The sequence below is a fragment of the Pseudophryne corroboree genome, chromosome 4, assembly GCF_028390025.1.
Source record: "Pseudophryne corroboree isolate aPseCor3 chromosome 4, aPseCor3.hap2, whole genome shotgun sequence".
Classification (NCBI taxonomy): domain Eukaryota; kingdom Metazoa; phylum Chordata; class Amphibia; order Anura; family Myobatrachidae; genus Pseudophryne; species Pseudophryne corroboree.
Window position 1 is genome coordinate 627,113,131 of NC_086447.1, and position 72,089 is coordinate 627,185,219.

At 43.1% G+C, this 72,089-nt stretch overlaps 1 pseudogene; it reads left to right on the forward strand.

The window, feature by feature from the left end:
* The first annotated feature begins 71,241 nt into the window (after nucleotides 1-71,241).
* Nucleotides 71,242-71,360, forward strand: LOC134913861 (5S ribosomal RNA; annotated as a pseudogene).
* The last annotated feature ends 729 nt before the right edge of the window (nucleotides 71,361-72,089 follow it).

Sequence of the window (72,089 nt, forward strand, 5' to 3'; positions counted from 1 at the left end):
ACACATTCAAATAAATGCAGTGTTGTACTGTGGCCAATCTTTTGTCAAGGTTAAATGCTTGTCTTCTTCATCATGGTATGGATGATGCATTTACATTTGTGTAAGGAACATTATATGTACAGTGTCTACATATGCAATGTTGAGGATGGCCACTCTGGGTCGCCAATCACTATGTCGACAGGTTTGGCTGCACAACAGGGTTTGTATGTGATACATTATATGCAAAACATTTAGACCTGAGTGGTACTTTTTGTGTGGTTTTACTTTTTGTGTGGGTTTACTTTTACAATTGTGCATGGGTATTGCAAGATTTTCAAATTAAAGTCGCAGGAGTCACTTTGTTAGGCAGGCTAAGGACACAGTGATTTGTGTTGTGAAAGTTACACTCCTACTATTTAGGATTTATACATTCATAAAGCTGTTTGACCTTATGTTGTAAGGCAGGCTTTCATGGAGTGTGGGCATGCTATGATATGTGGTCCTTCTGAAGATGTTGATATGCAGTGTGATGATGCAGGGCAAACACCTAAAAATACAAGTCTACTTCACTCCAGATGTGAATTAATCCCAGCATGGGGTTACATTTACTAAAATGGGAGTTTTAATCCAGATGGGATGTTGCCCATAGCAACCAATCAGATTCAACTTCTCATTTATTGAGCACCTTCTAGAAGATATGTGTAATCTGATTGGTTGCTATGGGCAACGTCCCACCTTAAATAGAACTCCCATGTTAGTAAATGTACATCATGGTGTGGTACACTTTCTAATTTTGTAAATTAACGATAACAAACATTGCTGAGCATGCTTGTGTGTTGGTATGGTACTGTTTTAACATTCAAACATCCATGATGTAGTCCCTTTGCCATTAAAGTGTGCTTTGTGCCTTGCTTGTATAATAGGTAATGTGAGTAAGTTTGTAATGTTTATTTTGCCTCTTCATTTCAGATGTTGCAGTAGGAGATCCCACAACTTTGCCAAAAATTGTGGCCAGGATTAAAAACAATTTGAGGGCCGTGCTGGACGATTTTGAATTGTTCGAATCATTTTTCTAAAAATTTATTTTACATTTTTGTTTTATACCAAAAAAGTTATTTTTTGTTTAAAAAAATAAAAAAATAAAAATAAAAACAATGTTGTTCAAGTTATGCGGGTGTTATGTTTATTAATGCTATAAAAGAACAGCAGATTGGTGACGTAAAACAGTTCACACATCTTACTTAAGATTAGTATTTTAAATTACACCAAAACAAAATAATTTATGACAGTTAGGAGCTTATTGATTTTAAAAACCTGTAAACACATTTATTCACACAATACACCTCTACACCAAAAAAAATAAAAAATAACATTAGCCCAGGCACATTTACATCTATTTCTTTTAAATCCAAGCAAAAAAATGTTGATGGCCAATTATGCCTACAAAATGTTCTGCAGGTATTCTTTGAAGACTTAATTGGTCATGACCATTATCATTCATTACACTAATTGGATTCGTAATTGAGGAAGGTTTGTGGAATTTAAACTGAAAGGTGTAATTTAACTATAAAGGAAAAAAAAACATTGCTGTGCGTTTTTTAGCTAAAGCGTGTGCAATTTTAACAGGAATGTGTAAATCTACGATAAGTTAGTATTTTTACGATGAGGCTTGTGGTAATGCGATGGGTTCGCATTAGTGCGATGCCATTTGGCATATGCCTACTTTATGTAATACTGCGTACGAAATAGCAGATGCACGTTGAGGGCGGATATTCGCAATTTTGCTGCATGTTCGCAATTTTGCTCATACCTTGTGCGAACGAAAAAAATAGCGAACAACTCGGAATGAGGGCCATAAAGCATCAGGCTCTGCTAAGAGGAACATTCTTTTTCCAACTTCAGGCTGTTAAATGTGTCATTGTTTTATCATAGCATTATAGTAGAGCATTATCCGGAATTATTTGGAATCATAAGTACCGTGGCGTGGATTGATCAAATATATAGATTTTTTTAATCCTCCCTAGTACAATATAAATATTGAATTATAATATATTTTATATTAGCAAAATTGTGTACAATGGTGGTCATTCCGAGTTGTTCGCTCTGTATTTTTTTCTCGCAACGGAGCAATTAGTCGCTAATGCGCATGCGCAATGTCCGCAGTGCGACTGCGCCAAGTAAATTTGCTATGCAGTTAGGTATTTTACGCACGGCATTACAAGGTTTTTTCTTTGTTCTGGTGATCGTAATGTGATTGACAGGAAGTGGGTGTTTCTGGGCAGAAACTGGACGTTTTATGGGTGTGTGCGAAAAAACGCTACCGTTTCTGGGAAAAACAGGGGAGTGGCTGGAGAAACGGAGGAGTGTCTGGCCAAACGCTGGGTGTGTTTGTGACGTCAAACCAGGAACGACAAGCACTGAACTGACCGCAGATGCCGAGTAAGTCTGGAGCTACTCAGAAACTGCCAAGAAGTGTCTATTCGCAATTCTGCTAATCTTTCGTTCGCAATTTTGATAAGCTAAGATTCACTCCCAGTAGGCGGCGGCATAGCGTGTGCAAAGCTGCTAAAAGAAGCTTGCGAGCGAACAACTCGGAATGAGGGCCTATAGTCCCAACTTTGCTGGGCTTGTTCATTTCCAGCACGCTCCCACACCTGACTTTCAACTTTGGCTCCACAGAGTGAACAAGTGGCCTGATACACACAGATGGACGCGCTATAGGGGCTCATTCAGAGTTGATCGCAAGCTAGCAGTTTTAGCAGCCGTGCAAACGCATAGTCGCCGCCCTCTAGGGGGAGTGTATTTTTGCTTTGCAGAAGTGCGAACGCCTGTGCAGCAGAGCAGCTGCAAAAATATTTTGTGCAAAACAAGACCAGCCCTGGACTTACTCTTCGTGTGCGTTGATTCTAACGTTGGAGGGCTGGCTTTTGACGTCACACACCCGCCCAGCGTTTGCCCAGTCACGCCTGCGTTTTTCAAAACACTCTTTGAAAACGGTCAGTTGACACCCCGAAACGCCCCCTTTCTGTCAATCTTCTTGCGTTGTGCCGTGCGACTGAAAGCTTCGAGGAGAGCGCTGTGTCTCGTGCATGGGCCCTCATTCCGAGTTGATCGCAGAGAGTCATCGCATCGCAAATGTGCAAAAACTAACTAACTGCGCATGCGCAAAAGCGTAAATACGCATGCGCGAGCACAGCCGTACGACACTGGTGCAAAAATACACAAAAAAAACACACGTTACTCACAAACGAAAATGAGGAGTGGCGGAGGCGTGGCGGAGGCGAGACTTCGCAATGGTCCGACATGGGCGTGAAAGTGGGCGTACAGTGTGGGAGTATGCAACTCGCAATGGGCATGTTTTTCGCAATAAAACATTGTCGCTGTTAAAACTAACATAGGAATCCGTAGCAATCTTCACGCAGCAGCCGAGTAGGTCTGCAGTTACTCTGCATTTGCGAAGTACTGTTACAAGTGTGTATGCACTAATTAGCAGTTAATTGGAGAGCACATTCATCTGTTGCCCAATTACTTGTTAAATACTGCTCAGATGAAAGTTAGCAAACAACAATTGTCAAAACCCACATTAAATGTTTATTCTAATCACATATAAATCTCACACACTGCCAAATAAGGTTGTTATTTGTGTTCAAGTTGGTGTGTAAACATTTTTGTAAAGGGCAGGTGTTAATGTGTGTAAGAGTACCAAATGCAAACAAGTGAAATTAACCAAAATGTAAATAAAAAGCAGCAACATTTAACCTAAATAAACAGAGACCCACATAATGCAGCATACACTTAATTTTGGCCAGAAATGATAGTTTAATATTTGTTTTTAATATCTGACAATGTTTTAAATGATGTCCTGTTGCCCATAGCAAAAAAAAAAAAAGTGTTGTGTCATTTTAATTAATATGGACATTAAAATGTGGTGCAAGGCATACCTGTAGTATTTTTGAAGATGCAATTGTTTTTATAAATTGCAGATTGTTCCCTCGTTCCACAAGTGTCTATATGCTTACCTAATCTTCCTGGAACTAAGATTTACCTAATGCATTACCTTGAATAAAGTACTCAATTTTTGTTAAAGTATTAATTTTTTATTACTGTAGTAATATATTTTTTTATCAAAACAACATGGCTACACGTGAGTCTCACAGGCAGAGATGGACCAAGCAGCAAGCAGATGCCACTGACACAAATGATATAGCAGAACTCAGTACTCGGCAAAATTCAGCTTCTGACAAAATGATAATTAGAAGTAAAAATAAAAGATATTACACACCCTGCCACACAAAAATATTGACCCAACTGAGAAAGAATTAGGATCCACCACACAAACACATCAATACATAGCACACTAGTAAGAGGAAGATGGCTCTGGTGTTTCAGAAAAAAAGCTTACAGGCTACAATACCTCTAAACATTAATAATACATTTCACTAAGAGGGAGTTATCCATTCTGGCCACACAAGCCAACTCCAAAATAACATAGAGGCAACATGAAAAACATGGGTGCTGCCCATCTGGAGAGACATCACTTTCTTTTTTTTCTCCCCGCCTGAGGCTGTTCTTCTTGGCTTGGTCTGCGGAGCGACCTTCGTTGGGCCTGCCCAGTGGGCTGTTCTTCCTGGGCAGGGGCAGGGGAGGGAGCCGATGTGGGTGGCTCTCTGCCACTGTGGGCAAGGGAGACAGCGATGGCCTGGAGCCCTTGCAAGATGTTAGTTGCAAGGCTTTGGAATGAGGAGGCAAGTTGTTCTTGTCCCTGCCTGATCTCTGCCAGACCTTGGCAGAGTTGAGCAACACCTTGCTCAACACTGGTTCGGTGCTCAGTGAGCCGGACAGCTATCTGGCTTACCTCCCGGATGACCCCGTCTTGAAACGCATTTAGGCTCTCACCATACCTAGCTATTTCAAGCAGGATCTCCGGGATAGCAGAGGGTTGGGTGGGGGGGGGGGGGGGGGGCAGTAGGAACCTGCAGAGGTGGGATTTGTGGGCCCACACTGCCAGACCCACTAGGTCCCTCCACCTCAGCCTCAGCCACATAACCTTCCTGTGACTCAAACTGATCACCCCCCTGTGCTGTGTTTTGTGGCAAGCAAATAGAAGAATGTGTGGGAAAAGAGTACAATAAAGAATTAGTTATTATTTTATAAATACAGTTTAAATTGCAGACAAATAAGTGTGTAAACTTACCTGGCAAGTCATGTTCCGTCAGGATCTCAGGCAGGTCCGTGTCCATATTAGACACCCCTTGGCTCTCCTCATAACTGACACAGGGCATCGCCATCTCCTCCAAGTCTGTAAACTCCACAGCGACAGCTGGTCTTCCACCTGTAGCCCTTGAGGCATTCCACTCCGCAGACCTCTTTGCCTTCAGGCGTGATTTGAAGTCGGCCCAACTACATATGTTTGGGGAAATAGGGGCAAAGTAGAGTATTATTATTTCTGGAAATAAATATATAGGACACATGTTCTGCTTTTGTTTGCTATACATAACATCACATGTAACTACATTTTTAAGACTACTTAGCACAGAGAATGGACTGGCAAGATGCACTTACCGTCGTCTAACTTCCTGTGATGTTCTGACGACAGAGCCAACTTCATTCACAGAATGTGTGATGTCCCTCCAGATGCGATCTTTCGTAGCAGCACCCATGTTTTTGGGTCCTCTATGTATTTTGGACATGGCCTGCGTGACCAAAACACGCAACTCCCTCTTAGTGAATGCTGGCTGTCTTTTTTTACGTCTGGAGGTAGCCTATGAGCTTTCCTCCTGTTGCTTCTCACCATCTTCCTCGTCACTAGCAGCTTCTGTCTGTTGTGCTTGTGTGGCTAATGATGATTCTCCCTCAGTTTGGCCAGTATGTGTGTGTGGCAGGGTATCCCCACTTAATTGTTGGGTCTCAGAAGCTGACATTTCCCAAGTACTGGGTCCTGCCTCTTCCAAATCCGCAGAGGCGGATTCCATTATTCGTCTCTGGCACTCTATGCGTTTTTTTGCCAATGCCATCTGCTGCTGCATAATGCGGTCCATCTCTGCTGCTAATTCCTCACGAGTAGCCATGTTGGAGATGACGTCTGTACACCCAGGTGTGTGGCGATTTATACCTACGTGCGGCGCGTTCATTCACACAGGTGTACAGTATGCTAATATTGCTACTGATTGTACTGCTTATTTAAGGGCCTGGTTTGCACGCTGTGAGTGTGTTGGTGATGAATGGAGTTTCTGTGTCATGCAAGAAGGTGCTCTTTTGTACTTTGCAGAGTGAGTGATTTTAGCATTGTCAAGCATACAGTTTTCCGTTTATTAGCTTTTAGCATATACACCGTATTGCGTATTTTTTGCGAAGTTCCGTTTGTGAGTAGTCCTGCAATCGTCTTGTTGTTAAATGCAAGTATGTTTGTTGGTGCAATGCAGGTGTTTTTCTGTTTTTGTTAGAATATCTGTTTTTAGTTTTGTTTGTTTATTTTTTAAATATTTTTTTGGGCCTAACCTGTACTTTAGTGTTTCTGTTTTGTGAAATAATTTAAAAATGTTGCTCTTAGTCTCATTTTGTGTCTCTTGTAGGTTAATTTATCTGGAGAAGTAATCCGACTTTATTTTCTGGGCAGCTTAGCCTTTATTATTTGGGCCAGTTTCTTACAAAAATCAACAGTGTTGTTTTGTGGAGCAGGTAAGTCCCCTAGGCCTGTGTTTGTGTCTGTTTGTGCTAATGGTCTCTATGTGGTCTTAGTCTCATTTTGTGTCTCTTGTAGGTTAATTTATCTGGAGAAGTAATCCGACTTTATTTTCTGGGCAACTTAGCCTTTATTATTTGGGCCAGTTTCTTACAAAAATCAACAGTGTTGTTTTGTGGAGCAGGTAAGTCCCCAAGGCCTGTGTTTGTGTCTGTTTGTGCTAATGGTCTCTATGTGGTCTTAGTCTCATTTTGTGTCTCTTGTAGGTTAATTTATCTGGAGAAGTAATCCGACTTTATTTTCTGGGCAACTTAGCCTTTATTATTTGGGCCAGTTTCTTACAAAAATCAACAGTGTTGTTTTGTGGAGCAGGTAAGTCCCCTAGGCCTGTGTGTTGTGGAGTATGTGTGTGTTTAAAGTGTTTTGCTTATGTTTGTCATCAATAATTTTTTTTTTATTATTATTATTTTACCGGATTGATCAGCAAAGTAGTGCTGTTCTTGCCTGTAATAGCTACTAAAGGACTCAATTTTGTGTAGAATGTAGTTTAGATTTATAACATAATTATCATTAGTTATACTTAGGTGTTCAAAATTTTTTTGATGCTCTTATTATATGTGTATGTTTGGTTGGTTTACACATTGATAATTTGTTTGGTTAACCTATGTTTGTTCATACCTTTTAATTTGTGCTTTCTCTTTTTTTACACAATTTATAATTGGTCCGTAATTGAATCCAGAAAAAATGTCGTATGCTCCTGCAGTAAGTTTACACCAAGACAATTTTAGTTGGATTAAGGTTGTACATTTGAGTTTTTAAATTGTCTTATTCTCAATATTATTACCTTTATTTTAAGTTGGTGATGTCGGTATTTGTGGCTGCTAAAGCCCTCCCACCCCAACCCACGGAAGCACTCCCACCCCAACCGCCAGCCCGCCAACCACAACCGGCTCCTCATCAACCAAGGCAACGGAGGCGTGCTAGGCCACCAATTTTCCGCACCCGTGTCCTACTTTTTGGGATGCCAGATGATGTTGTACGTAGATACAGGCTGCCACCACATCTAATCCTAGACACTCTCTCCATAATAGAGAGTGATCTGGAGTCTTCAATTCAGTATCCTACAGCAAAACCACCATTGACACAATTCCTTGCTGTGTTACATTTTGTGGCCACAGGGTCATTTCAGCATGTTGTTGGAGACCTGGTTGGCATGTCGCAGGGCCAGTTCAGTAAGGTCCTGCGGCGTGTCAGCCAGGCTTTCATAAAGCGTGTGAAGCAATTTATTGCTATGCCTTTGGATGATGGTGCCCTAGATGTGGTGAAGCGGCAATTTGAGGAAGGTGGTAGTCGCTTCCCACATGTTATTGGGGTTGTGGATGGCACACATGTAGCTATTGTGCCACCAAGACATAATAGAAGAAATTTATAGAAACAGGAAACTGTTTCATTCTCTGAATGTAATGGTTGTTTGTGGGCCATCCCTCCAGATCCTTTCCCTGAATGCCAAGTTTCCCGGAAACTCGCATGATGCTTATGTCATTAGACAATCAGGGATATGGCAGAGATTAAGATCAAGTCAACGAGCAGACATGTGGTTATTGGGTGAGTTGGCCAACATCATTTCCTGCCAATTTTTATCAATTTTAGGAATATTCTCTTTCTAATTTTTTCTTCTCCTCAAACAGGAGACCGTGGATATCCTTGCACCCCCTGGCTCATGACTCCTTACCGTAATCCCAGGCCAGGACCACAGACGGCATTTAACTCCGCGCTTACTGACACTAGACAGCTAGTGGAGCGCACAATTGGGGTCCTTAAAGGACGTTTTCGTGTGCTCCACCGCACTGGTGGCGACATCATGTATTCGCCGGAGATGGCAAGTAAAATAGTGGTCCTGTGCGCTATACTACATAACATCGCGGTAAGGAGTCGCGTAGAGCTTCCTCACACAGAGGAATTGCCAGATGAGGAGCCAGGGGTTGTCCGTAGATTCGGTGGGGGGAGTGTTTCACGGAGGGGAAGCCAAGTCAGGGCAAGCATTGTGGAAGAATATTTCAGGTATAGTGTTTTTTGTTTTACTTTTAGAAATTAATACAAAACACTGTATGCTTATGCTCATTTTGGTCCGATGTAATTTGGGTTGGTATTGTAAGGTCATTGTGTAATTATTAGGGTGTGTGGGAATATCTTATTATGTTTTTAAAAAATAACCTTAAACAGGTTAAGCTTACAATGTTTTTTTTTTAATCTAATAATGTGATGTTGCTAAATAGTGTCCTTATTTGTTTTCTTTCATCTAATCCTGTTTTTACTGAAAAAAACACCAACAAATGAAACTAAATGTTGGCCACTTTGTGACTGTGCAGCTGAATTATCTCACAAAATGTGGTGAGTACAGAGTTATGTGTTAATTTTTTTCAAAGTGTGTGTGTGTGTGTGTGTGTGTGTGTGTGTCCGTGTTTGTGTGTATGTTTGCGTTGGGGGTTGTGTGAAAATGTGTTTAATTTTTTTCTCTTCCGCGACTGCGTATTTCCGCTCTAGCGAACTTACCACTCTGCTCTACACAGCATTGCAAACATCAATAAAGTTTATTTTAATGACAGCATAGATTTTAGACCAATCACATGCTAACACACACTATAAATATATGCCCAAAAAAGGAAAACGCCATTGCCATGATGCGTGCAGCACCTTTCACCAGGCGAGAGCTCCGCGTCCTGGTTGCGGGGATGGACCGCCGCGTAGGCCGCGTAGGGAGATTTTCCCCAATCGGGTTAAGCGCAAGGCCTACGCGGAGGTCTGCCACCTACTCAGGACTCGCGTCCGCAGCAGGCGGACCATCATCCAGCTGGAACGCAGATGGAGTGATCTGCGCAGGAGGACTCCGGAGCTTTTGGCGAAGATCCGCCAGCAAATCCGCCAACTGCGTGCACGCAGTAAGTTACATTACATTATTATCCAAAACTGTGCAAATTTACACTAAGTGGTAGTCTGTAATTGCCACACTGACTGAACTAGTTTAAAAAATATGACAGTGTGTGTGGTTAGGGCAAACAGTACTGACTGTAGCAAAGTTAGTCAAAACAAGTGCATGTTGTTCAAAATTGCTACACAGGCTGGAAACTGTACCACATAACTTGATCAGTGGGGTCAATATAATAAGGTGGCTTGAATAGTGATATGGTGATGTTGCCTATAACAATCATTATGAGTCAATGGAATAGATTCTGTAATGAGCATCACAAATGTAATGTATAATCAGATTGTTTGCTATGGACAACATAAACAGATTTTAAAAAAAAATGTTAGCCCTGTGTCTTTTACATGGGACAGAACAGTGTAATTGACAAATGGTGTTTATCAAATTTGACATGCAACACAAAATATAATACATATATCATTCTAGGACGACCACAACGGCAAGCTGATGCAGGGAGGCAACATCATGGCCCTTCTCAGCCCCCCTCCCCTTCTCACTCCCCCTCCCCTTCGCACTCCCCCTCCCCTTCTCAGTCCCCCTCCCCTTCCCAGTCCCCCTTCCCTTCCCAGTCACCCTCAGCTTCCCAGTCCACCTCAGCTTCCCAGTCACACTCAGCTTCCCAGTCCCCCTCAGCTTCCCACTCCCCCTCAGCTTCCCACTCCCCTTCTCAGCCCACCTCTCCTTCTCCTTCTGTGCCCCCTTCTCCTCCTTACCAGTCCCCTTCTCCTTCTCCTTCCAAATCCCCTTCTCAGCCCCCCTCACCCTCGATTGGCCAAACATTCTCTCCGCCCCCCTCGCCCTCACAATCAGACCCACCCTCAGAAAAAACATCCCCAATCCCTCCTCCTTCCCCCATCCCGCCTCCTTCCCCCATCCAGCCTCCTTCCCCCATCCCGCCTCCTTCCCCCATCCAGCCTCCTTCCCCCATCCAGCTGCCTTCACCACCCAGCGAATGGGCAGAAGAAGCCCCTGATGGGCTAAGTGAGAATGTTGCAGAGGAAAGTAAGTAGTTTAACATTTTTAAAATAATGATTAGCCACTTACACTTACAATGTCAAAACATGCCCTGTTGTACTGTTGGAAATGTGCTACCAAGAAAAAATATTTGAGTTATTATTCATGGTGTACATGTTGCATTGATTTTTTTGAGAGTGTCATTATATGTACTGTTTATGTGTGCAATGTTTTGTGTGTCCACTCTAGGTCGACACACATTAGTTCAACAGGGTTGCCAGGACAACATGGTTTATATGTGCTCAGTTTTCAGGCTAACATTTCTACCTGAGTGGAGTTCTCTTTAACATGGGATGTTGCCCATAGCAACCACTAAGATTATACTTGTAATTTGTAAGTCCACTTTTACAAGATAATATGTCTAATTTGATTGGTTGCTATGGTCAACGTCCCATCTTAAATCTAACTCCCGTAGTAGTAAATGTACCCCATGGTGTGGTACACTTTCTTGTAAAAATATTACAAAAAAGATTGCTGAGCAGGCTTGTGTGTTGTTCTGCTACTGATTTATCCTTAAAACAGCCATGATGTAGTCACTTAGGCATTAAAGCAGGCCTGTACAAACTGCGGCCCTCCAGCTGGTGAAAAACTACACATCCCAGCATGCCCTGACACAGCTTTGGCATTCTCTGACCCCAAAACTGTGTCAAGGCATGCTGGTCTATGTAGTTTCACAACAGCTGGAGGCCAGCAGTTTGGACATGCCTGCATTAAATTGTGCTTTGTGCCTTGCTTGTATAATAAGTAATGTGAATAAGTTATTAATGTTTATGTTGCATCTTAATTTCAGATGTTGCAGTTGGAGATCCCAGAAGTTTTGTGGCCATTCTGGACAACATGCGGCAACACCTGCATGGCTTACTGAGCTGCATTGATGAGCTCCACAAATTTGCATAATTATATTTTGAGTTCTTTTTTTTTACTGATTAAAATATTTTAAAAATAAAAACAAGTTATTTCAAGTTAACCGGGTGTTGTGTTTATTAATGCAAAAAAGGATCAGCAGATTGCCTAGCAGAAATTGATTTCATTAAACATTTCACACATGTAACGTAAGATTTAAAAATTAAATTAAGAAACAGTTAGGAGGGTATTGTCTTAATAAACATGTAAACACCTTCATTCACAAACAACACCTTTACAAAAAAAAAAAACATTTAAAACATCTATATTTAAAATTGAAACATTTAAATGTTGATGGCCAATTATGCAAACAAAGTGTTCTTCAGGTATTTTTTGTTGACTTAATTGGTTATGAACATTATCATTCATTACACTAATTGGATTCGTAATTGAGGTGGGCTTGTGGACTTTAAACTGAAAGGTGTAATTTAATTTAATAGCAAAAAAACACATTGTTGTGCGTTTGTCCGCAAAAGTGTGCACTTTTAAGGGAAAATGTGTAAATCTACTAAAACTTCGTATTTTTACGATGAAGTATGTGTTTTTGCAATGGTTTCGCATTGCTGCGATCTCATTTGGCGTACGCCCACTTTGTGTAATACTGCGTACGAAATAGCAGAAATACGTTGGGGGCGGATGTTCGCAATTTTACTACATTATCGCAACTTTGCGAATATGTTGTGCAAACGAAAAACTTAGCGACCAACTCGGAATGACCTCCATGATGAGGAGAGCTGCAGGCGGCGGGAGGACGAGAAGGAGGGAGCGTCTACAAGCAGCGACAACGGAGGAGATCGCCAGGATGTGAGCGACGGAGGGAGCCTTACTGGAGCGCAGTGGGAGGAGATCGACGGAGCCATCACACGGAGGAAGCCGGAGGAAGCCGGGTCCCCTTACGGAGCGTCAGCGGGAAGAGATAGCCGCAGCTCGGAGGAAGCCGGGTCCCCTTACCTCAGCGGGTGCGTCGGCCGGAGCCGCGTGAGGTAATGTTTCTCCTTCTACTTCTCTCTCCCCCCCCCCCACCCCGCCGGTATTGTTGCAGTAGTGCTGTCCGTATTGTTCTTTGGACACTTTTGTCATGTTATGTACTCTGCATAGCAAGCAGCGTAGTGCCAGGATATTACAAAATGAAAATAGCTGACCCTTCAACCTGACCCACTTCAATCACTAAATGCTCTGTTCATGATGTTCCCACTTACTTTTCTATTGCCAGGGATGATTTACTTAAGTGATTGTATATAATTATCACAAATGAACCATTCAAATCAAGTACATGCTACATACCTCACAACTGTCCCGACAGTCCCATTTTCCAGGGACTGTTCTGCTGTGCCACCTGCAGGCCACAGACAGTGCCCCCCCCCCCCCCCCCCCGTCATAAGTTTACTGCATCCCAGCTTTATATGGCATTTGTCGCTTGTTTTATTGCGTGAATCCCCCGCCATTTCGGATATGCAATTATGTGTGAATGACCAAAGTGGTCGGGGTGGGAGGCGGTAGTGGCTCACTCCAGTTGTGTAAAGTGTGGGAGACCGCTGCTGCTTGTTTTTGGTGAAATGAAGTGCAGCTCAATCCCGAAGTGTGAATTGTGATACATTTGTGTCGGTTTCCCAGGCGTCATGTTTGCACTGGTGTGCACCTTCTGGTTGGGGTTCATTATTAACCCTTTGTATCGTGTTGCCACCAGGTGAACCTGTACTGGGGAAGTTGCCTCTGTTGAACCTCTGTATCTTAGTACGTTCCCCCCCACCCCCCACCCGTAAGCCGGGTCTACGAGCCGCGACAACGGAGAAGATCGCAGGTATCTGAGCGACGGAGGAAGCCTTACTGGAGCGCAGTGTGAGGAGATCGACTGAGCCGTCACACGGAGGAAGCTGGAGGAAGCCGGGTCCCCTTACGGAGCGTCAGCGGGAGGAGATAGCTGCAGCTCGGAGGAAGCCAGGAAGCAGTGTCTCGTGCATGACGAGGAGAGCTGCAGGCAGCGGGAGGACAAGAAGGAGGGAGCGTCTACAAGCCGCGACAATGGAGGAGATCGCCGGTACCTGAGTGACGGAGGAAGCCTTACTGGAGCTCAGTGGCAGGAGATCGATGGAGCCGTTACACGGAGGAAGCCAGGTCCCCTTACAGAGCGTCAGCGGGAGGAGATAGCCGCAGCTCGGAGGAAGCCGGGTCCCCTTACCTCAGCGGGAGCGTCGGCAGGAGCAGATTGCTGGAGCTGCGTGAGGTAATGTATGCAATCATTTCTTCTCCTTGTACTTCTCCCCCCCCCCCCGTCATACGTTTACTGCATCCCAGCATTATATGGCACCTGTTGCTTGTTTTACTGCGTGAATCCCCCGCCATTTCGGAATGTGAACGTAATGTTGCAGTGTCCGTATAAAGTTCAGCGAGCTGTCATTGTAACAGAGTGTTGCCTGTATAGGACTGCTATCTTAACGCCACGTTTTAAATGGCTACGTGTGCTTGCACACTAACAAGGATGCAGAATATCTGCTCACCTCTCTGAAAGTTACCATTGTGCTACTCTGATCATGTGCTGGGGTTAGGGCATGCGCAGTCGTATCCATATCCGTTATACCTATGTGTGCATAAATGAGGATGTGAGGATCCATGATGATTTTCCCTTGAACCAAGGCCAACACAGATTATAGTATTCTAGGCAGTAGCATATCTAGTGGTCCGGGTGCCCCTCACAAAATGAAGGATATTCTCAGCCCACTGGAGCATGCAACACCTCATCCATTCCAACACCCCCACCCAATCCACAAACTGTAGAACATCTAAAGTCTCATCTAGAGCCGACAAGGAGGCTGTCTTTCCTGGAGATAATCCTCGACACGGAGGTGCAGAGGGTGTTTCTCCCGGTGGAGAAAGTGTTGGTGATACAGTCAGTGGTCCGGGATGTCTTGTAATGTGTAAAAAGGGGGACCCCTATTGAATTCTACTGGACAAGAGGACGTGACTGACGGCGTGGGATGTAGGTAAGTATGTGTGAGTGTGTGTGTTTAAATAAATTTTTACTTTCACGGAGTGTGAGTTGTGTTTTTATTTGGGTATTTCTTTTGTTGTGGAACTACAGGAACCAGCTGTTCTGTTATTTCTCAGCATGCTGGTATTTGTGGTTTTCCAAGTACCAGCATGCTGGGGGAGGCCTGCTGGGACTTGTAGTTCCACAGCAAAAGACAATATTCTTTTGTCACTTTGAAAGACTATCAGCCCCCCATCCACCGCCCAGGGATGGGTGGACAGCCTCGGGCTTCTCCCCTGGCCTTTGGGTGTCTGGGGGGGTGACCCCTTGTTTTAAGGGTCCCTCACTCCCCCAGGGAACTTCGGCCAGGGATGACTAGTTGGGGGGGGGGGTAATGCTATGGCCGCAGGGACCAGGATAAATGTGTCCCCTGGCTGTGGCATCATCTCTCTGGCTAGTGGAGCCCGGTGCTGGTTTTAAAAATATGGGGGACCCCTACGTCTTTTGTCCCCCATAATTTTGGAACCAGGACCGGTCAAAGAGCCCGGTGCTGGTTGTCTAAATACGGGGGAACCCTATGCATTTTTTTCCCTTTATTTAAGCCAGGGTGGCTCAAAGAGCCCAAGGTTGGTTAAACATAGGAGGGGGAACCCCACGCAATTTTTCTTTTCTCTTACCTCCTAGAGGCTGCTGGGGTCCATTTTAGTACCATGGGCTATAGATTGTTCCGCAGGAGTCTTTGGTACTTTAAGACTTTTTAACAGTGTGAACTGGCTCCTCTCTCTATGCCCCTCCTCCATAGTGTTTGCACGACTGCTAAATACTGCTAGCGAGTGAACAACTCGGAATGACCAGCATAGTACAGTGTGGGGGGATATTTAGAAAGCATGTGCTGCTGTGCAGAGCTGTTTAAAATGAGTGGTGGGGTATGAAGTGGTGTCTGCTGTAATGTGTAAAAAAAGGGAACGCTGATGCTGTAATGTGTAAAAAGGGGGACCCCTATTGAATTCTACTGGACAAGAGGACATGACTGACGGCGTGGGATGTAGGTAAGTATGTGTGAGTGTGTGTGTGTTTAAATAAATTTTTACTTTCACGGTGTGTGAGTTGTGTTTTTATTTGGGTATTTCTTTTGTTGTGGAACTACAGGAACCAGCTGTTCTGTTATTTCCTAGCATGCTGGTATTTGTGGTTTTCCAAGTACCAGTGCGCTGGCGGAGGCCTGCTGGGACTTGTAGTTCCACAGCAAAAGACAATATTCTTTTGTCACTTTGAAAAACTACCAGCCCCCCCATCCACTGCCCAGGGATGGGGTTACAGCCTCGGGCTTCACCCCTGGCTTTTGGGTGTCTGGGGGGATGACCCCTTGTTTTAAGGGTCCCTCACTCCCCCAGGGAACCCCAGCCAGGGGTCACTAGTTGGGGGGGTAATGCTATGGCTGCAAGAACCACTATAAATGTGTCCCCTGGCTGTGGCATCATCTCTCTGGCTAGTGGAGCCCGGTGCTGGTTTTAAAAATATGGGGGACCCCTACGTCTTCCCCCCCCATATTTTTGGAACCAGGACCGGTCAAAGAGCCCGGTGCTGGTTGTCTAAATACGGGGGAACCCTATGCATTTTTTACCCTGTATTTAAACAGCCAGGACTGGCCCAAAGAGCCCAAGGTTGGTTAAACATAGGAGGGGGAACCCCACGCAATTTTTCTTTTCTCTTACCTCCTAGAGGCTGCTTGGGTCCATTTTAGTACCATGTGCTATAGATTGTTCCGCAGGAGCCTTCGGTACTTTGAGACTTTTTAACAGTGTGAACTGGCTCCTCCCTCTATGCCCCTCCTCCATAGTGTTTGCATGACTGGTAAATACTGCTAGCGAGTGAACAACTCGGAATGACCAGCATAGTACAGTGTGGGGGGATATTTAGAAAGCATGTGCTGCTGTGCAGAGCTGTTTAAAATGAGTGGTGGGGTATGAAGTGGTGTCTGCTGTAATGTGTAAAAAAAGGGAACGCTGTCTGCTGTAATGTGTAAAAAGGGGGAACCCCTATTGAATTCTACTGGACAAGAGGACATGACTGACGGCGTGGGATGTAGGTAAGTATGTGTGAGTGTGTGTGTGTGTGTTTAAATAAATTTTTACTTTCACGGTGTGTGAGTTGTGTTTTTATTTGGGTATTTCTTTTGTTGTGGAACTACAGGAACCAGCTGTTCTGTTATTTCCCAGCATGCTGGTATTTGTGGTTTTCCAAGTACCAGTGCGCTGGCGGAGGCCTGCTGGGACTTGTAGTTCCACAGCAAAAGACAATATTCTTTTGTCACTTTGATAGACTATCAGCCCCCCATCCACTGCCCAGGGATGGGGTGGACAGCCTCGGGCTTCACCCCTGGCCTTTGGGTGTCTGTGGGGGTGACCCCTTGTTTTAAGGGTCCCTCACTCCCCCAGGGAACTCCAGCCAGGGGTGACTAGTTGGGGGGGGGGTAATGCTATGGCTGCACGGACCAGGATAAATGTGTACCCTGGCTGTGGCATCACCTCTCTGGCTAGTGGAGCCCGGTGCTGGTTTTAAAAATATGGGGGACCCCTACATCTTCCCCCCCCCCATATTTTTGGAACCAGGACCGGTCAAAGAGCCCGGTGCTTGTTGTCTAAATACGGGGGAACCCTATGCATTTTTTACCCTGTATTTAAACAGCCAGGACCGGCTCAAAGAGCCCAAGGTTGGTTAAACATAGGAGGGGGAACCCCACGCAATTTTTCTTTTCTCTTACCTCCTAGAGGCTGCTGGAGTCCATTTTAGTACCATGGGCTATAGATTGTTCCGCAGGAGCCTTCGGTACTTTAAGGCTTTTTAACAGTGTGAACTGGATCCTCCCTCTATGCCCCTCCTCCATAGTGTTTGCATGACTGCTAAATACTGCTAGCGAGTGAACAACTCGGAATGACCAACATAGTACAGTGTGGGGGGATATTTAGAAAGCATGTGCTGCTGTGCAGAGCTGTTTAAAATGTGGGGTGGGGTATGAAGTGGTGTCTGCTGTAATGTGTAAAAAAGGGAGCGCTGTCTGCTGTAATGTGTAAAAAGGGGGACCCCTATTGAATTCTACTGGACAAGAGGACGTGACTGACGGCGTGGGATGTAGGTAATTATGTGTGAGTGTGTGTGTGTGTGTGTGTGTTTAAATAAATTTGTACTTTCACGGTGTGTGAGTTGTGCTTTTATTTGGGTATTTCTTTTGTTGTGGAACTACAGGAACCAGTCATTCTGTTATTTTCCAGCATGCTGGTATTTGTATTTTTCCAAATACCGGCATGCGGGGGGAGGCCTACTGGGACTTGTAGTTCCACAGCAAAAGACAATATTCTTTTGTCACTTTGATAGACTATCAGCCCCCCATCCACTGCCCAGGGATGGGGTGGACAGCCTCAGGATTCACCCCTGGACTTTGGGTGTCTGGGGGGTGACCCCTTGTTTTAAGGGTCCCCCACTCTCCCAGGGAACCACGTCCAGAGGTGACTAGTTAGGGGGGGGTATTGCTGTGGTTACAGGGACCAGTATAAATGTGTCCCCTGGCTGTGGCATCATCTCTCTGGCTAGTGGAGCCCGGTGCTGGTTTTAAAAATACGGGGGACCCCTACGCTTTTTGTCCCACATATTTTTGGCACCAGGACCGGACGAAGATCCCGGTGCTGGTTCTAAAAATACGGGGGATCCCCTGTCAATTTCCCCCCCATATTTTTACAACCAGGACTGGCTCAAAGAGGGTGTTTCCGTCAGTGTATGTCTTCCCTCCACTTCCACTGATCCCAAAAGTACTCAGGATCATAAGAAAGACAAGGATTTGAGCAATCTTTATCGTCCCAGACTGGCCAAGAAGGGCTTGGTACCCAGATCTTCAGCAGTTACTCCATAGGAGATCCTTGGCCTCTTCCTCCTTGGGAGGACCTGCTGCAGCAGGGGCCTGTGTGTACCAAGACTTACTGTGGCTACGTTTAACGGCTTGGCTGTTGAGCGCCGTATCCTAGCCCGGAAGGGTATTCCTAAGGAGGTCATCCCCACCCTTATTCAGGCCAGAAAGGGAGTAACATCAAAACATTACCACCGTATTTGGAGAAAATATGTCTCTTGGTGTGAATCCAAGAAAGCTCCTACGGAAGCGTTTCACTTAGGACGTTTTCTCTATTTTTTGCAGGATGGTGTAAAGACGGGCCTACGATTGGGATCAATCAAGGTCCAGATTTTGGCCTTGTCAGTGTTCTTCCAAAAACAATTGGCCACTCTTCCAGAGTTTCAGCCTCCGTTCGTGCCTCCAGTGGCACTTTGGGATCTTAACGTAGTATTGCAGTTCCTTCAATCGGATTGGTTTGAGCCTCTACAAAAGATAGAGTTGAAATTTCTCACTTGGAAAGTGGTGATGCTTTTGACATTGCCATCCGCAAGGCGGGTGTTGGAATTGGGGCCCTTGTCTCACAAGAGCATTTACCTGATTTTCCATGAAGATAGGGCAGAGTTGCAAACTCGCCAACATTTTCTTCCAAAGGTGGTTTCTGCTTTTCATATAAATCAACCTATTGTGGTGCCAGTAGTTACTGACACATTCACTGATTCAAAGTATCTAGATGTGGTTAGAGCTTGTAAAATCTATGTTGCTAGAACAGCTTGTATATGGAAAACAGAGGCTCTTTTTGTCCTGTATGATCACAACAAGATTGGCTGTCCTGCTTCCAAGCAGACTATTGCACGTTGGATTAGAAATACGAATCAGCAAGCTCATACTATGGCTGGATTGCCGTTACCAACGTTGGTAAAGGCCCACTCCACTAGGAAGGTGGGCTCATCCTGGGCGGCTGTCCGGGGGGTCTCTGCATTACCACTTTGCTGAGCAGCTACTTGGTCAGGGTCAAACATATTTGCTAAGTTCTACAATTTTGACACCTTGGCCGATGAGGACCTAAAGTTTGGTTAATCGGTGCTGCAGGGTCATCCGCACTCTCCCACCCGTACTGGAGATTTGGTATAGACCTCATGGTCTTGATGTCGTACCCAGCATCCTCTAGGATTTAAGAGAAAATAGGATTTTGATAACCTACTGGTAAATCCTTTTCTCCTAGTCCATAGAGGATGCTGGGCGCCCGTCCCAGTGCGTACTTTACCTGCAGTTTAGTTATTATAGTAACACAAGTTGTGTTATCTTGGTTTCAGCATGTTGCTGAAATTATTTCATGCCTGTTGGCGTGTGCTATGTTGAATGCCATGTGTGCGGTATGGTTGTGGTTGTGAGTTGGTAGATATCTCACTACTAGTTTAGTAATTCCTTTCCCCGAAATGTCAGTCTCCCTGGGCACAGTTCCTACAACTGAGGTCTGAGGGAGGGGCATAGGGGGAGGAGCTAGTTCACACCCAATGAAAACTCTTTAGAATGCCCATGTCTCCTGCGGATCCTGTGTATACTAGAGATGAGCGGGTTCGGTTTCTCTGAATCCGAACCCGCACGAACTTCATGTTTTTTTCACGGGTCCGAGCAGACTCGGATCCTCCCGCCTTGCTCGGTTAACCCGAGCGCGCCCGAACGTCATCATGACGCTGTCGGATTCTCGCGAGACTCGGATTCTATATAAGGAGCCGCGCGTCGCCGCCATTTTCACACGTGCATTGAGATTGATAGGGAGAGGACGTGGCTGGCGTCCTCTCCATTTAGATTAGGGTTGAGAGAGAGAGAGAGAGAGATTGACCTGAGGCTGTGATACTGTAGAAGAGAGTGCAGAGTTTAGTGACTGACGACCACAGTGACCACCAGACAGTGCAGTTGTTTGTTTTATTTAATATATCCGTTCTCTGCCTGAAAAAAACGATACACACAGTGACTCAGTCACATACCATATCTGTGTGCACTGCTCAGCCCAGTGTGCTGCATCAATGTATATATATATCTGACTGTGCTCAGCTCACACAGCTTATAATTGTGGGGGAGACTGGGGAGCACTGCAGTGCCAGTTATAGGTTATAGCAGGAGCCAGGAGTACATAATATTATATTAAAATTAAACAGTGCACACTTTTGCTGCAGGAGTGCCACTGCCAGTGTGACTAGTGACCAGTGACCTGACCACCAGTATATATAATATTAGTAGTATACTATCTCTTTATCAACCAGTCTATATTAGCAGCAGACACAGTACAGTGCGGTAGTTCACGGCTGTGGCTACCTCTGTGTCGGCACTCGGCAGCCCGTCCATAATTGTATATACCACCTAACCGTGGTTTTTTTTTCTTTCTTTATAGTCATACTAGTTACGAGTATACTATCTCTTTATCAACCAGTCTATATTAGCAGCAGACACAGTACAGTGCGGTAGTTCACGGCTGTGGCTACCTCTGTGTCGGCACTCGGCAGCCCGTCCATAATTGTATATACCACCTAACCGTGGTTTTTCTTTCTTTCTTTATACATACATACTAGTTACGAGTATACTATCTCTTTATCAACCAGTCTATATTAGCAGCAGACACAGTACAGTGCGGTAGTTCACGGCTGTGGCTACCTCTGTGTCGGCTCTCGGCAGCCCGTCCATAATTGTATATACCACCTAACCGTGGTTTTTTTTTCTTTCTTTATACATACATACTAGTTACGAGTATACTATCTCTTTATCAACCAGTCTATATATTAGCAGCAGACACAGTACAGTGCGGTAGTTCACGGCTGTGGCTACCTCTGTGTCGGCACTCGGCAGCCCGTCCATAATTGTATATACCACCTAACCGTGGTTTTTTTTTTCTTTCTTTATACATACATACTAGTTACGAGTATACTATCTCTTTATCAACCAGTCTATATATTAGCAGCAGACACAGTACAGTGCGGTAGTTCACGGCTGTGGCTACCTCTGTGTCGGCACTCGGCAGCCCGTCCATAATTGTATATACCACCTAACCGTGGTTTTTTTTTCTTTCTTTATACATACATACTAGTTACGAGTATACTATCTCTTTATCAACCAGTCTATATTAGCAGCAGACACAGTACAGTGCGGTAGTTCACGGCTGTGGCTACCTCTGTGTCGGCACTCGGCAGCCCGTCCATAATTGTATATACCACCTAACCGTGGTTTTTCTTTCTTTCTTTATACATACATACTAGTTACGAGTATACTATCTCTTTATCAACCAGTCTATATTAGCAGCAGACACAGTACAGTGCGGTAGTTCACGGCTGTGGCTACCTCTGTGTCGGCTCTCGGCAGCCCGTCCATAATTGTATATACCACCTAACCGTGGTTTTTTTTTCTTTCTTTATACATACATACTAGTTACGAGTATACTATCTCTTTATCAACCAGTCTATATATTAGCAGCAGACACAGTACAGTGCGGTAGTTCACGGCTGTGGCTACCTCTGTGTCGGCACTCGGCAGCCCGTCCATAATTGTATATACCACCTAACCGTGGTTTTTTTTTTCTTTCTTTATACATACATACTAGTTACGAGTATACTATCTCTTTATCAACCAGTCTATATATTAGCAGCAGACACAGTACAGTGCGGTAGTTCACGGCTGTGGCTACCTCTGTGTCGGCACTCGGCAGCCCGTCCATAATTGTATATACCACCTAACCGTGGTTTTTTTTTCTTTCTTTATACATACATACTAGTTACGAGTATACTATCTCTTTATCAACCAGTCTATATTAGCAGCAGACACAGTACAGTGCGGTAGTTCACGGCTGTGGCTACCTCTGTGTCGGCACTCGGCAGCCCGTCCATAATTGTATATACCACCTAACCGTGGTTTTTTTTTTCTTTCTTTATACATACATACTAGTTACGAGTATACTATCTCTTTATCAACCAGTCTATATTAGCAGCAGACACAGTACAGTGCGGTAGTTCACGGCTGTGGCTACCTCTGTGTCGGCACTCGGCAGCCCGTCCATAATTGTATATACCACCTAACCGTGGTTTTTTTTTCTTTCTTTATACATACATACTAGTTACGAGTATACTATCTCTTTATCAACCAGTCTATATATTAGCAGCAGACACAGTACAGTGCGGTAGTTCACGGCTGTGGCTACCTCTGTGTCGGCACTCGGCAGCCCGTCCATAATTGTATATACCACCTAACCGTGGTTTTTTTTTCTTTCTTTATACATACATACTAGTTACGAGTATACTATCTCTTTATCAACCAGTCTATATATTAGCAGCAGACACAGTACAGTGCGGTAGTTCACGGCTGTGGCTACCTCTGTGTCGGCACTCGGCAGCCCGTCCATAATTGTATATACCACCTAACCGTGGTTTTTTTTTCTTTCTTTATACATACATACTAGTTACGAGTATACTATCTCTTTATCAACCAGTCTATATTAGCAGCAGACACAGTACAGTGCGGTAGTTCACGGCTGTGGCTACCTCTGTGTCGGCACTCGGCAGCCCGTCCATAATTGTATATACCACCTAACCGTGGTTTTTTTTTCTTTCTTTATACATACATACTAGTTACGAGTATACTATCTCTTTATCAACCAGTCTATATTAGCAGCAGACACAGTACAGTGCGGTAGTTCACGGCTGTGGCTACCTCTGTGTCGGCACTCGGCAGCCCGTCCATAATTGTATATACCACCTAACCGTGTTTTTTTTTTCTTTCTTTATACATACATACTAGTTACGAGTATACTATCTCTTTATCAACCAGTCTATATATTAGCAGCAGACACAGTACAGTGCGGTAGTTCACGGCTGTGGCTACCTCTGTGTCGGCACTCGGCAGCCCGTCCATAATTGTATATACCACCTAACCGTGGTTTTTTTTTCTTTCTTTATAGTCATACTAGTTACGAGTATACTATCTCTTTATCAACCAGTCTATATTAGCAGCAGACACAGTACAGTGCGGTAGTTCACGGCTGTGGCTACCTCTGTGTCGGCACTCGGCAGCCCGTCCATAATTGTATATACCACCTAACCGTGGTTTTTTTTTCTTTCTTTATACATACATACTAGTTACGAGTATACTATCTCTTTATCAACCAGTCTATATTAGCAGCAGACACAGTACAGTGCGGTAGTTCACGGCTGTGGCTACCTCTGTGTCGGCACTCGGCAGCCCGTCCATAATTGTATATACCACCTAACCGTGTTTTTTTTTTCTTTCTTTATACATACATACTAGTTACGAGTATACTATCTCTTTATCAACCAGTCTATATTAGCAGCAGACACAGTACAGTGCGGTAGTTCACGGCTGTGGCTACCTCTGTGTCGGCACTCGGCAGCCCGTCCATAATTGTATATACCACCTAACCGTTGTTTTTTTTTCTTTCTTTATACATACATACTAGTTACGAGTATACTATCTCTTTATCAACCAGTCTATATTAGCAGCAGACACAGTACAGTGCGGTAGTTCACGGCTGTGGCTACCTCTGTGTCGGCACTCGGCAGCCCGTCCATAATTGTATATACCACCTAACCGTGGTTTTTTTTTCTTTCTTTATACATACATACTAGTTACGAGTATACTATCTCTTTATCAACCAGTCTATATATTAGCAGCAGACACAGTACAGTGCGGTAGTTCACGGCTGTGGCTACCTCTGTGTCGGCACTCGGCAGCCCGTCCATAATTGTATACTAGTATCCAATCCATCCATCTCCATTGTTTACCTGAGGTGCCTTTTAGTTGTGCCTATTAAAATATGGAGAACAAAAATGTTGAGGTTCCAAAATTAGGGAAAGATCAAGATCCACTTCCACCTCGTGCTGAAGCTGCTGCCACTAGTCATGGCCGAGACGATGAAATGCCAGCAACGTCGTCTGCCAAGACCGATGCCCAATGTCATAGTACAGAGCATGTCAAATCCAAAACACCAAATATCAGTAAAAAAAGGACTCCAAAACCTAAAATAAAATTGTCGGAGGAGAAGCGTAAACTTGCCAATATGCCATTTACCACACGGAGTGGCAAGGAACGGCTGAGGCCCTGGCCTATGTTCATGGCTAGTGGTTCAGCTTCACATGAGGATGGAAGCACTCAGCCTCTCGCTAGAAAAATGAAAAGACTAAAGCTGGCAAAAGCAGTAGCACCGCAAAGAACTGTGCGTTCTTCGAAATCCCAAATCCACAAGGAGAGTCCGACTCCAATTGTGTCGGTTGCGATGCCTGACCTTCCCAACACTGGACGTGAAGAGCATGCGCCTTCCACCATTTGCACGCCCCCTGCAAGTGATGGAAGGAGCACCCGCAGTCCAGTTCCTGATAGTCAGATTGAAGATGTCAGTGTTGAAGTACACCAGGATGAGGAGGATATGGGTGTTGCTGGCGCTGGGGAGGAAATTGACCAGGAGGATTCTGATGGTGAGGTGGTTTGTTTAAGTCAGGCACCCGGGGAGACACCTGTTGTCCGTGGTAGGAATATGGCCGTTGACATGCCTGGTGAAAATACCAAAAAAATCAGCTCTTCGGTGTGGAAGTATTTCACCAGAAATGCGGACAACAGGTGTCAAGCCGTGTGTTCCCTTTGTCAAGCTGTAATAAGTAGGGGTAAGGACGTTAACCACCTCGGAACATCCTCCCTTATACGTCACCTGCAGCGCATTCATAATAAGTCAGTGACAAGTTCAAAAACTTGGGCCGACAGCGGAAGCAGTCCACTGACCAGTAAATCCCTTCCTCTTGTAACCAAGCTCACGCAAACCACCCCACCAACTCCCTCAGTGTCAATTTCCTCCTTCCCCAGGAATGCCAATAGTCCTGCAGGCCATGTCACTGGCAATTCTGACGATTCCTCTCCTGCCTGGGATTCCTCCGATGCATCCTTGCGTGTAACGCCTACTGCTGCTGGCGCTGCTGTTGTTGCTGCTGGGAGTCGATGGTCATCCCAGAGGGGAAGTCGTAAGACCACTTTTACTACTTCCACCAAGCAATTGACTGTCCAACAGTCCTTTGCGAGGAAGATGAAATATCACAGCAGTCATCCTACTGCAAAGCGGATAACTGAGGCCTTGACATCCTGGGTGGTGAGAAACGTGGTTCCGGTATCCATCATTACTGCAGAGCCAACTAGAGACTTGTTGGAGGTACTGTGTCCCCGGTACCAAATACCATCTAGGTTCCATTTCTCTAGGCAGGCGATACCGAAAATGTACACAGACCTCAGAAAAAGAGTCACCAGTGTCCTAAAAAATGCAGCTGTACCCAATGTCCACTTAACCACGGACATGTGGACAAGTGGAGCAGGGCAGGGTCAGGACTATATGACTGTGACAGCCCACTGGGTAGATGTATGGACTCCCGCCGCAAGAACAGCAGCGGCGGCACCAGTAGCAGCATCTCGCAAACGCCAACTCTTTCCTAGGCAGGCTACGCTTTGTATCACCGGTTTCCAGAATACGCACACAGCTGAAAACCTCTTACGGCAACTGAGGAAGATCATCGCGGAATGGCTTACCCCAATTGGACTCTCCTGTGGATTTGTGGCATCGGACAACGCCAGCAATATTGTGTGTGCATTAAATCTGGGCCAATTCCAGCACGTCCCATGTTTTGCACATACCTTGAATTTGGTGGTGCAGAATTTTTTAAAAAACGACAGGGGCGTGCAAGAGATGCTGTCGGTGGCCAGAAGAATTGCGGGACACTTTCGGCGTACAGGCACCACGTACAGAAAACTGGAGCACCACCAAAAACTACTGAACCTGCCCTGCCATCATCTGAAGCAAGAAGTGGTAACGAGGTGGAATTCAACCCTGTATATGCTTCAGAGGTTGGAGGAGCAGCAAAAGGCCATTCAAGCCTATACAATTGAGCACGATATAGGAGGTGGGATGCACCTGTCTCAAGCGCAGTGGAGAATGATTTCAACGTTGTGCAAGGTTCTGATGCCCTTTGAACTTGCCACACGTGAAGTCAGTTCAGACACTGCCAGCCTGAGTCAGGTCATTCCCCTCATCAGGCTTTTGCAGAAGAAGCTGGAGACATTGAAGGAGGAGCTAACACGGAGCGATTCCGCTAGGCATGTGGGACTTGTGGATGGAGCCCTTAATTCGCTTAGCAAGGATTCACGGGTGGCCAATCTGTTGAAATCAGAGCACTACATTTTGGCCACCGTGCTCGATCCTAGATTTAAAGCCTACCTTGGATCTCTCTTTCCGGCAGACACAAGTCTGCTGGGGTTCAAACACCTGCTGGTGAGTAAATTGTCAAGTCAAGCGGAACGCGACCTGTCAACAACATCTCCTCCTTCACATTCTCCCGCAACTGGGGGTGCGAGGAAAAGGCTCAGAATTCCGAGCCCACCCGCTGGCGGTGATGCAGGGCAGTCTGGAGCGACTGCTGATGCTGACATCTGGTCCGGACTGAAGGACCTGACAACGATTACGGACATGTCGTCTACTGTCACTGCATATGATTCTCTCCCCATTGAAAGAATGGTGGAGGATTATATGAGTGACCGCATCCAAGTAGGCACGTCACACAGTCCGTACTTATACTGGCAGGAAAAAGAGGCAATTTGGAGGCCCTTGCACAAACTGGCTTTATTCTACCTAAGTTGCCCTCCCACAAGTGTGTACTCCGAAAGAGTGTTTAGTGCCGCCGCTCACCTTGTCAGCAATCGGCGTACGAGGTTACATCCAGAAAATGTGGAGAAGATGATGTTCATTAAAATGAATTATAATCAATTCCTCCGTGGAGACATTGACCAGCAGCAATTGCCTCCACAAAGTACACAGGGAGCTGAGATGGTGGATTCCAGTGGGGACGAATTGATAATCTGTGAGGAGGGGGATGTACACGGTGATATATCGGAGGATGATGATGAGGTGGACATCTTGCCTCTGTAGAGCCAGTTTGTGCAAGGAGAGATTAATTGCTTCTTTTTTGGTGGGGGTCCAAACCAACCCATCATATCAGTCACAGTCGTGTGGCAGACCCTGTCACTGAAATGATGGGTTGGTTAAAGTGTGCATGTCCTGTTTATACAACATAAGGGTGGGTGGGAGGGCCCAAGGACAATTCCATCTTGCACCTCTTTTTTCTTTTCTTTTTCTTTGCGTCATGTGCTGTTTGGGGAGGGTTTTTTGGAAGGGACATCCTGCGTGACACTGCAGTGCCACTCCTAGATGGGCCCGGTGTTTGTGTCGGCCACTAGGGTCGCTTATCTTACTCACACAGCTACCTCATTGCGCCTCTTTTTTTCTTTGCGTCATGTGCTGTTTGGGGAGGGTTTTTTGGAAGGGACATCCTGCGTGACACTGCAGTGCCACTCCTAGATGGGCCCGGTGTTTGTGTCGGCCACTAGGGTCGCTTATCTTACTCACACAGCGACCTCGGTGCAAATTTTAGGACTAAAAATAATATTGTGAGGTGTGAGGTATTCAGAATAGACTGAAAATGAGTGGAAATTATGGTTTTTGAGGTTAATAATACTTTGGGATCAAAATGACCGCCAAATTCTATGATTTAAGCTGTTTTTTAGGTTTTTTGGAAAAAAACACCCGAATCCAAAACACACCCGAATCCGACAAAAAAAATTCGGTGAGGTTTTGCCAAAACGCGGTCGAACCCAAAACACGGCCGCGGAACCGAACCCAAAACCAAAACACAAAACCCGAAAAATTTCCGGCGCTCATCTCTAGTGTATACCCCATGGTCTTGATCTCGTTCCCAGCATACTCTACGGACTAGGAGAAAAGGATTTACCGGTAGGTTATCAAAAAACTATTTTGCTTCATCTATGGACTTAAATAAATTTTTTGAGGAATCCTGGGCTAACCCGGAAAATACATTTGCTATCCCTAAAAGGTTGCAGGTAGCGTACCCTTTCCCAGAAGAGGATAGGTGTAAGTGGGAGTCACCTCCAAGGATAGACATCTCAGTTTCTAGGTTGTCAAAGAAAATCATGTTATCTGCCCCAGGGTCAGCTTCATTAAAATAACCTGCTGACCGCAAATTAGAGACGACTTTAAAGTCCATCTATGTTGCTATGAGTATGTTACTTAGGAGTAACATACTGGTTTCTACATTAGTGTGATAGGAAAGGGTCTTCTTCACTCCACTGCACATCACTGACACCACCTCAGCTTCATATATAACAGTCACTACAGTGTATTATTGTTCTGTCCATATGTATCTTCTGCTGAGTGTTACTCCCTCTTATTTTGTAATGCATTAATTTTCTCTCTCTCTCTTTAATCCTTCCCTAAGCGGTTGGATTTCCGTCTAGTGCCCTTATGACAGCTATTTGAGACTTGTGGCTTATTGCTGCTAGGAAATATTGCTGATCGTGTCTGGCTTCTGGTGGCAAAAACATTGCTGGCTTTTGGAATCTGACTCAGACTACATATCAGGAGCTGCATTCTTGGACTTGATAATTTTTCGACATTTAAGGTGAGTGCAGAAGTTAGTGTACCCCTTCACGTTACTTCAGTGTCTCCTAATCTGTTAACTTTTGAATTCTTCTGTCTGAGGAAGCACTTCTGCATGTCTGTCATTGAACCTTTCTGTTTTTTAGAGGCCCTCCCTTTTATTTTTCTAATACAATTTCTTCATTTTCTTCTTCAGAATCCTGGATTCTCCCAGTGGACTGGCTTATGAGAATTGGGATCTGTTATTGTAGATCAATATTTTGCACCTGTGACCATCTGCAGTTGCATCTGTATGCTGGAATGTGCCTAGCCTCAATATCACAATTCTGGTGTGGTTTCAATAAGGATACAGCTGCTTCTTCGGGTTGACAAACATCTTCTGGCATCTAAGGCGAGTGTTGAGGTCAATCCTATTTTATTTTTGCTCCCATTGTCTTAAGGTGGGTACACACTATTAGATATATCTGCAGATCAATTGATCTGCAGATATATCTATGTACGGATCGGGCAGTGTGCTGTGCATACACACAGCCCGATCCGTCGGGGGACTGACGTCATGAACTGGGCGGGCGGGCGCTCGCGCCCGCCCAGTTCACCTGTCAATCACCGCCGGCCGCCGCAGCATGTGTACGGGCGGTCGGACGACCGCCCCGTACACACACAGCGACGGGCCAATATATCTGTAGATATATTGGCCGTCGGCTGTGCTGCGCGGCCGACGCGATACGTCTGTGAACGACGGAGTTCACAGACGTATCGCCCGTACACACTGGCCGACGGTCCCGCGATGTATCGGCCGTTCAAGAGAACGGCCGATACATCGACCAGTGTGTACGGGCCTTTAGACATCTTGTTCCCTGTTTTCTGTTTTCACACCATTTTCCTCACAGCAAGTGTTCCTTTTTTTTTTTTTTTTTTTTTATTGTTCTGCAGTCAGTGTCATTCACCCCTTCAGATTAGTTCTGGGTTTCGCAGTAACAGGACTAATAGGGGACACAGTCAGTAAGTGATCAGTGGGTCGATATATTGCAACCAGCACTAGGCCATTAGTACTTTGAAATGCTTCCTGCTGTGTGTCTCAACTCATTGTTGATACACCTGACTGGTGTCGGTTGAGGACTACTGGGCAATGTCCATTGAACAAGATGTGTATGGTAGATGTCACTGGGCAGAGTTTAGAGACTATGGGGTATATTTAATTAGCAGCGATAACGGACTTTTTGCGTGAAAAGTCCGGTTTTCGCGCGAAAAAACTGACTTTTCCCGCGAAACGCAATTACAGCCTATTCAATTTTCCTGGAAAATTTATCGTGATCATTTTTTCACTAATTTCACTTCACCTACTCTGAAGCAGGTGAAAAGTTGGGAAAAGTCACTATTTTAAGGTAAAAATGTTTGGATATGGTACAGAACTCCTGGGACACCCCCCTTAATGACTAATTAGGCACGTTGAGGTTTTTAATTATTTTTAATTGGCCAATAATGACATGTCATTTTTGGGGTGAAAAAGTACAAAGTGATGGAAATTGGGGTTCAAGGTATGGGACAGGTATATTGGGGTGCTTTATGAGTGGGACAGGTGTTTTTAGGCTTGCAGATGGGAGTAATCGGTCTGTTTCCACTTTTTTTTAAAGTACCCTAAAATGACCCAAATATATACTTATACCCATTTTCATGTACCCCAAATTGAATGAGAGCATTTATTTTGCTAAAAAAACTTGCTTTCTATCATTTTTTTTGAATTTTTAAAAAAATGCATATAACAGCCATTTCACACAATTTAAGTCACCCAAACCGCTCTAATGTGATCGCTAACACACTTCTCTTCTGTTTTCCTATGTTAGTTTAGCATTTTTTGGGGTACAGGCTGATTTCCCCATTTTCACCTGCACTTTTCACTGCAAGAATTTTCACGTGAAACCCGTTTGGAATTAAATAGGTTGAAAAACGGAGCATTTTCGCGGCAATTTTCGCCCGATTGGCGCGAAAAATTTTCGGGCAAAAAATTGCCTTGAATTTGCGGATAATTGAATACCCTAGTTTGTCTAGTTATGTGATTTTCCTTTCGCATCTCCATCTCTTGTCAACTTACTTTCTCTCTCAGTCACTATGTATTCTCACTGTATATCAGCTCTCTCTTAATCCCTATTTTTCCCTACAGCTCCATAAGCGTACAGAAACAGTTTTATATGGTCATGCCAATTCGACTGAGCAGGAAGTCAAGTGGTGTATAGTCTTCTCAGGTAGTGTTTCATGTTTATGTTTAGTATTCTTTTTCTCTCTGCATATTTTCCAGTCCTCATGCAATGTTCCCAGGTTCTGCACTACTCTCAGATCCTCTCTTCCCAATCCCCCCCCCCACCCATTCTGCCTTTCTGTTAATCTTTTTTTCTAATACGTCCTAGAGGATGCTGGGGTCACTTCAAGAAACATGGAGTATAGATGCGATCTGCAGGAGACACGGGAACTTTAAGAGTTTGAATGGGCGTGAGCTGGCTTCTCCCTTTATGCCCCTCCTCCAGACTCCAGTTTAGAATCTGTGCCCAGTGAGCCTGGATGCACTCTGAGGAGCTCTACTGAGTTTCTTTGAAAAAGATTTATATTAGGTTTTTTTTTTTTTTTTCAGGGAGAACTGGTGACAACAGTCTACCTGCTTTGTGGGACTTTAGGGAGACCTACTTCTGTGAGTTTCAAGGCTCTTCTTCTTCGACTACAGGACACCATTAGCTCCTGAGGGTTTGAGCACTAGGTATGCCAGAGAGGCCACGTATAAAACTCTTCAGTCAGTCCTGGAACGGACTTGGACCCGTGGGTTTTACGAATAGTGTCCCAAGGGTGCATACTGGAGTTTCCAGACGTCTTCCCTCACCAATTCTTCAATATTACCGATTCTCCTCCGGACGGGGAGGTAGTATGCGACGAAACACAAGAGTTGTGTAAGGATCAGGTCATTGTCCTGGTGAACCCTGTCACAATAGGGAGAAGGCTGTTATTCAAGCCTCTTCGTGCTCGCAAAACCAGATGGCTCGGTCAGACCAATCCTAAATCTGACATCCCTCAATTTCTAGTTAAAGAAATTCAAATCCAAGATGGAATCTCTCAGGGCAGTGATCTCGAATCTGGAAAAAAGGATAAAGGAGGTCTAATTACACTTTCATCCGCATTAGATTTACCTAAGGTTTGCTATTCAGGATGGTCATTACCAATTTCACCAGGGTGATGGCGGTAATGATGATTCTCCTTCTCTAGTACGGAGTCACATTTATCCCATACTGGGACGGTCTCCTGATAACAGCGTGATCAAGAATCCAGTTGGTGCAAAACGTTGCACTGTCCCTGACAGTTCTTTAACATCAGGGTTGGCTCCTGAACTTGCCAAAATCACTGATGGTCCCATCGACGCAGTTGTTGGTTTTGGGACTAATAGTAGATATATAACTACAGAGTTTTTTTCTTCCAGTGGAAATGGCTCTGGAGATCCAGAGTCCGGTCATACAAATTCCGAGACCAGCAGGAGTGTCAATCCATCAATACATTTGGTTGCAGGAAAAGATGGTTGCAGCCTACAAGGCCATTTGGTTGGCAGGTACCTTGCCAGGGTGTTCTAGTGGGTCCTGTTGGACAAGTGGTACAGTTCCCATCTACACATACTTTAGAGGAAAATCCCATATTCCAGGACCAGAATCTCACTCCGGTGGTGGCAGCGCAGTTCTCACCTCATAGAGGGGCACAGGTTCGGGATACAGAAGTGGATCCTAGTGACCACGAATGCATGCATCCGAGGCTGGGGAGCAGTCACACAGAGCGGAAAACATCCAAGGAAGATGGTCAAGTTAGGAAACTTGTCGCCACACAAATGGTATAGTGTTAAGGGACATTTACAGCAGTTTTCTACAAATGAAAACAGAGCAGCAATGGCAGAAGCCACAAGGATTTTCCACTAGAAAAAAAAGTACAGAAGTGCTCTGTCAGTGATGTTCATTCCAATAGTGGACAACGGGGAAGCACACTTCATCAGCAGACACGATCTCCATCTGGGAGAAGGGGGACCTCCTCTAAGTAGTCTTTGAAGAGGTGATATGTCGTTGGGATTTCCTCAAGTAGGCATGATGGCATCTTGTATTAACAAGAAGTTTCAGAGTCCAGGTCAAGGGACTCTCAAACAATAATAGTGAATGCTCTGGTGGCACCGTGAGTGTTTTTTGGTCGGTATATGTATTGCCTCCGGTTTATCTCATTCCAAAGGTTCTGGAATCATAAAAAGTACAAAAATCCAAGCGAGTCTCATTGTCCCAGACTGACCACAGAGAGCTTGGTATCCAGATCTAAGGAATTGCACTTTGGAGATCCCTGGCCTTTTCCTTTGCGCATGGACCTTTTTCAGCAGGGGCCGTGCGTCTATTAGGACGACATGGCGGTTGAACGCTAATTCCTAGTCCATAAGGGTATTCCCACGGAAGTAGTTCCCACAATTATTCAGGCTAGAAAAGGTGTAACGTCTAAAACATTACTACTGTATTTGGAGAAAAATTAGTTTCTTGGTGGGAGTCCAAGAAGAATCCTACGGTAGAGTTTCAGCTAGGACGTTTTCTCCACTTTTTACAAGGAGGTGTGGATGTGGGACTACAGTTGCGCTCAATTAAAATCGGCTTTATTGATTTTCTTTCAGAATCAATTGGACTCCCTTCCAGAAGTTCAGGCTGTCGTGTAGGGCATGTTGCACATCCGACCTCCTTTTGTGCCCAAGTAGCACCATGGGTTCTTAATGTGGTGTTGCAGTTCCACATCACATTGGTTTGCACCTTTATGTAAGGTGTAGTGTAATTCCTCACTTGGAAAGAGGTCATCAGGTTGGCCTTGGCGTATGCAAGGCGATTGTCTGAGTTAGCGGCCTGATCTCACAAGAGACCTTATTTGATCTTCCATGAAGATAGAGCAGTGTTGGTAAATTGTCAGCGATTCCTACCGAAGGTGGTTTCTTCCTTCTACATGGACCAACTTACTGTGGTGCCTGCGGCTTTTGACGCCTTTGCTGACTCGAGGTCTCTGACTATGGTTAGAGTTTTGAAGTTATGTCGCCAGGACAGCTCAGATTAGTAAAACAGAGGCTCTGTTTGTCCTGTAGGTTCCCAACAAAGTTTGGGTGTCCTGCTTCCAAGCAGACCATTGCGCGCTGGATCTGTGGTGCAATTCTGCATGCTTATTCCATGGCTGAATTGCCGTTATTGAAATCGGTGAAGGCCCATTTTACTAGAAAGGTGGGTGTGACCTGGGCAGCTGCCCGGGGGATCTCGGCATTACAACTTTGCCTGGCAGCTGTTTGGTCGGGTTAAAACACTTTTGCAATGTTTTACAAGTTTGATACCCTGGCCGATAAGGACCTCATGTTAGGTCAATCAGTGCTGCAGAGTCATCCGCACTCTCCCACCCATTTTAGAGCTTTGATATAACCCCATGTTTCTTGAAGTGACTCCAGCATCCTCTAGGACGTATGAGAAAATAGGATTTTAATACCTACCGGTAAATCCTTTTGTCTTAGTCTGTAGAGGATGCTGGGTGCCCGTCCCAGTGTGTACTGTATCTGCAGTTATTAGTTGTGTTTAGACACAGGTTGTGTTACGGTTTTTGTGAGCATAGTGCTGAAAATTCTTCATGCCATTGGCTTGTGTTCTATTGAATGCCACATTCTGCGGCATGCTTGAGGTGTGAGCTGGTAAGATGCTCACCGTGGTTTAACAATAAATCCTTTCCTCGAAATATCTGTCTCCCTGGGCACAGTTTCCTTAAACTGGAGTCTGAAGGAGGGGCATAGAGGGAGGAGCCAGTTCACACTCAAAGTCTTAAAGTGCCCATGTCTCCTGTGAATCTCGTCTATACCCAATGGTTCTTGAAGTGACGCCAGCATCCTTTACGGACTAAGAGAAAAGGATTTACCGGTAGGTATTAAAATCCAATTTTTCTTTATGTCCACCTCTCTTACAGCTTTCCTCCTGAATGCCTCTTGATTTCTATCTCATTACTGAGGGATTTTTTTTTTCCTCCTTAGTCTCTCTCTCTCTCTCTCTCTCAAACTTATTTTGTGCGGTATGTGTATCCAATATCTTGTGCTGCTCTGGGTATTTTTCATTTATCTAGATATCCTTTGAGTCCGTCAGTCTTTCCTTAGTATCTCCACCTATTTCTGTCCTCAGTGCCCTTTTTCTTAGAACCTTTTTCCTTTTGTGTCTAAAGCTCTCGTTGAGTGTCTTGTGTTTGAGTACCTTTATTTATACTTGATCTTTCTGCAGCTGGATACATTGGTTTTCACAAGGAAACATTGGGGGTGTAGAGTGGATCTTGATCTACAAGCACCAACAGGCTAAAGCTTTAGCTGTCTCAGGATGCATTGGGGCCTCTTCTATAACCCTGCCTGCAGGCACTGAGAGCTCAGTTTCAAGTTGGTGCCTGCAGTAGCAGGTCACCTAACAGGAGGACTGCACTGGGCAGCTCTGAAAAAACTTTTAGAAAGATGATTTATTTTCTGGGCTGTCAGTGCTTTATGTCAGTGACTTTCAGTGCTGCAGTTCCATCACCTCCCAAGTGGCGTCACGTACTTCTTCAAATTGGTTTATGGGAACTTGTGGCGGAGATGTCCTGACTTAGGCACACAGTTGCAGACCACTCTCGTAGATTGTGTGGCTGCTATGGGGAGGAGGTAAGAGGGTGCGACCCGCTATTAAATCCTGTTTCGTCCATGACTTAGGAAGATGGGTCATGGTGCTGCCATGGATACTGTCACTGGGCAGGGACCCCCTAGACCACTGGGGAGTACAGTTTGGGTGTACTAGCACCCCACTTAATAAGGCACAAAGTACCTGGGGTGGAAGTCCAGCATAAGGGAGCCGGTGCTTGACCTGTAGACACTCCCCTGACTGAGGGCGCCATCTCCTCACAGCTTATCCGCCCTGGAGTTGCCTCACACTCTCCCTCACTCCCTGACTGAGACGCTGGGCACCATCTTCCGAGCATAGCTGCAGTTGGTCTCTGGGATTGCAGGGCAGGGTTTCCCTTGTAAAGCTGCCTGTACACAGCGCTGAGACTTTAGAAACACATGAGTGTGCTACATGACTTGTCACAGACAGCATTAGTTGAGAAAGAGAGTACCTGTTACAGAATATATTGTAAGAGTCATCTGACCACGCTGTGAGATAGATATAGATATATACATACACACACTAGTCCAGTTCAGCTTTATTATGATAATAATTTATTAATTGATTTTGATTGTGTGTGCCTGTGTATGTACCAGTGGGGGAAGTGTTATATGATACTCTGTGTACTAATTGCAAATCACCTCACAGTCAGTCTGCAGCTTCTGCATCTACACAGGAGCCACCCTAGGCTGAGTTCGGCAACCTACTGGGTACTCTGGTGGAATGGCTTGTGCCCCCTATGGGACCACTATTGCCATTGCTACCACATATTGTCCCTATGGTTAATCCACCTTGGGCAGAGAATTTGTCTAACCAACTGCAGAAATTGAACCAGTCTCTGGTTAGACAGAAATCCACACCAGGTCATTCGCATGTCACTGGGTTCTCAAGCGGGCACCTTCCACATCACAATCGATAAACTTCTCTGACATCTCTTCAGAAGAGGAGTGGGAGCATACGGTCCTGTGAGGCACTGAATCCTGTGTTACTGATTGATGTCCCTGCCTTAGTAGCTGCTATTAAGCATATCCTTCAAAATACTGATAATGAGGATTCCACTACTGTGGCAAAGTAAACTGATATAGTTTTAAGCACCTTCTACTTTTTAAACTTGTAGACATCAGACGGGAGTACTTGTCCATTCCAGGGAAGAAATTCACTCTGCCAAAACAGGCCTTGGCTCCCTATCCTCTCCCTGCAGAGTTATGTAACAATTGGGAGACTCAGAAATGCAAGTACTTATTCTGCTGGTGTCGACCTTTGTCATGGTAGAGAATGCTCCATTTCATTCCCACCCACTACAATGGTTAATTCTTTCCAAGTGGGACAGCCTAATTCATCAGATCAGATCTCACATGATCTCTTTGACTCTGGAGGTTCGTCTGTTGCTGACCTGGTAGCTCCAGACCAGCAGTTCAGCTGGGGTCGTCCCTACTGGGTCCTACTGACAACTGATGCCAGTTTGATGGGATAGGGAGTGGTGTTGGACCTCGGAGGGATGGCACTGGTTTTCAGACCTGTGTGGTCTGTCAACAGAGCATCCTCTTCTACTTACTCAGCAACTAGACCTCCTTGTACAGGGCCCTTGTCTCTACCCAAACCTGGTCAGACTGGTTTTGACGGTGTGGCTTTTGAAGCATGACTCCTGAGGACCAATGGATTTTTCAAAGCAGTTTTTCAAACTACCTTGAAGGCCCACAAACCAGCCTATTCCCAGATTTATTACAGAGTTTGGATTTCCTACTTCACCTGGTGTGCTGATAAGATTTATGATGCCTATAGATTCAGAACTTCCAAAATTCTGGCTTTTCTGCAATGAGGCCTGGACGTAGGCCTTCATCTGTCTTCCATTGATGTTCACATATTTACCTTGTTGGTATGGTTTTAGAGAAAGATTGCGTGTTTACTTGACGTTCATACACTCACTCAGGGTGTGTTACAGATTCACCCTCCCTTTGTTCCTCCTGTGGCTCCATGGGATCTGTCTGTTGTCCAGAATGACCTGCAAAAGTCTCCATTGAACCTCTTGAATTGGTGGACCTTTAATGGCTCACAGCCAATGTCCTGTTCTTGTTGGTTACTGCCTCTGCAAGACAGGTGTCGGACTTAGGCACTCTCTCCTGTCATTCACCTTTTAATTTTCCATTGTAACCAAGCAGTTCTATGAACTCACTCAAGTTATATGCCTAAAATGGTGTCATCTTTTCACCTTAACCAAAAGATTGTAGTCCCGGCATTTATCTCTTCTGACTTGTCTCCCAAAGAGTGGTCTTTTGTAGTAGTAAGGGTTCTCCGTATATCTGTGGAGAAGACTGCCTCCATCAGGAGGTCAGATACCCTTTTTGGACTGTTTAGTTTCCACAAACATGGCTGGCCTGCAAATAAGCAAACCTTGGCCAGATGGATGAGAATGGTGATTGCACAAGCCTATGTGCCGGCTGGACTTCCAGCTCCTGCTATGATTAAGGCCCATTCTACTTGGTCTGTTGGACCTTCTTGGGCGGCCTGCCGTGGCGTGTCTGCAGAACAATTGTGCAAGGCAGCTACATGGACCTTTGTGAACATGTTCATTAAGTTCTATGCCTTGTATACTTCCACCTCCCAGGATGCTTCCTTAGAATGCTGGGTTCTTATATCTGCTAAGGTGCATCCCCTCCCTTGAGGAACTGCTTTAGGACATCGCCAATGTTTCCCTGTGCAAAACAATGTAACCTGATGCAGAAAAGGATAGTTATGGTAGACTTACCATTGTTAACTCTTTCTGCGGGGTACATTGGGTTCCATAGGGTACCCACCCTGACGCTTGTAGCTTCTTTTAGTTGTATGGCATTTGCCGCTGGTACCTTCTCCTGTTGTGAGAATGTGGTTCTATGTGACTAACATCTACTTTCTCTCTTGCCTGCTCCTGCATTGGACTGGTTAACGAAACTGAACTTTCAGTGCATAGAAGTGGGGTTATAGAGGAGGCCCCAATGCTTCCTGGGACAGCTAAAGCTTTAGCCTGTTGGTGCCTATGGATCGAGGACTTGCACTCTATATTATATAGAAGTTTGCCGAATAAGTGGCAAACGTGGTGCTTTATACCTGAGGGTGCACGGTGGAGCAAACCAGAAGCCTATTTTGGGTAATTTTTTATGTTTGGTTTTATGTTTTTATTGTTTTTGTGGATATACCTATGTAATTGAGAATAAATATCTGTTTATCGTTGGATATCCGTCAAAATATATTTTTACCCACATTGTGATGAGAGAGCGATTACTGTCTGGAACGAGGAAGGAGTGAAAGAAACCTTTCCATGCACATAGGGAACCTCTAAGAGGTGAGTGTCCATTACAAGGACCAGGACGAGTGGCTGTCCAGCTTTATGATAAGCATTGTATGGAGAATGAAAAGAAACCTTTTGATGCACATACTCTGTTCAAGGAGGTCAGTTGAAAAGGTGCGAAACATGGGTTGGAAGATTGTGGTCTTTGAGGTTGCTCTGGTTGGAAGGAAGAATATTGTCTGCTGGAAGAATTAATGAAGGACAAGAGAAATTAAGGATAGAATATAGTGTCAAGCAGCGCCTTTGTATTACTTCATTTTTGTGTTGTGTATATTGAGTCAAGGAGTTGTGCTCTTGGAAGTAAATACGGGGCAGCAGCTAAGGCGCAAGTTACTTGTTCTCTCTTTGTATTTATTTGTATTGCATTGGCTGTTTACAGAAAACTGCAATTGTATTGCTATTTTAACAATTAGTCATTCATATCTTTGGTTGGTACACATAAAAGTCAAAATGCCTTCAAGACTGAGATGTAAGCGTAGTAAAAGACTGTGAATATTTAGCTAGCAAAATAAGGAATGTTGGTAAATAGAATAATAGTGTTTCAAATTCTAAAAGAAAGGTTATATATAGTGGAAAAAAACAAGTTCATAAAGAAAAGAACTTTGTTAATAGTTTATGCAATGAAACAAATCTACATCTGCAAGTTGAGAGTAGTAAAGAAAATAATTTGAGAACACTTTCAGATATGTCATGGCGCAAGAGATTTTGTGTGAAAAACAAGTTACGTAATAGATTATTTGTGTCACAGACTGTAGGAAAAATAATGCGTGTTTCTTTTCATAAGGTTAAAAAATTAAATAGGAAATATCGCATAAGAATACATCTTCAACATTTGGTAATGCGATTAGTTAATTTAGAAAAAATGTTAAAAATCCAGTTATCATTATCTTTGAAAGATTTACACAAAATATTTGAAAAATTGAATGTGCATAATGTGGATTGTGCAAATGTTACAGTAGATAATTATTGCACATTTTTGGGTGGATCTTGGTTACATTCCAGATGGCGGTATCCATTTTTTGCCGAGACTGGAAGTACTGAACTTCCTCCTTTTTCCAATATTGTTGTGGCTGAAAATGGTGTTGTTTTGCTTACAAATCAACTAGATTTAAATCCTGAGACCGTATCTGACCATTCTGTAGGGGGCATTAAAGATGCCCAATGGCCATGTTCTGAGTTGTGCTTTTGCCCAATTGAATCTTTAAAAGTTATTATAGAATTTGTGAGAAGCTATTTTTCTGCTAGAATACATAAGAAAAAAAATGTGATTTTAAAAATGGATTGTTGCACAGAATTTTGTGTCACTGGAAAGCAAGGTCATTCTTTATCATGTCTTTCTGGAAAAAAATGCAAAAGTGTTTTGAGGCATTTTAAGATGATTAGTGTCCACAGTGATTTTACAGCAAGTGTAGTTCGAAATATATATAGGACGCGTTCTTTTGTTCTTTTGGAGGATGAGTTTAAACAAGTTGTACAGAGTGGAGAAATTCGCAAAATAAAAGACTTTGCGAAATGTCTAAAACAAAAATTGAATCTTCGTGTTACATATGATTGTAATAGAGTATATGATGAAGAAGATGAAGTGAGACATAATGAAGTAACTGTTTTAGATATGTTTAAAAATGAATTAATTCAGTTTGAAAAAGGCAAATACATCTTTTTTGATCGAAAGTGTGTAAGCTGTAATGGATTGTTTTATCCTTCACAAGTAAAGATCATTGATGTGAAAAGGCTGGTTGCAAAAAAACAGTCATGGAGAGAAATCCTTGCCTATTTTTTTATGATTTCAGGTGAAACCTCAGATGACATTTTATATGCATGTTTATACTGCAGCCATAAGCTTAATGATGACAGTCTTCCTGCTCGATGTCTAATGAATAATGGCCCTCATTCCGAGTTGTTCGCTCGCAAGCTGCTTTTAGCAGCTTTGCACACGCTAAGCCGCCGCCTACTGGGAGTGAATCTTAGCTTATCAAAATAGCGAACGAAAGATTCGCAATATTGCGAAAAGACTTCTCTGTGCAGTTTCTGAGTAGCTTGAGACTTACTCTGCCAGTGCGATCAGTTCAGTGCTTGTCGTTCCTGGTTTGACGTCACAAACACACCCAGCATTCGCCCAGACACTCCTCCGTTTCTCCAGCCACTCCCGCGTTTTTTCCAGAAACGGCAGCGTTTTTTCACACACTCCCATAAAACGGCCTGTTTCCGCCCAGAAACACCCACTTCCTGTCAATCACATTACGATCACCAGAACGAAGAAAAAACCTCGTAATGCCGTGAGTAACATACCTAACTGCATAGCAAATTTACTTGGCGCAGTCGCACTGCGGACATTGCGCATTGCGTTCTCAAACAATTGTGCGTTTGAGAACGCAAAGTGGAAATTTACCATCTAATACATTAGTTAAGGCATTGAAGGGTCAAGTTGTTTATCTTCCTATTCCATTAAAAGAAACATTTAGCACCGTTACACAAAATAGTAATTTCAGTGATAACCTGTTTATTCTGGTAAATGGAGTAGCAACCAAAAAGAAAGTTATTTGGCAGGAGTTAGTAGACTTTAGTAAAATTCGTTGTGCACTCCAGTATTTGAAGAACAATAATCCATTATATTGTGATGTTAATGTGGATTTAGAAACACAATTTAATGCCAGTAAATCATATTTAGAAAAATCTATTTTACAAAAGGTAGACTTTGAACAAGATGATATTTATGAACAGTACACAATTCATCCTTTGCATAGTAAAGATCCTGTAGAAGATGCTCTTGATTTATATCTGATGAAACCTATTGTAGAAAAACCTATTAGCGTGTGGGAAAAAACTTTGGAGGTGAAATGATTTCCAGATTTGTTTCCCTGTGGTACTGGTGGTTTCTATGATGAACGTTACAAAAAAATTTCTAAAAAGGAATATGGAAAGGCGAGGATCAGTAGCGCTGATTCTCGTTTTAGACTAAACCATCAATATTTATTTCAGATGTTCTGGGAGAGTGAATTGAGTGCTTTGTCTTACAGTATTGCTCACACTTTGAATGTAGTGGATCAGTTTGGAGATATCAATCCTGAAAAAATGCTTGAACTTATAAGGACTAAAGATACAGTGTTACAAGCTAACTTACAATGCATTTTATCAATTATGCATGGTACAAAAGAATACTGGTACCGTAGGCAGGGTGAGCTCTATTGTATGCTGCGTAATTTAGGCCCACCAACTTGGTTTGTAACTCTTAGCTGTGCTGAGTATGCTTGGGAAGAACTTGATGACTTGCTGAAATGGGTTAATAGTGGTGATCTGAAAGTGGATTCAAAATCCATTGGAGAGTTATGTTCTTCTGATCCTGTTTCTGTATGTAGACACTTTCATCATCATTTCAAATTACTGTTGAAATTCATCTTGGCAAAAAATAATAGTCCATTGGGCTTAGTGAAGCATTATTTTTGGCGAGTAGAATATCAGAGTCGTGGTACACCACATATCCATATTGTGCTCTGGGTTGAAGGTGCTCCTGTTCTTGGAAAAAAATACTAATGATGAAGTTAAGGAATTCATTGCTCGTTTTGTGACATGTGCAGTTCCTAATAAAGTTTCCAGTCCTCTGTTCTTCAACCTTGTTGATGAGTTTCAGAGACATAACTGCAGAAAGAGTTGTCGTAGAATTTTGAGGTCTAAAAATGGAAAATGTTATAGATGCTGCCGCTATGGATTTCCAAGAAAAATGTGTGAAAAAATTAAAATTAATTATGTTTTTTCTAGCATTCGACACCGTCTGAAAGGCAAATTTAGTAAGAGAGTTTATAATTTGCGTCGGACAAAAGAACAGAGTTATATTAATGACTACAATCCTGTGATTCTGTTGATGTGGAAAGCAAACACTGATTTGCAGTTTATGGCTGATAATTGTAATGCACTAGCTAGGTATGTCACTGCTTACATAACTAAACATGAAAAATCTGCCCTAGAGAGTATGTGGAAGGATATTTCTGCAGAAGAAAGTTTAGCTTCCCGACTATGGAGCTTTGGTATAAAAAGTCTAACTCATCGTGAATGTGGTGCATATGAAGCGGTTGATAGGCTTGCTGGTACTGCTTTGTATGGAAAATCAGATGCTATTCGATACCTTGCAGTAAATTTTAAAAGAAACCGAAAGAGAGTTTTAAAAAATAAAATAGAATTGGAGAATTTGGCTGCAAATGATCCTGAAAGTACCGATATCTTGAAAGGAAATTTAATAGATGTCTATTATCCAAATCGTTCTGGACATTTGGAAAGAAGTTGTTTGTATGAAATAGCTCAATGGTTTGACTACTGTCCTAAAGTAGTTGAGGAAAATTTTGAATTAGAACATTTTTGTGTAGAAGGATCATCAGGTTCCCTTGTAAAAAGAAAAAAAACCCTTTCTAATAAATCATCCACCTTTGTCTTTGAAAAATCCAGAAAAACGTGAGCATTATTTCTTTTCAATGATGTTCCTCTTTATGCCATGGCGTGATGAGCCACAATTATTAGGTGAATTTTCTATCTATGAAGAAAATTTTAAGGCATCTATTCATAAAATAGAGTGCAGTGTTTTTGAACATTAGAAAGATTTGTTAGAACAAGAGTCTGCTATGTTTAGTCATGTAGAGACTGAAGTTGTTAAAGATTCTCAAGGCAGTGCTAATTCCAGTGAAAATGAACGGTTGTTTGGTTATGGCAAAGAAATTAATTCAACTGACATGCATATGGAAGATATTGCTAACATATTAAACCAACAATTTGAGGAAAAATTGATGCAGAGGATTTTAGAAATTAATTAAATGCAGATCAACTTTGTGTATATGATGCAGTTACTAAAATGATCCAGCATAGTTTGGTACTTGAATCTAGTAATTGTAAATGTGAGAATAAACAGTTATTAATGTTTGTTAGTGGGTCTGCTGGTACAGGTAAAAGTTTTCTTATTAATGCAGTACATTCATTTGTATTGAAAGAAACTGGAAAATCCGGCTCATGTTGTGTTGCTTCCCCAACTGGATTAGCAGCATATAATGTTGGTGGAGTTACTTTGCATCGTCTGCTTCTTTTACCTGTAGAACATGGGAAACAATTGGAGTATCGTGATCTCAATGCTGAAAGTGTTGTGGTTTTGAGAAATCTATTGAAACCTTTAGTTCTTATTATTGATGAGATTAGCATGGTTTCAAATTTGATGCTGTCATTTATTCATTTGAGGCTACAACAAGTTATGAAAAGTTCAGATGATTGTTTATTTGGAAACACACGTCTTAGTATTTGGAGATTTGTTGCAGCTGACACCTGTTAAAGGTCATCCTGTTTTTGAGAATTTAAGGAATACTGAAGCACGAAAGTCAATTGGTTATATTGGTCATGTAAATCTATGGAGATTCTTCAAATACACTGAACTACAAATGAATATGCGACAAGCTGATGATGAGTGTTATGCTAGTTTGTTGAATCATCTTAGGGTTGGCTCTTTGTCAAATGAGGAGAAGAATCTTTTACAGAGCCGACTAATTTGTAACGGTACTGAAACTTTTAAAGACGGTTTAAGAATTTTTAGATCTTTGATAAAAAAGGAATCCTATCCTGTTTGTCTTATGCCTACTTTAAAGTTATGTGAGAAATTTAATATTTTAATGATGTCTTCAGAAAAGGAAGATATCATTGAAATTAAAGCAATTGACCATGTGGATAGTGTGCATTATTCCATAAATAAAAATGATGAAATATTGGAAAAACTAATCTAATTGGATACGAATATTTCAAGAACAGCTGGTTTGGAAAGTTGTTTGAACTGGTTAATGGAGCCATGGGTGAGGTGGTAGATTTCAAATATGACATTTATAATCAAACAGTGATTGAGATTTTTGTCAAATTTGATTCAGTAGAAGTAATACAGTGTATTGGTAGAATACAAGTCAAGTTTATGTTGATAAGAGATGTTTATATAGTGAGGAAAAAGTTTCCTCTCATTTCCTGTTACGCAGTGTCCATTCACAAATGTCAAGGACTTTCTTTTGACAATATAATTGTAGATGTGGGCGAATCAATTTTTCGGGATGGAATGATTTATGTAGCATTGTCAAGAGTAAGAAAATTGTCAGGTTTATATTTGCCGTCGATAGATTTTACAAAAGCAGTTTGTGATAATAGATGTATTGATGAGTATAATCGGTTACGACAGGTATTCCAGCCTCATCTTCCTCTTTTAATGACAGTAAATAAACAAAACAAAAGGAAAGGACAGGTAAAAAGCAGTGGTCCTCTACCTAAAAAATTTAGAAACAGCAAAGATGTATTAAAATTGAGTGTAGAAATTTCAAATGGATTTGAAAATGATTCTGGAGTGAATTGTTATGCTAATGTTGTGGTTCAAATTTTGTTAGGCATGGGTGTATTCATTGAAAGACTAACCCATGACAGTATGGGAAGTGTTGTTCAGTTACTTTTATCAATAAGTCAGTCAAGTCAAAAAGATAAAGATACTATTTTAAGTAGTACTCAGTTACGACAAAAAGTTGACAGTCATTTTAATCAAAATAGGTTTTCTCAAAATGTACAACAAGTTTGTACTGACTTTTTAATGTCTCCATTCAATTGTTTGAAAGATGAGGGTTGTGACCTTTCAGTATTTAAGGTGAGTTACCGTAGTTGTCTGACATGTAAAAATTGTTGTTGGGGTTCTCAGAATCTATTTTCAGAAGAATGGTTTCTAATTTTGTATCCTCCACCTGTTGAACAATTTAATTTTGTGGATCTATTGTCTACAGAATTACATAATGATGTGTGTGAATGTTGTGGAGGTCTATGTAGGAGGACATTATTAATTGAACAGTCGCCTAGATATTTATTTGTATTAATTTCACCTTTTTGTGATAACACAATGCATAAAAGAGTGTTGAAAATAAACAAATTCCGTTCAAAAAGGACTGTTTTGGCACATTTATAGATAATCTCCTTCCGTATTGGCAGCCTGCACTGTAACTTCTGCTTTCTCTAACTTGCTGTTTAGATGACATTAACAGATTTTCTGGGCCTTCTGCAGTAACGTGGTTGATTTGTCTCCCACCATTTTGTGAAATTTTGCCTAAAATTTCCCAAAAATGGAACCTTCATATAGTAAAGAAACTAGCCTTTTTTTTTTTAGAGTGTTTATCTGCTGTCCATGAGTGCAACTCTAGGACTCTTATTGACATTATTTCCAGTATCATAGACCCTGCTACAAATTCCACTACATCAAGTGATGCTTCACATAAATACTCTATTGCTTTTAGTATAATAAACAATTTTCGCTACATTTTTTAGCCTTGAATATTTTTTGCCCAAGTCCGTTTTCAATATGGACCCCCATAGTCTCAAAGCTCTGGCAAGTTAGGCTATGGCTACTGCAGATCACAAGGAATCTGCTGTATAAGTAAAGGAATTTCTTCAAAGCATTGTGTAGGTATTTATTCATACCATCTTCCAAAAGAACAATATTTTTATTCAGAAACATGTTCAATTCTTTTGATGTTACCCAGATGTTTTTCAACACTTTGCCATTCTTTTCACTCAATTTCTTGCAGTGTTTTAAGCAGTGGAAATTATTTCCCTTGGTGCAGTCCTCAAATATTATATCCTTATTCTCAGGTTTTACTACAGCTTATTTATAATTCATGGGTTTATAAATATTCTTTCTCTTATGTCCTAGAGGATGTTGGGGTCCATATAAATACCATGTGCTATAGACAGGTCCTGTGGAGCCTTCAGCATTATAAAACTTTAATAGTGTGGTCTGGCTCCTTCCTCTATGCCCCTCCTCCAGACCTCAGTTTAGAAATTGTGCCGAGAGAGCCAAACGCACTTCCACTGAGCTCTACAAACTGAGTTCAGGAAAAGATATTTCTACATTTCAGGGAGGCTGCTTGCAACACCCTCCCTGCTTCATGGGATGCAGGAAGGGGGGGGGGCAGGACCCAACTTCCTAAAGAGTTAATGGCTCCTGCTCCCGCAGACAGGATACCATTAGCTCTTGAAGGGTACTGATCGCATAGACCTCAATGGTGAACGGTCACTCCCACAGCAACAGCCACCACTCCCTGCAACTGCCAGAAGACAACAGGTGGTGAGTATGAAACAACAGTGATCCGTCAGAATGGAAAGCTGGTATAAATGGTGGCTGAGAGAGAGAGAGTGCAGCAGCAGCAGGTTGCACTATACTGGTTCAGAACTGCAGTCCACAGGGTGCAGAGTGTGGGAGGGGCACTCTGAGCTAGCATAAATCCCCATACTGGTCACAAATGTTAATGGGGTGAAAAAAACACTATTTACAATAAATCTCTCAGGCCAGTCTATATAACAAAAACATGGGAGGGCCGCGCCATTTTGGAAGTGGCGCTTCTTCTCATTTCAAATCCAGAAGTCACCAGTGCCATTTTAAGCCTGCAGCACCGCAGAGGACAAGCTGCACGGAACGCTGACTTCCTTCATAACTCACTGCTGTACCAGGGTGTTATATGACAGGGGGGGGGGGGGGAGTACAGTGGTGCCATATAAGAGATATATGTATATATTATAACAACCTAGTAAGGTTAATCAAATTGCACTGAAGATTTCTTTTAAAACGCTTCTAGAAGCTCTGTGTGGAGCTCGCTCTTCTGTGATACTCTGATAGTCTCAGTAAAGAAATTGTATATTAAATATCGTGTGTGTGTGTGTGTGTGTGTGTGTGTGTGTGTGTGTGTGTGTGTGTGGCACATTAACATGTCAAGAGAGAATGATTCAGATGACACAGATTTTTTTGTCATCTGGTGATGTTTTCCTGCCACAGGATGATGAGGTGTTGCCTCAGAAGGTTTGGGCAACAGAAAATTAATAATTGCTCAGTTGAATGATAGATTTTCACAGTCTGAAAATTAATTTAAAGGTTGGAGGAGATCTGTGGAAGATGCCTTAAACAATAGTTCATCTACTTTACGTCAAGCCACCTCAGCCATATCAAAGTGTTCTCTTGCACGCATAATGAATGTCGACACAGACACTAATGGCGACACGGGGATATTGATGACATAAGGTGAGCAGATGCTACCCTTTCAAAAAGCATTCAGTCCATGATTACAAACATCAGAGAGGTGTTGGAAATCACAGATGCCCCTCCAGCAGAGGAGAAAAGAGCCTATTTAAATAAAAATAAGAAACCTGAGATAACTTTCCCTGTTTCAGAAGAATTGAATGCTATGTTTGAAAATGTCAAGAAATGCCCAGACAAGAAATGTCAGATTCCTAAAAGAATCTTAATAGGTTATCCCTTTCCAGAAGGTGATAGAACAAAGTGGTAAAATTCTCCCATGGTGGATGCCTCCATGTCCAGATTATCAAAGAAGATTACTTTACCCGTCCCAGTCATGGATTTGTTAAAAGAACCGGCTGACTGCAAGATTGAGATTACACTCAGATATATTTATACGGCTAGCGGTACTATTATCAGACCCACTACTGCGGGTGCATGGGTTCCGAATGCTATTGAAAAATATGCAGAGAATCTATTAGAAAATATAGACACAATTGACAAGGATGAGATTATCACAACCCTAGGTCATATAATGGCCCTGAAGGACATTGGATTAATGGCTGCACGGGCGTCATGCATGGTGGTGTCTGTGCGTAGAGGTCTCTGGATAAACAAGTGGGCAGCGGACACAGAAGCTAAGAACAATGTGGAAACACTCCCTTATGAAGGTGAAGCACTCTTTGGGGACTCATTGGATAAGTGGATATCTAAGACAACATCAGGTAAATTGTCTTTTCTTCCCTCCACAGCACCTCCTGCAAAGAAACCATTTTTTGGCCCACAACAAAATTCATTTTGAGGTGGGAAAGCAGGGATGGGCAGAGGCTACACCCCCTTCTTTGATAGAGGAAGGGGTTGGGGGCAAGGAGGGAAACCTACAGCAGGGGTTTCTCAGGAACCAAAAACAACATCTGTTCCACCAACTACATCAACATGAAGCTGGTGCTGCCAGTTCGGGAGTTCTGTCAGGGGGGAGACTAAAATACACTAGAAATAGGGATTGCCACAAAGGCTTAAGAGCTCCCACCTGGCAGACTTTTCAAGAAAAAATAGGAAAAGTTGTTGAATCTAAAATTCAAAAACGCATCTCTAAGACTAGCAGGGCTCTGCCAGAATTCGTTTTAACATCTGTTTCTAGCCCAAACAAGATTGGCAATAAAATACTGTTGAAAACCATTCCAGAGGTTATTAGACCAGATACCGAGACTTCTTGTCCAGATGTTGACATCTCGATAGATAAAGTGATATCTTGCAGCACAGCTGTAGGGAAATTAAATATTCCACAACAAATTCTTCCAGAGAAATCTCTAGAACATGATGTTCAGTGCACATCTTTGGATGTTGCAGGGAGTACGCCATTGACCATACACTTGGAAATCATCCCCATAAAGAGGGAACAAGTCCCATCTATGCGTGGGCCACATGTTCAGAAATCAGACCTAGATCCTCCTCTGTCAGGAGAAAATTTTAAAGAAAGAACTGCCAAGGAAGAGTATCAAACCCAAGAGTACTTCTTCACACAAACACATCTTGGTGTGAATCCAAGAACCTTCCTACAGAGGAGTTCCAATTAGGTCCCTTACTCCTTCTTCTACAGTCAGTTGTGGATGTGGGCCTAAGCTTAGGCTCGCTCAAGGTCCAGATTTTGGCCTTGTCTGTCTTCTTCCAGAAACAAATGGCTGTGCTCCCCTGCGGTGCAGATTTTTTTTACAAAGAGTTTTGCACATCCAACCTCCTTTTGTGCCTCCTACGGAACCATGGGATTTTAATGTTGTATTACAATCCCTGCCATCAGATTGGTTTGAACCTTTAAGGGGAGGTAGATTTAAAGTTTCTTACATGGAAGGTGTTCACTCTGTTGGCCTTGGCATCCGAAAGGTGAGTGTCAGAATTGGGGGCCTTGTCTCATAAGAGTCCCTACTTAATTTTTCATGAGGTTAGAGCTGAGCTGTGCACACATAAGCAATTTCTTCCTAAGGTTATATCGGCTATTCATATCAACCAACATATTGTATTGCCAGTGGCTACTGACACGTCTACATCAGAAAAGTCCTTGGATATGGTCCAGGCTATGCATATATATGTTAAGAGGATTGCTCCTCTTCGAAAGACTGAAGCACTGTTCGTGCTTTATGATTCCAAAAAGATTGGGTGTCCTGCTTCTAAGCAGACTATCACTCGCTGGATCAGATGTAAGATTCAGCATGCTTATGCTACAGCTGGATTGCTGGAAGTGAAATCGGTAAAAGCTCACTCTACTTGAAAAGTGGTTTCTTCCTTGGCGGCTGCCCGGGGTGTCTCGGCTATTCAACTTTGCTGAGCAGCTACTTGGTTAGGATCAATCACATTTGCTAAGTTCTATAAGTTTAATACTTTGGCCTCTGATGACCTTCAGTTTGGTCATTCAGTTTTGCAAGGAACATTAGCACTTTCCCACCTGTACTGGGAGCTCTGGTATCATCCCCATGGTATTTATATGGACCCCAACATCCTCTAGGATGTAAGAGAAAACAGGATTTTATATACCTACCAGTAAATCCTTTACTCCTAGTCCGTAGAGGATGTTGGGTGTCTGCCCAGTGCTTCTGTTTCCTGTAAGGTTATTACTTGTTTAGTAATGGCAGCTGTTGCTGCCACCTTTTGTTTATTTATGTTGGCACATTTTCATTTGTTGTATGCTGGTTGCATGGTTATAAATGCAGTGTGAGTTGGCATGAATCTCGCCACAAATATGTAGTATACTTCTGTCAATGTTGTCCATCTCCTCGGCACAGTTCCTAAACTGAGTTCTGGAGGAGGGGCATAGAGGGAGGAGCCATCCCACACTATTAAACTATTAAAAATCCGAAGGCTCCACAGGACCTGTCTATACCCCATGGTATCTATATGGACCCCAACATCCTCTATGGATTAGGAGAAAAGGATTTACCGGTAGGTGTATAAAATCCTGTTTTTTTTCTTTCATAGACTATCTACTAGATCCATATTGAATAGCATACAGTAGTTTATTCCTGAATCTTCCCAAACACATCCTGTTCTTCTTCCTGGAATGTATAATCTGGTGTAACTGAGCCATAGTTTAAGTCTAGACTTGTCTGTGATCTAGATTTTAACCATTATTGCCCTCTATGGGGACTTAACCTCTTAGGGCATTTTCAGGAGTTGTTTTATGAATGCTCCTTATCCATAATGCATGAAACTCCATAGGTAAGTTTCACTATTGCCAAGAATAACACAGAAAAATACCAGTACCCTCCTATAAGTTTAAATGATGGGCATCCATCTTAAATAATAGCTGCCTTCTACTTTTGCAGGTACAAGTGCAAAAAACTTCTTTGCAATGCTTTTGGGTAGGTTGTGACACTGTTGCTTCTGCTCTTCATCTATTGGGCATAACCACATTCCTGGTTTGCTGGGTCCTGCAATGCCTGCTGGTGGAGGCTATAAACCCAAAGTGGGTGGTCCTTGCTGCATAATAACTTCTGGTCTAATACTAGGGGAATGGGATTCAATTCCTTGGTGTAGAGGCTGACATGGAGTATTGTAAAAATGGGAATAAATAAATAAATAAATAAATATATACATAATATATATATATATATATATATATACTGTATATATATATATATATATATACACACACTGAAACTATGTAATAACTGATAAACATTGAATGTTAAATGTGCAGTAATATAAAATATACAGACTTAAGGGTACATAAAAGTATATATATTTTAATGTATTTTAAAAATAAATGTGTTACTAGTTTTTACTAGATGTATTTATTTCAGTTGTTATATATGGACTGATATATCCTAAAATAAAACTTTTATAATTTAATCGTAATGGTGTCATTAATTTAAAGATAAAATGTTTTATAATTTCAAAAAAGTAATTTTGTGTGATATGCACAACAGGGGTGTGGCCTGCACCTGACCCTCTCTACAGTCCTCTGTGCCGTGTTTTGCTCAACACAGCTGAAATATTCATTTAAAAAAAATGCTAATTCTGAGACCTTTTCTAGTTGATATTAAGGGCACATTTGCACCCTTATTTACAAGAATTGCCCTAAAAAAATAGTTTAGTCCTCCATTTCTTTCATTCATTCACAATCACCTGCATCTTGTGAACTGTGGTAGCACAGCTGCCAGTTATTCTCTCACTCAGTAGTGAGCTCTCTTGAATGTACCGTTGATTGGATTACCTATTTGGCGGTAGCTGGTGGTTGGTTTTAGACTACTCTGGGCAGGTACTTGCACTTTCCACTTATCAACACTGGGATATCAAGGGATTGCTGCTGTTATGCCCCAGATGCCATATGCATTCAACTGATCAAAAGTAAGCAGAATGTAAAAACTGGCTAAGTCTAATTTATTACTACATAGTATCTTGTGCCTGCACCCTTTACTTTTCTATTTGAGCCATCTTGGTATGTGATTCACACAATCAAATACATCTATTTATTAATTGTTAATGACACATCTATTATTGCTCTCTCCCAACTGAGACAAAAGGAATTTTATTGAATTTCATACCACTCTCATCTCTTTGGTTTGAAGATTTCTTCTTTTCCAATGGAGTCCAAGGATTTTGCCAGTCTTGATTTGCTAGGTGTGTTCCCCAACCTGTGGCACTAGCATCAGTTGTCAACACTAGATAATGGGTTTCTGTTAAGGACATTGTTCTGAGGCCTAGAACTAGACTTTTACTCTCAGACAGGTATTCTTTTGTAGTTTGACCGAGTGTCATATGTTAGTTTAAATACATTCTTTTTCTACTGTATTTAGGAGTTTCCACTGTAACTTCTTCTTCTGTCATCTTAACAACCAAAGACCAAAACACAATGTTGTGCTTTCACATGCTTGTACTGAGGTAGCTAATTCCTGAATCTTACTGCATCTTTCCTCCAACAGAGTGATAACATATTGCAGGGTATCCATATCTGCTATGTGGGAATTGACCTGTGCTAAAGGAATATTGCTGTTTGTGACCTGAGAGTGTTGTGCAGCAGTCTGGTGCTTGCTGAAATCTGTCTGCCTCCACATTAGGATCCCTTCATTTTTAGACTTGCGGTTCCAATAGTGATACAGTTATAATATTGGTATTATTGCAAAGTCTTATGCTTATTGTAAATTTGTAATTAATGTGAGCCAATATTGCTAAATAAATAGTGTAGATTATTCTTGTTTTGGCCACTGTTCTCAAAAACCTTTCTTTTTAATATAGATGTAAACAAGTACAGTCTTGTTGTGTTGCTTCTAAATCAACATGATTTGAACCCTGAGGTAATATCTGACCTTTGTGTAGGAGGCATTGAAGTTACACAATGGCCATGTCTGAGTTGTGCATTTGGCCAGTTGAGTCTTTAAAAGTTATTGTAAAATTTGTGAGAAGCTTTTTTTTTTTTTCCAATAATACCTAAGGAAGAGTGTGATCTTAAAATTTAAGTTTAGTAAAGCATTATTTTTGGTGTACAGAAATAACAAAAATGTTTGTTAAAATGAAATAGTCTGAAACAATGATGCAAGTGTCTACACACAGAAAACAGAATCATAACAGCAAAATTATCCAATAGATTTTGATTCCAGTTTTGGATCACCACTATTAACCCATATCAGCAAATCTGCAATTTTTTCTCAAGTATACTCAACACAAATAACCTATCCAAAAGCAAGTAGGTAGACCAACAACCTACAGCATATAATATAGCTCACCCTGCGTTGGCCAGACCACTCCCCCTAAACGGCGGCTTAACACCGCCATTCAGCCTCTTTCTGCCCAACGACCACCTCCGTCTCAGAGAAGATTGCTAGGCAGCAATCACAGCCATGCACTGGCGCACTGAGGCGCTGGCGCTTGTGCAGTTCCGACCCAATCACTGTGCTGCGACAAACTGCAGCAAGCGATCGGGTCGGAATGACCCCACAAGTGCAACTACTGTAACTGAATAAAACCCTACAAACTTTAACAAACCAAAGTTTTGTAAGATATTATTTGTATTGTTATTTAAAGACAGTAGAATGAAATAGATTTTCATTTTAAAGGAGTGTTTAAGCACTTTACATTTATTTAATTTTGAAATTGTATAGTACAATATGAAGACAAAAACATAAAAAATTGTATTTTTAAAGTTGATATTTTACTTGGGTTTTTTGAGGCAACAATGTATTTTGAACGAAGTTAAAAGTATAAACAATTCTATTTGTTAAATAAAATAATATTTTTGCATTTTGCACAGAACAGTGATGTTATACGAACATTTTCATTAAACATTTAAAAAATCCAATGTTTATACTTACTGTGAATTTTTTTATTTCTGAATTAAAAAAATTAATTTAAAAAAAGCTATGAAATTCCATAGACAAAAAACCTTACGGTTTCACATGTCCCATTAAGGCTTCTTACACATGATCTGGCATTTCAGAAACCTGTTGTAACTCTTCCACTCAAACTCCAAAAAGCAATGAAATTCCGATCATTAAGGCTGACGCCTTAATGGACGTGTTCCTTGCTCAATACAGATATGGTATGCCATCACAGCCTGTGGGTAAGTGCAGATTCAGCACTCTCACAGAGTGAGATTGCTGTCACTCACACAATGGTGGAGCTGCTCATTCACAGATTTGTGTGCTCATTGGAATACACACATGCAGTCTATGCAACTGAAGGTCTGAGCGGAAGACAAAGCTGCTCGGATGAGGTAAGAGTGTTGTTGATTGGAGGGAGGAGACAGAGCGGTGTGGATGGGGGAACAGAAGTGTGTGGATAGAGGGAAGACTAAGCAGCATTGATGGGGGGGTGACAAAGAAACATGGGATAATTCAAGCTGCAGCGATCGCAGTCTGAATTAGTTTGTGGGGTGCTAATGCGCAATGGCCGCACTGTGCATGCATACCCTGGGAGCCCAGTGGGGTGAGGGGGAGGGCCGGACATGCGGGGGCGGACTAGCCCTGTGTTGGGCGTCACATCGTATGTTAGAGTAAATGATTGTAGATGTGCTAAATTTGGCACATCTACAATTAACTCTGAATTACCCCCACAGATGGGGGGGGGTAAGACAGGTGGGGGAAAGACAGTGGCACAGATGGTGGGGATACAGCTGCGTGGATGGATGGACAGTGCCATGTGGATGAGGGGGAAAAAGCAGCACAGATGTGGGAGGGGTACAGCAGTACAGATGGAAAGAAACGGCATGGATGAGGGGAATACAGTCCCAACATCGGAGGGGATAAGTGTTTTTACCTCCCCTTTGTGGTGGCAGCAAGGCCTAATCCTTGGGTGGGTTGGATAGGGCAACCCCCTCCCCCCCCAAATAGTGACCCATGAAACTTACCTTCAGGATGACAGCTACATGAATAGGGTAAGAGTGGTGTGGATAAGGGGTAGATTAAGCAGCAAATATAGGAAGGGAGACAGCGGTGCAGATGTAGAAATGGTGCAGATGGGTTGAAAACACTGGCACGGATGGGTAGAAAACTGGTGCAGATGGGAGAGAAGACAGTGTGCCCTGTACTGGAGGAGACAGAGTGACATTGAAGAGGTAAACACTGAGCAGCACAGAGAGAAGGAAACAGTGGTACAGACAAGGCACAGGTGGGGAAAGGCAGATGGTACAGATAAGTTAGTACAGACTAACACAGATGGGAGAACACAGCAGTAGGGATTGGGGAAGACAGCAGCATGGGGGTGTATAGGGGAAGCAAGTGTAGATGCATAGACCGTAGATGGGGTATTATAGTTTTAGCAATTAACCAAGATGTTTTGAGGGAGCTAAATGTGTATACTAAGTGAGATGGATGTATGGAGTGAGAAGGGAGGGATTGTTGTGGTGACCGAATGGGATGTTTGTGGGCACTGTGTGGGATGGGAGCACCACAAAACTGCTCAGACCTTCAGTTGCATAGACTGCATGTGTGTATTCCAATGAGCACACAAATCTGTGAATTAGCAGCTCCACCATTGTGTGAGTGACAGCAATCTCACTCTGTGAGAATGCTGAATCTGCACTTACCCACAGGCTGTGATGGCATACCATATCTGTATTGCGCAAGGAATACGTCCATTAAGGCGTCAGCCTTAATGATCGGAATTTCATTGCTTTTTGGAGTTTGAGTGGAAGAGTTACAACAGGTTTCTGAAATGCCAGGTCATGTGTAAGAAGCCTTAATGGGACATGTGAAACCGTAAGGTTTTTTGTCTATGGAATATATATATATATATATATATATATATAGGCTGTAGAAGGCGGCACTCAGAGCCTTTCACAATTGCGTCACATTAAAAGCACTTTATAGAAATTGTGAAAGTCTCTGAATGCCGCCTTCTACAGACTATACATTTAGCGATCCTCGCTTATGGAGGGCACCGGAGCGAATACCCTGTGGGATTGAGGAGTGCCAGACCCAGAAACGGTGGTATATATATATATATATATATATATATATATATATATATACATATAAACTGGATCATCCGGCATTAGCATTTAAAAAGCTGCATTGCTCTGGTGCCCTCCATGGGAATGTGCTCCCAAAGCATATGGAGACAGAATGGCGGCACTCAGTCTTTACTCACGTAAATAGCGAATAGCTTTTATTTAAGGCACCCGTCGTCAGGATAGCATAAGAACAAATAAAGCATATTATCACATTTAAATACCTAGGCATACCTTCGTTTGATTACCAGGCTGGGTCCAGCTGGGTGCCGCACTGTCAGTTTCCGGCTGCCGTGCGGGCGGGCGGCGTGGATGCAGCTCCGTCCCGCTCAGTGACGTCATCCACATGCGCCCACCCAGTCTGCCCGGCCCGGTGTCATCAGGATATCACCATGGTAACTAATACAAATACAGAAACAGAACTAGAAGAAGAACAACATGATCGGTTAAAAACAATGTTAAAAAATGTTACAATCTGTAACATATAATAATGGTGAGCAACATCTTTATATTAGTGAGGATATTAAATATATACGTTACCACTTAATATTAATGCACTACCCAGTGCTCATATATTAAATTATATAACCGGCTCTTTACAAAGGGACTTGTTGAACCCTATGTTATGGCTGTGGTAACGAAAATTATTCTCTAATAAATAAATAAATGACTGCTGTATTACATGAAACACTTGAGACCCAATGTGTCATTAAGTCCCCTAGGGGCTATGGTGTCCAGCTGGAAAATCCATCTGCTCTTCAATTAGAGAAGCACTTTACCTCGATTACCTCCCCTAATAGTAGCTGGTACATGGTCGATCAATTTTGATCGTAAGCTAGCTATACTGTGTTTGGCCTGGGCGAAATGTCACAAAACTGGTTGGTCACTGTCACCTGACTCTAGAGCTGCCCTAATAGCGGATCTATGTCCGGCCATCCTTTCCCTAAATTGTCGTTCAGTTTTACCTATATAACTTAATCCACACGGACAAGTTAAAATGTATACGACAAATTTAGTGGTGCAAATCAACGCATGTCTAATTGTGTATTTTTTCCCGGAGTGGGGGTGGGTAAACATACCACCCGGTATGAGGGACCTACAAGTGGTGCACCCCAGACAGCGGTAGCACCCTGCCCTCTATGTCAAAAAATGTTGTTGTGATTTTTTCTTTAAATTAGTGACATCTCTCTTAACCAAGCGGTCACCCAAGTTACGACCTCTAGTATAGCAGGAAAGGAGACGTGAATCTTTAAGTGAGGGCAAATTCTTATCAGTATTGATTATAGGCCAGAACTTTTTTGCTACCTTATTAGTGAGTTGACTTCTGGTATTATATCTATTTACCCAAGGCAAAATAGACGTTTCTGAGGGTTTTTCTCTAGTGGTTTTAAGCACATCATCTCTAGGGATAGCTAACACTTTGTCCCTAGTTTTCTCCAATTGTGTGCGGGGGTACCCTCTCTCCACAAACTTATTCACCATCTCTGTCATGGCCTGTGTAGTTTCTACAGGATCACTAGTAATTCTCCTCACTCGCAGCATCTGCGAGTAGGGTAGCCCATTTCGCAATGCTTGTGGGTGGAAACTATCATGTTTAAGGATGGTATTCCTGTCAGTGTCCTTCACATAAATTGCTGTTCTAATTATCCCAGATTGGAGTGAAATTTTCACATCTAGGAAATTAATGACTTCTGATGAAATATTATACGTGAATTGAACTGCATGTCCTGTCCTATTATGTGTAGTTAATAAGGTGATCAACGATGATTCCTCACCCAACCAAATCAGTAGGAGGTCATCTATATATCTCACATACAATGGCAGATATGACATGACTTCAGGTTTAGACAATAGCAGTTGTTTTTCAACCATTATCATAAAGGCGTTGGCGTACAATGGGGCCACAGTCGACCCCATCGCACACCCCGCCAATTGCACGTAAAAATGTGCGTCATACATGAAATAGTTTCTAGTTAAAACCAGATTAAGTAATTGCAGAAATAAATGTACTGGGGGGCCTTTATAATGTGGGTTGTCTGAAATCAACAATTCCACTGCCCTTAATCCATCATGGTGAGGGATACATGTGTACAGACTATTGACGTCTGCACTACATAGTAATGTTCCCGAAGTAAGGGGCCCCAAGTTTTTAAGTTTTAACAATAAATCTGTCGTATCCTTAAGGTAAGTACTAGAATTCTGGACACATGGATTTAATAGGGAATCCAAATACACAGATATGGGTTGATAGAGAGATCCCCGGGCAGATATGATAGGTCTGCCCGGGGGCCTCTCTAACCCCGTGTGTATTTTTGGCACAGTGTAATATAATGGTACCACTGGGAATTCTTCTGTAAGTGCCTTAGCTACTTCTGATGTAATGTGTAGTTGTGAAACTGCTACCGATAGGACTGAATCTAATTATTGTTTATAACACATCTGTCACAACTGAGGGTCTGGGCTGACAGGAGGAAGCCTCAGTTGTAGGGGCAGAGACAAAATTAAACTTGGGAGGTTTAATCAGACCCCTGGACATGTAAGTGTTTGTGTAGAAGGATTACCCGAAGGTGTGACCATGACAACCAGGGTTTAAAAGTCAATAAAAGTTTTATTAACAAACTCCGTTATTTGCACAGCAGTGGTTAGAGAAAAAACATGAGCATAGATAAAATGGTACAGTTCCTGGATCACTTGGCTGAAGCCACAGAGCACTGGTAGGATGAAGAACAGATGTTAAGTCCCAATACTGGATTGTCCTTACCAGGCCTGTCTGTAGCAGTGAGGGTAGCCGAGGAACACGTCAGCTGATGTAGTTTAAATTTGTCGGCAGATAAGAACCACTTGGCCCATCTAGTCTGCCCCTTTTTTTTATATTATTTTTATCTCTAACCTTATTTGATCCTTATTTCTTTGTAAGGATATCCTTATGTCTATCCCATGCATGTTTAAATTGCTCTACTGTCTTAGCCTCTACCACCTCTGATGGGAGGCTATTCCACTTGTCCACTACCCTTTCTGTGAAATAATTTTTCCGCAAATTTCCCCTGAACCTCCCCCCCTCCAGTCTCAGTGCATGTCCTCGTGTCCTATTGCTTCTCTTCATTTGGAGAATGTTTGCCTCCTGGACTTTGTTAAAACCCTTGATATATTTGAAAGTTTCTATCATGTCCCCCTTTCCCTTCTCTGCTCCAAACTATACATATTGAGATTTCTTAGTCTTTCTTGGTATGTTTTGTGATGTAGGCCATGCACCATTTTAGTTGCCCTCCTTTGTACAGTTTCTAATGTATTAATATCCTTTTGAAGATATGGCCTCCAGAACTGAATACAGTATTCTAGATGAGGCCGTACCAATGACCTATACAGTGGCATTATTACTTCTTTCTTTCTGCTGCTGATTCCTCTCCCAATGCAGCCAAGCATCTGACTAGCCTTCCTCATTGCCTTGTTACATTGCTTACCTGCCTTTAAGTCATCTGAAATAGTGACTCCTAGATCCCTTTCCTCCTCAGTAGTTTCCAGTATAGTGCCATTAATACTGTATTTAGCTTTAGGATATTTGAGACCCAAGTGCATGATTTTGCATTTTTTGGCATTAAACTGTAATTGCCAGACTCTTGACCATTCCTCTAATCTACCTAGATCCTCAATCATTTGTTTTACCCCACCTGGTGTGTCTACCCTGTTGCATACCTTTGTGTCATCTGCAAAAAGGCATACTTTCCCTTTAATGCCATTTGCAATGTCACCAATAAAGATATTAAAAAGCACTGGTCCAAGTACAGATCCCTGGGGTACTCCACTGGTAACATTTCCCTCCTGTGAATGCACTCCATTTACCACAACTCTCTGTTTTCTATCCTTCAACCAAGATCTTATCCATTCAATAATCCTAATATCCAATCCCAAACTTTCAAGTTTATTTAGCAGTCTGCGATGTGGAACTGTGTCAAAAGCCTTACTAAAGTCTAGATAAGCTATATCCATGGCTCTACCTTTATCCATCACTTTAGTCACACAATCAAAAAAGTCAATAAGATTTGTTTGACATGATTTCCCCCCAGTGAATCCATGCTGTTTGGGATCCAGTAAATTGCTGGATTTGAGATAATCGACAACTCTTTCTTTTAAGAGTGTTTCCATCAATTTCCCTACTACTGATGTAAGACTCACTGGTCTGTAGTTGTTTGCCTCTTCCTTGCTTCCACTTTTGTGCAGTGGGACTACGTTTGCTCTTTTCCAGTCCCCTGGAATTACTCCTGTAGCTAATGACTGGTTGAATAATTCTGTCAATGGTGCTACCAGCACCTCTTTAAGTTCTTTTAGTATCCTTGGATGTATCCCATCTGGCCCCATAGATTTGTCCTCTTTCAGCTTTGAGAGTTCTGTTAGGACCTTCTCCTCTGTAAATGTACTTGTTTCATTTTCCTGAATATCCCTGCAACTTAACTGTGGCCCCTTCCCCTCTCTTTCAGTAGTAAATACTGAGCAAAAATAATCATTAAGATGATCTGCTATTAAATTGTCTCCTTCAACAAGACTCCCAGTGTCCGTCTTTAGTTTTATAATTCCGCCTTTTGTTTTTCTCCTTTCGCTTATATACCTAAAAAAAGTTTTGCCTCCTTTACCCACTGACTGGGCCATTTTCTCCTCAGCTTGTGCCTTTGCACATCTGATACCTTCTTTGTTTCCTCCTGTCTAACAAGATATATCTTTTTGTCTTCATTATTTTGTGTCTGCTTATATTTCCTAAAAGCCATCTTTTTTGCTCTCACAATATTTGCTACTTCTTTTGCAAACCACACTGGCTTCCTTTTCCTTGTGTTTTTCCTAACAGTTTTGATACAAAGGTCTGTTGCCTTCAATATTGCACATTTTAATGTTTCCCACCTCTCCTGCACTGTTTCCAAGTTCCTCCCCTCTGCCAAAGAATCGCTTAGTTCTTGGAGCTAGAACACTAACTAAAAGGACTTCTGTGAAGGCTGAGTGGAACCAGCCAGATGGTGAAGACACGGAGTGGAGGCTGGATGGAACCAGTGAGGTGATGAGAACACGGGGTGGATGCTGGATGGAACCAGCCAGGTGATGAGAACACGGAGTGGATGCTGAATGATGCTAGGGAGCGTGGAAACAGGAAAGGTGAAAAGTGGATACCGGTGGCAGAGCCGGCCCTAACCAATATGATGCCCTAGGCAAGATTTTGGCTGGTGCCCCCTAGCACCACCACTGATTCCGCCTCTGACCTTGCACCTCTTTCCCAGCACCATCATCTCTCACCCATAGCAGTCCTTATTTGGGTGTTTGTGCCCCCTACATTTTAAATAGGAACAGTTCGCACATTTGGTGCACAGCCCAAAAAGAGGTGTGTTTTTGCTGGCAAGGGGCATGGCCACACAATAGTACCCCCAATTCCAATTACGCCACACAGTACTGCAGCTTTATTCACATCTGATCATGCAATAGTCTTCATAATTCATATTACATCCCACAGTATTATCACTTTACCTTATAAACATTACTCCTCACAGTAGAGCCCCTTATTCACATTACATCACACTGAATTGCTCCTTATTCACATTACACCATACCCTATTGCTCTTTATTCACATTAGATGACACAGTAGTGCCCTTTCTATACGCAACGCCATATAGTAGAGCACCTTATACACACAATACCACACAGTAATGCACCTTACACATATGAGACACATTATTAATGTCCTTATAAACATAATGCACCTTACACATTATGACAACCTTTATTAATGCCCTTTTACACATAATGTCCCTTACACATATGCTGCACATTACACATAATGACACACATAGTGCCCCCTACACATTTGCTGCACATTATTAGTGCCTCTATACACATAATGACACACATATAATAGTACCCTGTTACACATATGCCGCACATTATTAATGCCCTTATACACATAATGACACACATAGTGCCCCTTACACATATGTTGCACATTATTAATGCATTTTAACATGACACACATAATGCTCCTTACACATATTCCGAACACTACTGCACAACCAACCCACTCACATGCACACAGCACTCACACTGCCACTAACACTGTGACCTCTGCCTCTGCTTGGATACAGATGTGTCCTCATAAATCTTGCCTCAATGCCAACGTCTGGCACCATTTTTTTTATGAAAATGCATCTTATTTGCATTGCTATGTGGCTAGGATGCACAAGCAGATTCTGCTGATTACAATGATATGTAGCATGCCTATATACTGTGTGAGACTGTGGCTGTATCTGCATATGAAATGCTACACACACAATATAGGCATGCTGCATATCATTTTAATCAGCAGAAGCTGCTAATGCCCCTAGGCATATCAAATGCCCTAGGCAATTGCCTAGTTTGCCTATGCCTATGGCCGGCTCTGACCGGTGGTTAGTGGATACTGCTGGTAAGTAGGAATCCGCTGGAACAACACCAGCACTTTAAGGAAGCTGGATACTGCTGGAAGCTGACCTCTGGAAGCAGATGGGTTAATAGCTGGAAACTGGAATAGCCACGGAGGACTGCAGAGTCAGGCTGCAGCGCAGGATGGAAAGCAGGTGCGTTCTCTTAGTGGAAGCTGGAGACAGGAGCTGGAAACCTGGAGAAACAACCACAGGAGAGAGAGACTGGAACTAGGTTTGACAACCAAAGCACTGATGATTTCCTGGCCCAGGCACAGGATACTTATACCTACAGCAAGGCAGGCATTGGCTGGGCAATTATGCAGATTCCACAGCACAGCGGATTTGTGGAGATTGAAGCATGTGACTGAAACCAACATGGCTGCGCCCATGTTAGCACTTGGAGGGAAAGTTGGTTTGGAAAACCATGTGGAAACTCAGCAGCAATGGCGGCGCGGGCCGCGGAGGACAGGAGACGCCAGACTGACAACTGCACACTGGAACTATACAGACGACAGCAGAGGCCGCGGCAGGCATGAGACGCCACTCTGACACCCTGTATACTGGAAACACAGGAACGGCGGCGGAGGACGGGAGACGCCATTCAGAGATCAAACATGGCGCCGCTGTGACAGCGTCTCAGAGTGACAGGAAGGAGATGCAGAATGTGGACATCAGTAACACAGATGGGATCCGGCCCTGGAATGCTGAGCCAGCCTCAGGAGACATCTAAAAGGCAAGTAATGGCGTCCAGATCCCCGGATCGTGACAACATCGTTGGATCCCTCGGCAATAATTCATATGTGTCAATATCAGATAATTGTCGTAAGCATTCTGCATCATAGTCCTCAAGGGATTGCACCAAAACCGCTCCTCCCTTATCAGCCTTACGTATGACTATGTCATTATGTTTACTTAGCTTGCTGACTGTTTCAAGTTCTCCTCTGGACATGTTGTTTCTAAATGGCTTTTCATGATTAGATACTGTACCCATCTGATCCATCAATCTAGTAAATGTCCTTATTGATGGGTTAGCACTGATGGGGTCAAATAGGGATTTGGGTTGGAGCTTCCTTAGATTCTTAGGTATTTGTTCATCTATAGAATCCTGTGTCCTTGGTTGCATTTCCTTAAAGTGTTCCTTGAGCCTCAAAGTACGGTTAAGCTTGTAAGTAACCACTTTCCACTGGAAGCTGTCAAACTTGGTGGTGGGGATATAAGAAAGGCCTTTAGATAGGACATCATATTCTTGGTCTGTTAACGGTGTTGAGGATAGATTGAACACCTTATCTATTTTCTGTGCGGCGGTCTGCCCCTTGTTCTGCCTCGCGTTTTGTCTCCCCCTCCGCATTTTTCTTTCCCCGGGCCTGTAGTGGTTGCTTGAGTAGTAACCCCTAAAGGGTGATGATGACCCGTGGAAGTGGACGGTTGAGGCTCAGATTCACTGGCCGACGTACTTGTCTCTTCCCGTTGTGTTCGGTCAAAGTGTTGGCGTCGAAATCTGGGTAAGGTATTGTTACTTGGCTTATTGCCTATAGCATTCAGCCAAGAGTAAACTTGATGTCTCTGATAGTCCAATTGTACATTTTTGTATTTTTCCCTTTTGAATTTTATTAATTCATTCTTATGTTGTTCCACCTGTGTTGTTAATTTACTGAGCCAATCCTCACTGGTGTCCTTTATAAATTCGGCCTTATGATGGAGCTCAAACATAGTCAGTTTTTCCTTGGTTGTATTCAATTCCCGTGTGGACTCTTCTATGACTGCTAATATCAGGTCCATAGAACATTTATTTAGGATCGAAATCCACTTACGGCAAAAGGGGACTGAATAGCGTCTAATCGTAGGAATATTTCGAATTCTAAATCCTCGTAGAATTAATTTTTCCCTATAATGCAATGGCGTGGTATTTAAAATCAAGTTCTCTTTTTTTCAAATTAAAACACTCTTTAAATAATTCCTCCTGGGTCAGGTTACCTGTGTTATCAACAAATTTCTCTGTGCAAAGGATGGCCTCTGCTTCAGAATCAGTATAACTGAACTGATCTTGTGTGTCCATTTGCATCAATTGCTGGGCCATATCTGCGGTGTCCATGTTTCTTGCAGTCATATTGGATTTAAACAATACTCAGCAAGGTATTGTTCCTTTATAAACCTCCAATATAAAATAGTTCAGGAAATTCTGTCGGCTAAGAATTCACTGTGCCATGATAGAGAAGCAGAGCTGCAGGCTCAGCCATCCCAATACAAATAAACTGGATCATCCGGCACTAGCATTTAAAAAGCTGTATTTGCTCCGGTGCCCTCCATGGGAATTTGCTCCCAAAGCATATGCAGACAGAATGGCGGCACTCAGAGTCTTTACTCAAGTAAATAGCGAATAGCTTTTATTTAAGGCATCAACGTTTCGGGTAGGCACCCGTCGTCAAGATAGCATAAGAACAAATATCACATTTAAATACCTAGGCATATCTTCGTTTGATTACCAGGCTGGGTCCAGCTGGGCGCCGCACTGTCAGATTCCGGCTGCCGTGCGGGCGTGCGGCGTGGATGCAGCTCCGTCCCGCTCAGTGACGTCATCCACATGCGTCCACCAAGTCTGCCCGGCCCGGCGTCATCAGGATATCACCATGGTAACTAATACAAATACATAAACAGAAACAGAAATAGAAAAAGAAACAACATGATCGGTTAAAAACAATGTTAAAAAATGTTACAATCTGTAACATATAATATATAATATATATGTCATTATCTCAGTTGGGGATGCAAAGATGTGAGATTTAGAATTTTGGATAAGGGATACTCAACCTGTATATGTATAGAGATATGCACCAGAACCTGTGTTTTCATTTTGGATCTGTATTAATTTTATATTTTGGTTCTAATTTGACGGGCCTTAACCCTAACAGGCACCCCTATACTTACCTTTGGGATGTCGGCATTCAGTGTTCCGACGCTGTGATTCCGAGTGGTGGCAGTATTCCAGCAATGGTCACATGATATCCGGCATGCCGACTGCCGGGATGCTAACCGCACCCAACTTAGGAGCTTGATGGAGGTGGAGAATGTATGAAGTGGAAGGCAGATAAATGAATGATTCATGTGTATCTTTATTTTACTGTTTATTTCTGAAAATATTAATCAATGATGGCATTTGAGATGCTAATTTTAATCATCAAAAAATATTTTCATCTTTTATATCCTTTTCTCTCTTCAGATGCTGTAAAAGAAATACGGATTAATTATTTAGTCAATCTAACAATTAAATAAACTAAGAAAATGTCTGAGGGAGGAGGGGGGAAGCAGGCCATTAATGCATCTGATTTTTGTTAATTAAGGACCTGTGTCACTGCTACCAAATTCCATCTCAATTTCATTTTACCAGAACAGCAATTCCTTGCCTGTACTAGGAGGTTAAAAAGAACCCCAACTAATTATTGGCATACAAATGACATTGTGGCCACTATATATAACCACAGATATGTGGACAAGTTGTACTGGTCAAACAAAAGATTACATGACTGTAACAGCCCACTGGGTGGGAGTATTGCCTTCATTTGCAGCAGTATCTTACACACAATGCCAGCTCATTCACAGACAGGCTCAGGGGTTAAAGTGGGCCGGAACAGCGTTCCGGCACTTGTAATTGAAGGAGGAACGCAGTTCCGCAGCTGTCCAGCCCACCTATTCCAAGTCGCTGTCTACAGAACAGCATTGAAAGCAGCACTAGTACTGTGTACCATCTGTCACGGTGTCATCGTTCTGCCGCGCCCTCCTGCAAAGTGTACTATAACTGAGCAGCACTGCAGTCACAGTCAATCAGGGGCAGGGCTGCTGCTTATGGTCACCACGGACGCGATTCATTGACCTAGCTGGTGCCTGTCCCCCGTCACCGTCTTAATGGCTGACAAAGTGCCCGATTCTGCCCCCTTCTCTCTCTGCTTACTGCTGCTGCGGGCGCTGATAGTAGCCATAAGCACATAGGATAGTCTCATAAGCAGAGACAGAAGGGGGTGGAGTCGGGCACTTCGGCAGCCAGTAATGCGGGGAAGGGTTGGTGTGGGGGGGGGGGTGCCAGATCGATGAGGTGAATTGCGTTCGTGTATGGTGAGCAGCCCTGAGTGACTATGACTGCTCAGCTCACTGTCTCAGCCTGAGACAGCAGCTGAGCTGTATACAGTGTCTTTTTAACTTTGTGCAGGCTGAGGCTGGCTTCTTCTGGGCGGGCTATCGTTATGGCAGTGCTGTGGGTCTGCCCGCCCATATCACTAGACGTGGTGAGAGGGGGTGGGCAGTACTAAAGATTAACCCGCCCCACCTCTTGTCCCTTTCTGGCGGCGGGAAAGAGACGTGATGTCATCACATCACCTCCTCCTCACGTGTCCTTGTCTCCTGATGTGAGGAGAGAGAAAAGCCACACCGCCCTTACTGAGAGTGCCCATGCGGACGCTGAATGAAGGGAGAGAGACCGGTAAAAGTTAAAACCAGGGGTTAAAGTGAGCCGGAATGGGGCGGAACTGGGTTCCGCCAGTTTCACTTGGAGACTGAACACAGTTCCACCTCCTCCAACTCACCTCACCCGCTGTTAGCCCAGCGCTGCAGGGAGATGCCGGGCGCCCACTGAGATTGTGTTACCAGCGGGCGCCCGGCTCCCTCTCCACAGCGTCAGCCAGAAGCAGGAGCTCACTACTGAGCTCCGGCTTCTGGCTCTGTCAGTGTGCGCTGTGGGAGAGACATCATGACGTCTCTCCCATAGTGCTAAGGAGCGGACGCCCAGAGGACCGCAGTGGTCAGACGCGGGAGCAGGGCACGGTGAGTATGGTGTGGCTTTTTTTTTCATATGTGTAGCGGCGCATCTACTAAGGCTAACTACTGGGGGGCTTTACCACTGGGGGCAATCTACACGGGGCAAGTTACTGGGGGCATAACTACAGGGGCATTACTACTGGGGACATAACTACAAGGGCATTACTACAGAGGAGCATACTACAAGGGGGCAAGCTACAGGGGGGGAAATTACTACAAGGGGGCTAAACTACAGGGGGGCTAAACTACTGGGGTCATTTACTACTTGGGGGCTAAACTACTGGGGGCTTAACCTCAAGGGGGCAAACTATAAGGGGGCATAATTACAGGGGCTAAACTACAAGGGGGCAAACTGCTGTGGTCTAAACTACTGGGAGCATTACTAACGGGGCAAACTACATGGGGGCTAAACTACTGGTGTCATAACTGCAGGGAGCATTACCACTGGGGGCTAAACTACATGGGGCAAACTACATGAGGGCTAAACTACTGGGGGCATTACCACTGGGAGGTTAAACTAAAGGGGGGTAAACTACTGGGGTCATAACTGCAGGGGCATTACCACGGGTATAATAAAGCCAGCCTGCTCACAGATCCGCTGCAGCCACACTCAGCCTACTTTGCCACCCTCAGACCTCTGCACGTCCACAGCCTCCTCCTCCGCAGTATCTCCGAGACCCAGAGCCTCCTCCACCCCACGCCTACCAAAGCCTCCTCATCCACCGCACCGCAGACCGCTGCCGCTGCTAAACAGGTAATCTTACCCTGCTGCCTTTCTCTCTCCCTAGTCCCTACTGTATGCCCTTGCTGTCCCTCTCTCTGTCACACTCCCTGTCCCTGCTGTCACTTTCCATGTCCCTGCTGTCACTCTCCCTGTCCCTCTGTCACTCTATTATGTGAATTTTGGCTCATTCTGTGTGCTATAATGTGAATTTTGGCTCATACTGTGTGCTAAGATGTGAATTTCGGCTTATTTTGTGTGCTATAATGTGAATTTCGGCTCATACCGTGTGCGATAATGTGAATTTCAGCTCATACCGTGTGCTATAATGTGAATTTCAGCTCATACCATGTGCTATAATGTGAACTTCGGCTCATACCGTCTGCTATAATGTGAATTTCAGCTCATTCTGTGTGCTATAATGTGAATTTCGGCTCATACTGTGTGCTATATTGTGAATTTCGGCTCATACTGTCTGCTATAATGTGAATTTCGGCTCATACTGTGTGCTATAATGTGAATTTTGTTTCATACTGTGTGCTATAATGTGAATTTCAGCTCATACCGTGTGCTATAATGTGAATTTCGGCTCATACTGTGTGCTATAATGTGAATTTCGGCTAATTCTGTGTGCTATATTGTGAATTTCGGCTCATATTGGGGGTCATTCCGAGTTGTTTGCTCGTTGCCGACTTTCGCAACGGAGCGATTAAGGCAAAAATGCGCATGCGCATGGTTCTCAGTGCGCATGCGGTTAGTATTTTTGCACAAAACTTAGTAGATTTACTCACATCCGAACGAAGAATTTTCATCGTTGAAGTGATCGGAGTGTGATTGACAGGAAGTGGGTGTTTCTGGGCGGAAACTGGCCGTTTTCTGGGAGTGTGCGGAAAAACGCAAGCGTGCCAGGAAAAAACGCGGGAGTGTCTTGAGAAACGGGGGAGTGGCTGGCCGAACGCAGGGCGTGTTTGTGATGTCAAACCAGGAACGAAACGGCCTGAGCTGATCGCAATCTGTGAGTAGGTCTGGAGCTACTCAGAAACTGCTAAGAATTTTCTATTCGCAATTCTGCTAATCTTTCGTTCGCTATTCTGCTAAGGTAAGATACACTCCCAGAGGGCGGCGGCCTAGCGTGTGCAATGCTGCTAAAATCTGCTAGTGAGCAAACAACTCAGAATGACTCCCATTGTGTGCTATAATGTGAATTTCAACTCATGCTGTGTGGTATAATATGAAAGGGGCACCAGTAAGGGCTCCTACTATTGTGGTGCATATGGTGTGGTAAACTACACTGAATGACATGCCCCTGTCTGAGTGGCCATGCCCCTTTTTCCTTCGGCGCGCACATAATCACAGCCTTCACTTGCCATACCCCCACTTCAAAATCACCCACTGGTTGCTACTACTGTGGGCATTATTACTATTGTGTGACCACGCCCCTTTCTTTTCAAGACCACAACCCTCTTTTTGCCATGCGCGCATTAGGCGCGCACAATACCTTTATTACATGGGCGCCATGGGAAGGTGGGGGTGAGTTCCACCACCACTCTAGGACCACTTTAAGCACTGGGCAGGCTACTCTGACTTTAACTAAGAGACATACCAGTCTCAAGTTGTTGGAAAAACTCTGACATGTCTATACCTACACAAAAAAAGGAAGGGTTGTTGATCCTGCACCGACCTAGATTCAAAACTACATGGTTCAGAATGGAAGTGAACAAGCCCGTGACCGGGTGAAACGCGTTTTCCTTGCGGGCACCTCATCTGTCTGATACTTGGAGTGGTGATATTTGATACTTATTCAAGTTCATTCATTTTAAAATGCACCGTACTTATGCATAAGCAGTACCCCTTTTTTTTGCCTGTGTAAAAATCATTATTTTTGCTGGAGTTTCCAGCCTATTTGCATAACATATTTGTGTATCATCTCATTCAGGTACCCTTTTGCATAACTGTGCGATAGGGACAGGCCTTGGTGGCCCTGCATCTTTTGCAGGTACCCCCTTTGCCTACCACTCATCTGCTCTATTCACTTATAGCCTGTTGTCCTTTTACAGAGAGAATCTCTGTTGTTACCATTGTTGGTGTTTTCAGTGAAAGAGCATGGTATATCCTTGTTTTGCCTAAGTTTATTGTGCAATATATAAGAAACTCTTTTCCTCACGTCCAAGTATAATTAAGGACAGATGCTGTGTGACTCTACATGTACTCTGCCTGGGGTACTCCAAAACTGTGTACTTTATGCTTTTATCCCTCTGAGGGCATTTATCTAAGAGAAAACTATATGGGTGTCAATTTTCTTTCCCCCCCCTGCTTTCCTCGTATATTGTTCTATGTCAGTCACTAATATCCGTTCTGATCAAGCATTTACTGTTAATATCGCGAGTGACATTAAGATTTGGTGCACAGTATAAATTAGTATCAAATGCCATTGGAATCTGCTATATACAAGTAGCGATACATTTTTGATCATGATTGTCGTGACATACTTTGGAATTTGATTTTGATACCTGTCACAGTGGTACATTTACATATGTTTTGAATCAGGTTCTAATAGAATCCGAATAAGGGAAGATTTCAAGGGATCCACTGTAACTCTTTATAATCATCTAATCTCATCACCTTCCTTTATCTACATATATTTTTTCTTCTTTTTTCTTATTTTTCCTCCTGCTGTTCTTCCTTCTGTGAACTCTCATCCACGATTCAGGGGAGCGTGTCCCCCTAGGAGACACGTCTCTTCAGTCTAACGTGGACAGCAGATTCACACTCATTTATCTACCACTATTCTTTTCTTGACGTAATCCTAGTAATTCATTTCCGTGGAGGAATTCATCCTCCCATTTCGGTGCACTCTCATTGGTGCTACAGGGTCAAACCTTCCTACGACCATACCCCTACGTTCACGCCCAATCTCGACCGATCTTGGAAGCTAAACGGAGGTGGGCTGGGTTAGTACCTAGATGGGTGACCTCTAGGGAATACCCAGTGAAGTAGGGAGACTCTCTTCCCCGTGGAAACCACACCAACAGCAGTATCACCGCTTATACTTCATCCTCCTACCCATTTATTTTTAACAGTTACTCCTCTTATCAATTACAGTGGTTAATTGCTAGAATTGTTACCCAGTGTGTGGGCTCTCCCACTCACAAGTGTAACCCAATTTAGGGCCACATCCATTCAAACACAGTTTGCACAGATCTTGGGCAGATGGAAGTAGCTTAATATTTGGCTACCTTCCATTATGCACTTATCCAGGTATAATTAAGATCTGGACATTCCTTTATCTTGGAAGATCTACCTTCCCAGTAGACATATCTACGGATGTGTTCTGTTTAATCTGTTGCGTTTAGTCCCCTTGTATTTTAGAGAGTAGACAATAAAGACTTCATTAATTTTCAGACATATCATCTGTTGTTTAACATCTAGTTTTTTACAAGAGTGCGCCCAAACAAGAGTCATACTTTTCTCTCTTTGTACGTATGTCTATACCTACTAAGGTTCCTGAGGATTTGTCATTTCCGATAACAAGTGTAACATTGTAAGAGTATTAAAACGGGGTGAATTTGAACATGTCCCATGTTTTGCTCACACACTAAACTTGTTGGTCCAAATTTGTTTGTTTAAATGAGATGGGCATGCAGGAGATGCTATCTGTGGCCTGGAAAATTTCTGGACATTTTTAGCATTAATTTAGCAACTGCATGTAGGAAATTGCAGTGACTGCAA